General features: G+C 44.8%; 1 protein-coding gene and 2 long non-coding RNA genes across 3 annotated transcripts in view; all 3 read left to right on the forward strand.

Moving 5' to 3' along the window:
• The window catches only part of LOC306917718, a 19138-nt gene extending 11451 nt beyond the window's left edge, over nucleotides 1-7687 (forward strand). The window contains exon 5 of the long non-coding RNA XR_013789230.1: nucleotides 7063-7687. This is a non-coding gene — a long non-coding RNA (uncharacterized lncRNA). The remainder of the gene's footprint in view (nucleotides 1-7062) is intronic.
• A 16249-nt stretch (nucleotides 7688-23936) lies between these two features.
• On the forward strand, nucleotides 23937-38514 carry LOC306917723 (uncharacterized protein; the record flags this gene model as incomplete). The annotated part of the gene is made up of 5 exons (XM_079530624.1): nucleotides 23937-24121; nucleotides 31168-31260; nucleotides 31688-31825; nucleotides 35666-36157; nucleotides 38465-38514. The coding sequence occupies exons 1-5, from the start codon at nucleotides 24013-24015 to the stop codon at nucleotides 38512-38514; spliced, it is 882 nt and encodes a 293-aa protein (XP_079386750.1). The 5' UTR covers nucleotides 23937-24012.
• A 7161-nt stretch (nucleotides 38515-45675) lies between these two features.
• On the forward strand, nucleotides 45676-60212 carry LOC306917711. The gene is made up of 5 exons (XR_013789228.1): nucleotides 45676-45886; nucleotides 48793-48937; nucleotides 56279-56377; nucleotides 56754-56960; nucleotides 58425-60212. It is a non-coding gene; the product is annotated as an uncharacterized lncRNA (long non-coding RNA).
• The last annotated feature ends 11877 nt before the right edge of the window (nucleotides 60213-72089 follow it).

Genomic DNA, 72089 nt, shown 5'->3' on the forward strand with positions numbered 1-72089 from the left:
ATATTGTGGCGACTGATACACAACTCAGGAGCGAAGAGTCAGGTTTGCCCATTCACTAGGGCATTTATTGAATATAAATCAGAAATCAGAAATTAACTTGTCTCTCATTCTTTGCAGTATACAGTATACAATATACATAGAGGCATTTCCTTTAATCCACCTGACACTGATCGACGTATAGTACTTGCGCGCTCTGCTTGCGCACTAGTGTGCAACAAGCAAGTAGGCACTAGTGTGCAACAAGCAAGTAGGCACACGACAGAGTGCAGTTCTAGTTTAAAGTTATTTTCACTACAATAACAATGGCAAAACATATCAGGACACTGATAATATGCCAATATGAAAATCCATCATTGGAATATCTTATTTTCTTATAATTTAATTTAGAAAGATTATTCTTCTTATTACCATAAACAAAAGCAACATCATATTTTGCACAAATGCAATGAGTAAGAAAACTTGACAATATAAGTTCACCATGTGATTTTCTTTACAGTAAGTAGGTCTCAAACAGACTTTCATGGTGTGTCTCTGTAGGAGACGAGGGGCTCCAATTTTGTCGCAGCCTTTTCCCGCAGCGCGGCCCGCAATTCAGCCGCTGCCCGAAAATTACGAATATAGGAGCTTTCTCTGTCCCTTAATGGTATTTTCGTCCCGCGTCACCCGCTATATTTTTTGCCGGTATTTGCGCCTAGAGGTGTGGTCATGGGCGTGTTGGCACACTTTCCCCTAAATTGCTATTTTGGTCACATACATTTGGGAAGTCGCTAGTGGAGTTTAAAAGCACCCGTAAGCCGTGCCAAATTAGTTTGGTAGAGCGGCGCACGGCACGCCGCACGCGCCTCAATGGAGATGCCTGCAGGCACAGACGGGGTATGAAGCAATATAGCACTAACGGGCAACGGTTAAGGGATCTCTTTTGGTTTAATTATTGCAACGCCCAAACCACACCTATACATAATGTAACGGAGGTGTTTAAGGGATTTAGACAGGTAACCAAAATACCAACTTTAGAGGGGGAACACCCTTTACCCACTCCTAAAACCCCAAATAGTGGCTTTAGAAAGATGAGACAAAAATAGAGCCCGAGGTGTCTAGAAATGGCTCTGTGAGTCTGAACTGTGTAAAATGACAGATCTCTGACTGGCTTTTAATCAGCTTCTTCATTTGAGGTTTAACCATTTGAACCCTAGTATACCTACAGTATATTTTGGGGGGAACAGTTGCCTGAAATAGTCAATCCACAAGCTCACAACACATTGCAATTAGCTGCAATGTAGGAATTGCTGTTATGTTCTGTTAGTTAATTTGACATGGACATCACAATCACATTGGACGAACCAGATGCATTGCTTAAAGTGTATATTGCATGAGTGCTATTTTTCAACACCTATCCACAGGAGGCTTTTCTAAATAGAGTTGCACTATAGTCGAAACCATTGAAAGTACAACAAATATAATATATAAATATATACAGTGAGTTGCTGCGTTTAGCTGTAGCCTATAGCAGGCTATATGGTTCCATTTTGTGAGTTGTCCCGGAGTTAATAGTGAATGTACTTCCAGCTTCCCTGCGTTGGCTGATCTGAGCACGCAGGAGAGTTTGTAGGGTCCGATAACAAGAACGCAAGAATACAAGAACGCAAGCCCCTAAAAAACATGCTCACCCCGGGTGTGGTAGGCTACTTAAAGGAACGCAATCAGGTGTGAATTAATGAGTCATAATTTGCAAGCAGTGTTTGTGGAAACATCCAAGTCATGCAAGGTAACACGCCTCACAAAACCCCAGCCGCCAGACCACAAACATGTCAATAACACAAAGGCTATACTAGTGCAGCGCCATATCAACATTAAGGTTGGGCGATATTCCATTTTTTTTCAATCGCCCATCGTCTGTCCAAAAATCGCCGATGGACGATATATTCGTGTCATAAAAGTAAAGTGAGAACAGCTCACTGCAGGTCGCAAAAAAGCCAGATCTACAAGCTCTCAAGGCACCGCGTCCTGCCTGTTTTTGCAGCGCCGTTCGCTACGCGTTGAGAGCTTGTAGATCCGTCTGTTTTTGCAGCGCAGCCAGGGTAACAAAATAAGAAATAAGTTACAGGTGGAGATGAAGTGAAGTTGGAACGGACAAGCAGCTGCAAGCCAAGCTAACATCACAACCACTGGCTGGTGACAGTGTTATTAGCCGCAGCAACATGTAGCCTGCCCTAGTAACTTCTCCCCGGAGAAGTCTAGCCTCCCCGCACCGTCGGAGTCTCGGAGCGCCGGCCCCCATGCTGATCCATAGGCTCTCAAGGCATCGCGTCCTGCCTGTTTTTGCAGCCCCGTTCGCTACGCATTGAGAGCTTGTAGATCTGTCTATTTTTGCAGCGCTGGTGTCGGGGTTAGTTCACGTTGTCAATAAAAAAATAACTTAGATTACAGGCGGAGATGAAGTTCAATCAGTGGGTTGAATCAGTAGCTACACGCTAAGCTAACGCTAAGCTAAGCGCTAAGCTAACGATCCCCGAGCCTACACTAACACTAGCAGCCTGTTTTTTATTTTTTCCCCCCCGACTTCACGGGTGGCGCATTGGGATTGTGATGAGACACGAGACAGAAGTGTGCATTCTGTTGTGACTGTATATTATTAAACTGCATGGGTCTGGACTCCGGAGCGTAAACAACATGTAGGCTACAGTACAGTAGCCTCCCTCGGCTCGGTCCCGGGTCCCAGGCTCCCAGCCTTTACTCTGGCTGCCAGAGTGATGCTGCGGAGTGCACCGTGCGGGGACTCTGGGACCATACCATTATAACGGAGGGGATTTCCACCCGGCCGCTGTTACTACTTTGCTGGCCCAAATTGATTCACATGTTGCTCACACTTTACAGGTTAATTGGGCTAATATTTTGCAAAATCGTCCCGAAAAATCGCCTAATAAATATATTCGGCGATTGGACTCGTACATTCGCGATTGACGATAGATTCGTATCGTCACCCAACCCTAATCAACATCATTCAAAATGAGGCATTTAAGTGTAAATGACAAATATGCTACAATCGATAATATGGCGTCTCGTTCTTACACCTTTGTTGCCTTACCTCGTCATGACTGTACTGAAGAAGTTCTGACGACAGTGTCACTCTGCCGAAAGATAAAGTCCACAGCGTGTCTCATCACAATGCACTGTGAGCTTGCTTGTAGGTCAGATTCTGGTAACCCTTCATTTTACGGTACGGTAATTACCAGGTAACTACCAGGTAATTACCTGGTAATAATAGGTAAGTACCTGGTATTACCTGGTAACAACCAGGTAGTAGTTATAAGTATTTACCCATTAATTACCTGGTAATTACATGGTAACTTCCAGATACATTACTCAGTAATTACTCAGTAATTACCAAGTATTACCCAGTATGTATAACTATTTACTGTATAATCTCCTGGTAATGATATGGAATTTACCATGGTAAATGACACACTGGTTGCCAGGTAATTACCAAGTATGTTCCTGACAATTACCAGGTATTTATACGTTTTTAGTATGTAATTACCAGCTAACTACCCGGTATTTATAAGTATTTACTCTGCAACCAGGCACGATACCCTGGTTGCAGGTACTATAGGTATGTAGGTACTATAGGTATACCAAGTATTTTCAACAACTACCAGGTATTTACTCTGCTACCAGGCAAGTTACCCAGTAGGTACTAGGTCATTACCAAGTATTTTCCTGACAACTACCAGGTAATAACATGGTAACTGTATTCACTGTGTTTACATGGGTACTACCCATGAAACACGTGGGTAGTAGCCTACCAGGAAATGACCAGTTGTTACTAGGTCATTTCCTGACAACTACCATGTAATTACCTGATAGGTAACCACTAAGGAAGGAGGAACTGTACTGTAAAAGGAAGCGTGCTCTATTTCCATGATATTACCATGTACCTACCTGGCAATTGTAGATTATAATCCTCCCCATTACCCATCAGGGTGTATTTTGAATTTTGAACTTTGAATTTTGAACTGGCAATAACTGTTAATTACCAGGTATTTGCTGTGAAAATTAACAGGTAAAACCAAGCAAGTTACCGTGTAAGAAAGGTGGAATTGTACTGTGAAAGGAAGCGTGGTTTGTTACAGTGAAAGTACAGGGTAATATTATGGAAACAAACCACGCTTCCTTTCACAGTACAGTTCCACCTTTCTTACACGGTAACTTGCAAGGTTTTACCTGTTAATTTAGACAGTAAATACCTGGTAATTAACAGTTATTGCCATGGGTAGTACCCATGTAAACGTATTCTTTGTATTTTGAACTTTGAACTTTGAATTTTGAACTGGCAATAACTGTTAATTACCAAGTATTTACTGTGTAAATTAACAGGTAAAACCAAGCAAGTTAACGTGTAAGAAAGGTGGAACTGTACTGTGAAAGGAAGTGTGGTTTGTTTCCATAATATTACCCTGTACTTTCACTGTAACAAACCACGCTTCCTTTCACAGTACAGTTCCACCTTTCTTACACGGTAACTTGCAAGGTTTTACCTGTTAATTTACACAGTAAATACCTGGTAATTAACAGTTATTGCCATGGGTAGTACCCATGTAAACGTATTTTTTGTATTTTGAACTTTGAACTTTGAATTTTGAACTGGCAATAACTGTTAATTACCAAGTATTTACTGTGTAAATTAACAGGTAAAACCAAGCAAGTTAACGTGTAAGAAAGGTGGAACTGTACTGTGAAAGGAAGCGTGGTTTGTTTCCATAATATTACCCTGTACTTTCACTGTAACAAACCACGCTTCCTTTCACAGTACAATTACACCTTTCTTACACGGTAACTTGCTTGGTTTTACCTGTTAATTTACACAGTAAATACCTGGTAATTAACAGTTATTGCCAGTTCAAAATTCAAAGTTCAAAATTCAAAATACACCCTGATGGGTAATGGGGAGGATTTTAATCTACAATTACCAGGTAGGTACATGGTAATATCATGGCAATAGAGCACACTTCCTTTCACAGTACAGTTCCTCCTTTCTTACTGGATACCTATCAGGTAATTACATGGTAGTTGTCAGGAAATTACCTAGTAACAACTGGTAATTTCCTGGTAGGCTACCCATGCGCCCATGTAAACACAGTGATTACAGTTATTATGTAATTACCTGGTAGTTGTCAGGAAAATTACCAGTTGTTACTAGGTAATTTCCTGACAACTACCATGTAATTACCTGATACGTATCCAGTAAGAAAGGAGGAACTGTACTGTGAAAGGAAGTGTGCTCTATTGCCATGATATTACCATGTACCTACCTGGTAATTGTAGATTATAATCCTCCCCATTACCCATGAGGGTGTATTTTGAATTTTGAACTTTGAACTTTTGAACTGGCAATAACTGTTAATTACCAGGTATTTACTGTGTAAATTAACAGGTAAAACCTTGCAAGTTACCGTGTAAGAAAGGTGGAACTGTACTGTGAAAGGAAGCGTGGTTTGTTACAGTGAAAGTACAGGGTAATATTATGGAAACAAACCACACTTCCTTTCACAGTACAGTTCCACCTTTCTTACACGTTAACTTGCTTGGTTTTACCTGTTAATTTACACAGTAAATACTTGGTAATTAACAGTTATTGCCAGTTCAAAATTCAAAGTTCAAAGTTCAAAGTTCAAAATACAAAAAATACGTTTACATGGGTACTACCCATGGCAATAACTGTTAATTACCAGGTATTTACTGTGTAAATTAACAGGTAAAACCTTGCAAGTTACCGTGTAAGAAAGGTGGAACTGTACTGTGAAAGGAAGCGTGGTTTGTTTCCATAATATTACCCTGTACTTTCACTGTAACAAACCACGCTTCCTTTCACAGTACAATTACACCTTTCTTACACGGTAACTTGCAAGGTTTTACCTGTTAATTTACACAGTAAATACCTGGTAATTAACAGTTATTGCCATGGGTAGTACCCATGTAAACGTATTTACAAACGTAAACCAAACGGTTACACTTGCTTGGTTTTACCTGTTAATTTACACAGTAAATACCTGGTAATTAACAGTTATTGCCAGTTCAAAATTCAAAGTTGAAAATACACCCTGATGGGTAATCGGGAGGATTATAATCTACAATTGCCAGGTAGGTACATGGTAATATCATGGAAATAGAGCACGCTTCCTTTTACAGTACAGTTCCTCCTTCCTTACTGGGTACCTATCAGGTAATTACATGGTAGTTGTCAGGAAATTACCTAGTACAACTGGTAATTTCCTGGTAGGCTACTACCCACGTGTTTCATGGGTAGTACCCATGTAAACACAGTGAATACAGTTACCATGTTATTACCTGGTAGTTGTCAGGAAAATACTTGGTAATGACCTAGTACCTACTGGGTAACTTGCCTGGTAGCAGAGTAAATACCTGGTAGTTGTTGAAAATACTTGGTATACCTATAGTACCTACATACCTATAGTACCTGCAACCAGGGTATTGTGCCTGGTTGCAGAGTAAATACCGGGTAGTTAGCTGGTAATTACATACTAAAAACGTATAAATACCTGGTAATTGTCAGGAACATACTTGGTAATTACCTGGCAACCAGTGTGTCATTTACCATGGTAAGTTCCATATAATTACCAGGAGATTATACAGTAAATAGTTATACATACTGGGTAATACTTGGTAATTACATAGTAATTACTGAGTAATGTATCTGGAAATTACCATGTAATTACCAGGTAATTAATGGGCAAATACTTATAACTACTACCTGGTTGTTATCAGGTAATACCAGGTACTTACCTATTATTACCAGGTAGTTACCTGGTAATTACCGTACCGTAAAATGAAGGGTTACCCAGATTCTTTCAGCGAGCAACGCTGCCATAAGACAAAATAAGCCTGAAGTGTAAAGCCAAATATATCCTTTGTCATATCACGGGGTCCCACACCGAAAATAGCAACTCTACAAGCTAATCTGGTTGTCCTTCTTTTTTAATATTTTGCAGGGCCTTTGCTCCTAGACCATAAGGGTCATAACACATTGTATTTGTTTTTTTGTAGACTTTCTGCACGTTCTTGTGTGTAAAGAAGAGGTTCCACCTGAAGAGGAGAGGAGCTCCAGTCTGGTCCAGGAGGAACCACAAGCTCCAGAGATGAAAGAGGAACAAGAGGACTTACTTCAAAGACCAGAAGAGTCTGGTGGAGCAGTGTTGATATTACTAGCAGTGAAAAGTGCAGAAGATGATGAAAACAGAGAGACAGAGCCTGTAGCCGGCACCTCAACTGTACACATGAAAACACAAGCTGATGTAGAGGACTGTGGAACATCACAATCAACCATTGACAACCAGCTCCTCTCTTCACACTGTTCTGAATGTGACACTGAAGACAGTGATGAGTGGGAGGAGACTAGGGGAGATCAGTCAGCTTTAAACACACTGAAATCACAAAACACACAAAATGTGGGAGGACAGCACAAGCTGTCCAAGGACCTGAAATCATCGAAACAAACGGACTCCATGAGGAGTCACACAGGGAAGAAACCTTTTAGCTGTACAGAGTGTGGCAAAATGTTTAATCACAAGGGAAATCTAAAAACACACATGAGGATTCATACAGGTGAAAGGCCATTCTCTTGTACAGTTTGTGGTACAGGCTTTACTCAGGCGGGTAGTCTAAAAAAACACATGAGGATTCATACAGGTGAAAAGCCATTTCCTTGTACAGTATGTGGTAAAGGCTTTGTTAACACAAGTAATCTAAAAACACACATGAGGATTCATACAGGTGAAAGGCCATTCTCTTGTACAGTTTGTGGTACAGGCTTTACTCGGGTGGGTAGTCTAAAAAAACACATGATGATTCATACAGGTGAAAAGCCATTTTCTTGTACAGTATGTGGTAAAGGCTGTGTTAACACAAGTAATTTAAAAACACACATGAGGATTCATACAGGCGAAAAGCCATTCTCTTGTACAGTTTGTGGTACAGGCTTTACTCAGGTGAGTAATCTAAAAACACAGGAGGAACCACAAGCTCCACAGATTAAAGATGAACAAGAGGACTTACTTCAAAGACCAGAAGAGGCTGGTGGAGCAACGTTGACATTACTAGCAGTGAAAAGTGCAGAAGATGATGAAAACAGAGAGACAGAGCCTGTAGCCGGCATCTCAACTGTACACATGAAAACACAAGCTGATGTAGAGGACTGTGGAACATCACAATCAACCATTGACAACCAGCTCCTCTCTTCACACTGTTCTGAATGTGACACTGAAGACAGTGATGAGTGGGAGGAGACTAGGGGAGATCAGTCAGCTTTAAACACACTGAAATCACAAAACACACAAAATGTGGGAGGACAGCACAAGCTGTCCAAGGACCTGAAATCATCGAAACAAACTGGCGAAAGGCCGTTTTCTTGTACAGTATGTGGTACAGGCTTTACTCAGGTGGGTCATCTAAAAACACACATGATGACTCATACAGGCGAAAGGCCATTTTCTTGTACAGTATGTGGTACAGGCTTTACTCAGGTGAGTCATCTAAAAACACACATGATGATTCATAGAGGCGAAAGGCCATTCTCTTGCACAGTTTGTGGTACAGGCTTTACTCAGGCGGGTAGTCTAAAATCACACATGATGATTCATACAGGCGAAAAGCCATTCTCTTGTACAGATTGTGGTACAGGCTTTACTCAGGCGGGTAATCTAAAAACACACATGATGATTCATACAGGTGAAAAGCCATTCTCTTGTACAGTTTGTGGTACAGGCTTTACTCAGGTGAGTAATCTAAAAACACACATGATGATTCATACAGGCGAAAAGCCATTCTCTTGTACAGTTTGTGGTACAGGTTTTACTCAGGCGGGTAGTCTAAAAACACACATGAAGATTCATACAGGCGAAAGGCCATTCTCTTGTACAGTTTGTGGTACAGGCTTTACTCAGGCGGGTAGTCTAAAAACACACATGAGGATTCATAGAGGCGAAAGGCCATTTTCTTGCACAGTTTGTGGTACAGGCTTTACTCAGGCGGGTAGTCTAAAATCACACATGATGATTCATACAGGCGAAAAGCCATTATCTTGTACAGTTTGTGGTACAGGCTTTACTCAAGCGAGTAATCTAAAAACACACATGATGATTCATACAGGTGAAAAGCCATTCTCTTGTACAGTATGTGGTAAAGGCTGTGTTAACACAAGTCAGCTAAAAACACACATGAGGATTCATACAGGCGAAAGGCCATTCTCTTGTACAGTTTGTGGTACAGGCTTTACTCAGACGGGTAGTCTAAAAACACACATGAAGACTCATACAGGCTAAAAGCCTTTAGTTTAAGACATAATGATCAGTCAGTCTAATCCTAGGATGACAATGATGCAAAAGCAGAGGAATTACACATGTGTAAACTGACAATATCAACATGACAGAATAAAATACCCATTAATAGTATCTTGTGATGGAGTTTAATTTGTATCTTGTGTATGGATGTTATTTTCTATTTAACATGATGGAATTTCATTTTTATTTTATCTTGCATTATTCCCTCCAGCTCATAGGTTACTGGTAGTACAACATGAGCATTAGTGTGTGTCCACATTTGTCAGTATGTCATATGCATTAACATTCATGCAATAATTATGTTCATTGATATGCAGTAAATGATGGTGCAGTAAAGTGCTCACAAGCTGCTGGGTTTGTGTAGATCAGGGGTGTCGGCTACATCTTATAATGTACCTTTGGACCATAACAAAGCCACATATGCATCACAGTTACGATTCTATTTAACTATCATCGTCATTATTTAAAGCTATATTCAGTGATTTGAGGGATTTGTAAAACCCCTGTCCGCTAGGAGGCGCCTCCTGAAGTTATTCCTCCATGATACGGAAACAGAGGTTTTTGGCTACTAGCTACCTATTAGCATCGAACATTCGCCATCTTATTGGCCAAGCCCATTCTGAACGGGAACCCCTTTTGGTGTTTTAAGCATTATGCTATAGAAGATCTACAAGCTCATAGCGCAGCATCGAGTGCCGCACTACGAGCTTGTAGATCTGCTATAATTTTTTAAATCGTGAAAATGTGGGTGCAAATCTTTGAATATATATTCTTTCAGGGCGTTTTTAACTCAAATCTTTGCTTCTAGGAGGTCCCTGGAACAACATATTTTCAGATTGGTGTCTGTGGCCAAATACAGATAATTCCAGGTGTCCTTGACATGGAAAGGTTGAACCACTGACATAGAAACATGGGTTTTTCAGAAAACTGTTAGAATTCAGAAGCCTTTCTTTAAAATCGTCCTCAGGTCTAAATGGGTTAACGTTGTCGCACTGGTGTGATATGTCCCGTCGCACGTCAGCACATTGTGAAGCTTGTAGTTGCAAGGCGACGCAAGTGATTCAATTCTAAGGCGCTATATTGGCATGAGAAAAATATTAACATTGCCAAAGCAACTGTCAAATATAATACTATATAATATAATAAAAACAGCTATGTCACATTGGGTCATTATGTATTGCTTATGAGTATAAAGCTTTTAGGAAATAAATATATTTGTATAGTAGCTTTTGGACAAATGGCAGCATTTATTTCCTCAAAACTATTTAAACAGTAGGCTATACAAAAAAAACTTAAAATGCGTTTAAAAAGGTAGCAGTTATGCTTCTGTATGTGAAAGGACGCCAAGAAGTAAAGCGCTAACGTGTGCATTGGGAACTCGACCGCTCGCGCTGCACACAGATGTAATAAACGAGCTGCGTCACTCATCATTCATCAATTATCCCATTTAATTCAACAACAACAACATGCCACCTATAAGCATTCGGAGGTCTGGACCGTTGCAAACGAGGATAAATTGGTGTTTATTTTGCGTCAACACCAATGCCTGTACAACACTTGAGTTGACTTACTGGCAAATAATGTCTCTATTGTGCTTTGCTTCTGTTGTTGGCTCTCTTTCATTTCTTCCTTGTGGCAGTGCAGCCTGTGGAAGTTGATGGATGGAGATCTCAGGTGCATCTTGATTAGATGTATTGTGCTCACCACCTATAAAAACAAAGCAGCACTAAAACGTGCTTCATTGGTATACACCAATGCAAATCAACTTCTTTCTATATGTATCTGCGGAATATACAGTATAGCAACTGCTTATACATTTTTTTCTAGTTAAGATGATCACCACCACCACGCTGTTCTGCCAGGAAGTTGTCCAGTGCACAGCATGCAAGCACAATGTTGTCAACGGTTGTTGCGGTTCGCCATGTGCCCGAAGGCGTTCTCGACAACTGTTCTTGCCCTCGACAACTTGTAGTTGAATACACGCTCTGCACATGTCAGACCTCTGTCTGCATAGGGCTTCAGAATGTACTCGGTCAGTGTGAATGCTTCATCCGCCACTATGGCATATGGAGCCAATTGCTGTGTTCCATGGAGTAGTGTTGGGTTAGGGATTTTAGCCATCCTGTTCTCCAGCGACTTCTGTAGTGTACACCCTTCAAAAACTCCACCATCTGAGACTCTGCCATTACATCCCACGTCGACATACAGGAACTTACAATAATGTCAACCAATGCCATTAGGACAATAGAGCCAGGATCCATGTTTGTAGTTCCTGTAGATTTGTAGTTCCTGCAGATAGAGAGGTCGTGATCATGAATTTCTGTGGACAATTAATTGTCAAATAATTGCAATTAGCTATTTTATGGTGTTTTTAAAGCACAACATATTATAATTTAAAACTGTTAGCAGAAATAGGCTATCTACAAGTTAACAAATTCATAGATGAATGGAAACTAATCTGACAAAGAAAAAACAATGCTGATTATCTTAATTGCATTAAGGCGATTATGTAGAATTGTAACAGGACTACCTGAATACTGAACCAGAGTTTCGTGGGGGGTAGATATAGACATGTTTGCCATCCAATGCGCCGAGGCAGTGGATTTGAGGAAATTCCACTTCTCCTCAAATCCTTTTGCGACCTCGAGCCACTCCTCTGCTGTACTAGGACACTGAAAAAGAGATGCAATTAAATGAAATGTTATTGAAAATGAAATGTTATTTGCTACAACTGTCTGTTATCATCATTTTTACAGGAGGATGATGATGGCGAGGACCGCGATGATGATGATGCAGAGGGAGAGAGCAACAAAGAGAATGAGGCAGGAGAGAATGTGGCAGCAGAGAATGAGGCAGCAGAGAATGAGGCAGGAGAAAACGAGGCAGGAGAGAATGAGGCAGGAGAGAATGGGCCGATTCATAATCCTATTTTACCGCTGTAGTGCCGAAATGATTTCGGCTCGTCAGACATTTTCAGTAGCACCGAAGAGCCGACTTTAGGACGGTACCCGCCCCCCCGAACCTCAAATGACGTCACATTGTAGGCTCTACAGAGCCGAACCCACTTTTATTCGGCTCTAAAATAGGAGTATGAATCGCGCCAATGTGGCAGCAGATATGGAGGAAGAGGTAGGGCATGTAGGAAGAGGAACTGCAGGAAATTCACAGGCACCTCAAAATAAATAAAATAAACGTGAGAAAGAGACAAACGTCCCCAACTCAACTGGCAACTACCTAAAACAACGATCCCAACAAACAAAGTCAGATGACATTTCTGCTTTTTGTAAAAACCTGGAGAATAAAATGAGGAGAATCAAAAATGAGCAAGTATACGACTTGAGTTAGAGCATCAACTAGAAGAGGCCTGCTACCAAGCAACATTGAGTGATCGCCCACTGCAGAACCCCAACCCTTCAGTCCACTATTCCCTCACCACCTCAACCAGCTATGCTCAGCTTTACCCATCAAGTTACCACCCTTACCAATATGGTAATTAGATGTATTGCAAATCTTTTCTTGTGCATTTACTTTATATAATATTTAGTTATTAATTATTTGTGAGGGGCACTAGCCCCTCCTATATACAGGTTTAATGTTTCTCTTTAGTTCAATGTTTGTTTAATAAACGCCATTGACAATGAAGGGAAAACTTTACATCACCATTACATCACCTAATCATGAGTTAGATTTCAATATATTAGGGCCCCTCACTTCACACGGGTGTGATTTTTTAATTTCTAGTTCCATAGATTGCACAATTCATTGGCATATATTTAGTCAATTGTGATTTATTCACTGAATTCTTAATTTGTATTCTACCTTCTATTGTTATGTATTAATTATTCTAAATAAAGTAAATTTGAGGCACTTAAAGCTATAAAGTTTTCTTTGCCAGTCATGAAATTCCTGGAAAATATTTTGAAAGTGCTGACATTTTTAGTGAGCTAATATAGGAATAGACTATGTGACAACCAGGAATATTTATATATAATAATTGTTCTATAGACCATTATCTACAATTTAGAAGTGAAAAGTAAACTTTTACATGAATTGTAAATGACAATGTGTCTAGGAGACCCCACGATTGTGCAGAATGTCTCAAGTTTTGAGAATGTATAAAAGTATTTTTTTTAATAGCAGATCTACAAGCTCACACCGTATCAAACTGCAACACGATGTGAGCTTATAGATTTGCTATTTTCAAATAGCTATTTTCAAAAGTGGTTAATGTTTTGTTTTTTCATTTCATTTATTTATTTATTTCGAACATATTAAAACATAAAAGAACAGGCAATGGAAATAAAGGAAGAACTAGATTTAAAATAATAATAAAACAAGAAATAAAACAAGGTATATCTAATATACTTTTTATGTTCGAAAAAGGGATAGGAAGAAGTTTAGTTAAAAACTTATCGGGTCCTACCCCTTCTTTGTGTATCAAAAAATAACATAAAATAAATAGTCAAGCATATACTGTATACAAGACAGTCAAGGGTCAAGGTTGACCCTTGAGGACATACATTTATACACTCACAAAAACATATGCGTACACACTGTACCCAGCTATTCTATCCTATATATATATTTATTATATCTTTTTATTCCATGTTTCACATCGTTTCAATTCGTCCCTGCATTTATTCCACAGGATAACCCCTTTCACTGAAACACAGTGGTATTTTGCATTGGTCCTCACTAACGGCTGATTAAACATACATACCCCTCTCAGATCATAATGACTCTCTCTCTTCTGGAACAACCTCTGGATGTTGTTTGGTAATAATTTGTTTTGTGCTTTATACGTTAATTACGTTAATACGTTAATACGTTTTGTAACGTATGGTTACACGGTAACCTTTGTTCTCTGAGTGAAGAGACCATCTCTCCACCCAACATATTTCATATGTAAGGGGAATGTCCCCACTTCACTTGTGACGTGGATATCTCTTTAAGACACACCAGTTGTACTGGCACGCACGGGTATATAAGGCCCAGGTGTGCGTGATTACACTGGTTTATTTGATCGACACCGCTTCTGAGCGACATCTTGGTGGAGAGATGGTCTCTTCACTCAGAGAACAAAGGTTACCGTGTAACCATACGTTCTCTATCGTATCAGAGACCATCTCTCCACCCAACATATTTCATATGTAAGGGGAACTCTGTAAGACACCTCGCAAGGAAGCGAGACAGTACCAGAACCCCAGTGCCAACACCAGTGGCTCCGACCCGGCACATACTGAATTTAAAATATTTACAAGTATGTTCAATTTTAAAATATTTACAGTTATGTTCAATTTAAAATATTTACAGTTATGTTTAATTTAAAATATTTACAATTATGTTCAATTTAAAATATTTACAATATTTACAACCCCTGGAGCAGCCGGACGGCCAGACGCCATCCGCTGCTGAATGCTCGGGCGCCAGACGCTACCCAGAGCCTGGCCCCGCAAGACGCTAAGGCCATGAAACACAGGGGTTAAGGGCCGCTCAAGCCAACCCGCCAGGCGCAAGGTTGATTTGACTGGTGAAGGTGACACCTACCGCCGAGCCGTGTGCAAGACCGACTCCCCAAAGGGAGCGAGTGCCGCTACGTTCAGCCGGTAGAACCGGGTAAATGTTGACGGATTTGACCATGTGGCCGCTGTGCAGATGTCTGATAGAGACGCACCATTCCACAGCGCCCAAGAGGTCGCCATCCCACGGGTGGAGTGTGCCCGCACTCCAGGCGGCACCGGCACTCCTGCCTGCTCGTGTGCTCGCTGGATCACTTCTGTGATCCAATGGGACAGCCTAGCCTTGGATAGTGGTCTTCCCAAGCACTCTTGTTTGAAACACACAAAGAGCTGGTCCGTTTTTCTAAGGGCATGTGTGGCCCTGATGTATGTCTCTAACGCCCTGACTGGGCAGAGTGGGGACCGACTCTGTACTCCGTCCGTCCGTGACTCAAAGAGGGGACAGAGCTCAATCCTTTGATTGAGCTGCGCCTCTGAAAGTATTTTGGGGAGAAAGGCCGGGTTGGGGCGTAGCACTACTCCCCCCTCGTCCGGCCTGAACCGGCAGAGCTCTGCATGGACCGATAGGGCTTGCAGCTCCCCAATTCTTCTTGCCGAAGTGACTGCCAGCAGGAATGCTGTCTTGAGTGACAGCCATTTCAAGTCTGTTGACTCCAGGGGCTCGAAGGGGGCTCGTTTCAGGGCCTCCAGAACCAAGCCCAGGTCCCAGGGTGGAACCGTTGGGGTCCTAACTCGAGCTCTGAGCCTCCTAGCGCCCTTTAGGAAGAGAGAGATAAGGCTGCAGCATTCTGCCGAAAGCCTGCACTCCCCAACGCGGGCGGCCTTGATGGCAGCCACCATACCCCTAAGGGTCGAGAAAGCCTTCCCCTCGTCCAGTCGGTCCTGCAGAAAAGGCAGGATCGTCTGATGCCCACAGTGTAGTGGGTCTGCCTCGTTCTTCTCACACCACAACTCGAACATCCTCCACCTGTACGAGTATGCAGCCCTGGTTGATGGTGCCCTTGCTCCCTGCAGAGTCCGCACCACTGTGTGCGGCAAGCCCATTGCTAGGAAGCCGGCCCTCTCAGGGGCCAGGCCCAAAGCCGAAGTCCTTGGGGGAAGGGGTGGAACAGAGTCCCCTGAGCTTGTGAGAGCAGATCCCTCCGGGTTGGGAGCTCCCACGGTTTCCCGCAGACCAGTGACGGGATGTCTGAGAACCAGACCATGTGAGGCCAGTGTGGGGCTATCAGGACCATCTGAACTTCCTCCTCCCACACTCTCTGTAGGAGGGGAGGGAGGAGGCCGAAGGGGGGAAAAGCATATAGTAGGCCTTGGGGCCATCTCTGGGCCAAGGCGTCCGTGCCGAGGGGAGGGCTGTCCCTTCCTATGGAGGAGAACAGGGTGCAGTGAGTCGATTCTCTGGATGCGAACAGGTCTGCTACTGGTGCCCCAAAGCGGCACCCGATCTCTGCCACCACCTCTGGGTGGAGTCTCCACTCCCCCGGGCTCGGGCCGTCTCTGGACAGGCAATCCGCTGCCTGATTGTCCAGTCCCGGCACCTGTATTGCTCTGAGGGACAGCAGGCGAGGGAATGCCCACTCCCACAGGTTGTGTGCAAGTCTGCAGAGGCGAGGGGAGCCGAGGCCTCCCTGCCTGTTGATATAAGCTGCTGCTACCATGCTGTCTGTCCTCAGCAGCACGTGGTGGCCTTGTAGGTGATGCAGGAACCCCTGTAGAGCGAGTTGGGCTGCTTTCAGCTCCAGGACGTTGATGTGCTGGGAAGTCCACTGACCGCTCCAGCGGCCCCCGATTCCTGCGCCCTGGTGCACCGCCCCCCAGCCGCCCAGGGACGCGTCTGCTGACACTAGCAGGCGCCGCGTCACTGGGCCCAGCCTGCTCCCTCTGGCCAGATTGCCTGGGCATTTCCACCAGCGAAGTGCTGACTGCAGCCTGCGGGTGACTTGCACCTTGGCCTGCAGCTGTCGCTGTGGATGCAGCCCCAGGCCGAGGAGGTACCTCTGTGCCGGGCGCATATAGAGGAGGGCCAAAGGAACTATTTGGACTGTCGCTGCCATCAGTCCCAAGACTCGCAGGCACATTCTCCAGGTGACTCTGTCTCCCGGGGAGAAGAGGGAGAGACAGGCCATGAGAGCCTGCTGTCGCCCCTCTGTCAGGGACACAGTGGCGAGTCTGGAGTCCACAACCATGCCGAGGAACTGCACAGCCTGGCATGGCTCTAACCTGCTCTTCTCGTGATTGAGACGTAGCCCTAGACCCTGAATGTGCTCCAGGAGTCGGGTTACGTGGCGGTGACATATCTCCTGTGACTTGGCGCAAACAAGCCAATCGTCGAGATAATTCAGAATTCTGAGTCCTTCTCGCCGGAGAGGCCCCAGGACTGCGTCCATGCACCTCGTAAAGGTGCGCGGGGCTAGCGAGATCCCGAAGGGGAGGACGCAGAATTCGTATGTCTTGTCTTCGAAGTTGAATCTCAGGAAGCGCCAGTGCCCGTGCCATATGGGGATTTGAAAATAGGCGTCCTTGAGGTATATTGTGGCGAACCAGTCGCCTGCCCGGATCGCCTGCTTCACTCTGGGAATTGTCAGCATCTTGAACCTCAGAGGCCGAAGAAACTGGTTCAGGCCCCTGAGGTCCAGTATTGATCTGAGGTTCCCATCCTTCTTGGGGGTGAGAAAATAGCGGGAGTAGAACCCAGCCCGCTGATCCTCTGGCTCTACCTCCCTGATCACTCTCTTTGCCAGGAGGGTAGAGACCTCCGCCCGTAGTACCCCCATGTGATGGGAGTCGAACACAGATGTGACCATCCCCGATCTCGTGAGGGGGGGAGTCCGGGCAAACTGAAGCCGGTAGCCCCGGGTCATGGTGGAGACCACCCAGGGGTCCGCGGCAAGAGCTACCCAGGCTCTGTGACGGGCTGCAGGGACCAGGTGGTGAGCCGGGTCCCGGCTGGCGTCAGGAAGAAGGCGGTGGCCGTCGGGGGGCTCGGCCCCGACCTCCGCCACCGCGCCGACCACCGCGCTTTCTATTAGTCTGCCTGGCGGCGTCCAGAAAGGTTCTCAAGTCCTCAGCGGGTCGCTGATGGCCCTTAGCCTGTGCTGTGCTACTAGCGGCTGCTGGTGGCCTATACACACCCCTGCGGTGGCCGTAGGCACGAGATGCCTCCTGTGCACATTTACGTGCCTCCTGAGCTTGCTGCAGCCGGTCGCTGGCCGTTTGGCCAAACAGGGAAAATGGCTCGATGGGCAGCTTCCTCAGACACTCTCGGTCCTCCTTCGGCAGTTTCCCAGACTGGGATAGCAGTAGATGGCGCCTTACTTGCCAGAAGACTGCCATGGCTTTGCCCGCTGCCACCCCCTGTTCTCTGAACAGTTTGGGGAGTATGTTGGCGAGATGCCTCAGCTCTACCAGAAGGTCTGGGCTAATCTCGTTGCCTATGTCCCGCATGAGCTTGCGCTGATATAGCGACAAGATGGCCCCTGTGTTGGCTAATTTCGCCTGGGCAGCCATGGCCCTATGCATCCTAGTCAGTAAATTGTCCATTATTTTACAGTTTCGGCTGGGGGTACCTGCTACGCCCAGCACAGAATTGGAGGGCAGGATTAAAGCGGCCAAGGCCCCGTCCACATTGGGCAGCTGCTCGCCACAGCCGATGTTCTCCGGACTCTCGGTGGTAGAGAGCAGTTTGCCCACCCTGGTGAGGCGGAGGGGCATGTTGGGATCCTTCCACTGTCCCTGAACCAACTTCTCAAAGTCATCGAGGATAGGTACTGAGAAGGGGGCCCTTGTAGTCTCCCCCTCATCATCAAAGAGCGAGGGGACAGGGGCTGTCCCACCCGGTTTGGCAACGACCCCCAGGGCCTTCGATGCCCTTTCTACCAGCCCCATAATGATCATGGCAGGGCGCTCACTGCTCTCTTCCTCTCCTGGCTCGGCCTGTAGCTGAGCGGAGGCCAGGGGCTCCTCCTCCTGAAATTCCTCGACGTCGACCTCTAGGTCGTCATCGTCGTAGTTATTTTCGTCGTCTTCAGGCCAGTCTTCAACTGGCTGAGTGGTGAAGCTTAAAGGGGCGGAGCTCGGCCCCCCCAGCCCTTCCCCTCTGGGACGCTTAACCTGTTGGGCAGGTAGGGACACTGCTGTGCTCTTTCCTCTCTGTCTTTTAAACAAGAGGCACCTAGCCTCTCTGGCTCTGGCTGGCAGAATAAAGCAGTTCATACAGGAGGTAGGGTCCCCCTGTGCTGTCATAGCATGAGCAGGGCCTAGACAGGACACACACTCCTCATGGCCGTCCTCTGGGGGCATACGCACCCCACATTTGACACAGGAGCCTACTGGTTCCATTCCATTTTTTTTGTGTATATATATATATAAATATATGAATCAATTAATTGACTATATATATTTTTATAGTATAGTATATATATATATATATATATGCTATGTGCCTATTACTTATATGCACACAACTCTCTCTCTCTCTATATATATATATCTACACGTATATATACACATATGTATATATATATATATATATATGTGTGTCTACACACAGCGTAGCTGTGTTTTCCACCGTTTGGGGGGGGGGGACTTCAGTGTAGTAGGAACGGCTACCCTGGGCTCCGTGACGTCACCCGGGATTCCCTGCGCGTCACTGCTATCTGTCCACACTGCTGTGTGGAGTTTGTTTTGGGAAATTTCGGAGGATACGCTTGCTCCGTGGCTTCCACCGTCCGCACGGGTTCCACCACGTAGTCTACGCCGGAGTGCGTGAACGGTTTTATGGCCGCAATACACTCAAGCGAGCTCTCTCTCACGAGGCGAGCAAAGTAACAGCGCTACAGACGCGGAAGTCGCCCCGGCGACAATACGACTGTGTTGTGCTGTGTTCAATACTGGCCTGGCAGGACTGTTGTTTCGCTGCGCCACCGCAGGTCAACTCCAGCCCACGGAATATGCCCCACGGATGTGTGAATTGACGCTACGCCAACAATACACCCGTATAGAGCTCTATTCCGCTGCCTTTAGCAAGGGTTACCGAGCCGCTTGTCCTGCTGTGTCCCTCCCCGGAGGTCGACAGACAGTCAACAATACGCCTGTAATGGTGTTTTTTTGGCTGGTTACCCTGTCAGATTACAAACGAGTTGAATTGAATGAGACAACCCTGAGAGGGGCGAATGTCACGCCGGCCCTCTACCCGCAACCTGCGGTGGGTCTATCCGGTCTCTATTCCAACCCGTATTCATTTAAATTAAGTATTTTTAAAGAAAAGAAAACAGAAACCAATAATTCAGAAGAATCTGCTGTATGTAGCTGTTAGCTTCTCTGCTGTCGAGACGCCATGTCTGTCTGGTGACTAGTGGAGATCAAAAAATCAGTGTAATCACGCACACCTGGGCCTTATATACCCGTGCGTGCCAGTACAACTGGTGTGTCTTAAAGAGATATCCACGTCACAAGTGAAGTGGGGACATTCCCCTTACATATGAAATATGTTGGGTGGAGAGATGGTCTCTGATACGATAGAGAACTACTAATAATTAAAATAACACATTTTCTATGAGGTTGAGATCAGGCAAGTTGGTTGGTCAGTTAAGCACAGCACTACCATGGTCAGCACAATTAGTTTTGGGTGTGAAAGCGCCCTTTCTCTGGAAAACCAGCAGTCACAGGGGAACACTTCTTCCGGTACAACCCACTTTATCTATCTTTTATTACTATTTTCCCTTTGCACAATGGTGAACAAACAGTCTCTTTTCTTCAGGCACTGTTAGTTTATTAGAACTCATTTAATAACATTTAATTTAACATTAATATTAACAAATTATTAAATTAACCACTAACCAATTCCGAGCCGTAGCTCAGGGATTGTTTTTATTTCTCAAATTGATTAACGACATCGCCCTGTTATACTAAGTTGTTGTGTGCGACTTGTTAAAATAGCTAATCTACAAGCTCAAAACGCATCGAACTCTGCCTTGTACGAGTTTTAGATTTTTTTTTCATTCTTTTTTTTTTTTTTCATTGGGAAGATGTATACTGACATTTCCAATTGTCAGTATTCCATTAACAATTATTTCTCATAATAATTTAAATGTAATAGTTCAGTGGTTTTCAACCAGTGGTCCGGGGACCACCAGTGGTCCTTGAGGGGGTTCTAGGTGGTCCCCAGCTAAATGATGGAGAGTTTGTAACGGAATGGACCCTTATTAGTTCTTTAACTTTTGAGAGTGTAAGATGAAAGCAATTTGGTTTCGATTTATGCTCTCAAATGTTTGTTAAACATCTGCATTACTTAATTTACAAGAAAGTCTACATAATTGGAGAATGGAATTGTGGACAAAATCCTATCCAACGATAACAAAATGCAAATCTAATGTCATCAAATGGTAATCCGTGGCTCAAAAGCTGAAAAAATTATGGGCCTTCATATGAAAAAGCTTTGAAAACCACTGTATTAGTTGGATTAACCGTTGCACTCCTAGATGGATGTTCTCTTCCACCCACTCCACCCTCACTACCTGCCTCACAGACATAAAAACCTGGATGCAACAAAACTTCCTAAAACTCAACTGTAGCAAATCTGAAATAATCATCATCGGCCCCCGACTCCCTCACCCGCTCCACCCAGGACTTCTCACTCACCATCGACGGCTCCCTTGTCACTACCTCCACACGCATCCGCAACCTAGGTGTCATCTTCGACCCTACCCTCTCATTCCTCCCCCATGTAAACCACATCACTAAAACAGCATTCTTTCACCTCAAAAACACCGCCCGTCTCCGCCCCTCCCTGACACCCTCATCTGCCGAAACCCTCATTCACGCCTTCATCTCATCCCGACTGGACTACTGCAACAGCATCCTCTATGCAAAAACCCTCAACAAACTACAATACGTCCAAAACTCAGCTCCCCGCCTGCTCACCTCACCTCACCCGCTCCAGAGACCATATCACTCCAGTCCTCTGTGACCTCCACTGGCTCCCCATCAAACACAGAATTGAATTCAAAGCACTTCTCACCACCTACAAGTCACTGCACAACCTGGCTCCCCCCTACCTCTCCGCCCTCCTCGAGCCACACGCACCATCCCGCTCCCTCAGGTCCAGCGATGCCGGCCTCCTTGTGATCCTCAAGAAGATCAGGCTCAAAACCTGGGGCGACAGGGCCTTCTCTGTGGCCGCCACTACCCTCTGGAATGCCCTCCCCAAACACACCCGAGATGCCCCCTCACACAAAACCGCACTGAAAACTCACCTGTTCAGAATAGCATTCCCTAGCTAATGTGTTTATAACTTGTTACATGTGCTGTTTTTTATTGGTTTTATTCTTATTTTACTTATTTTTCTAATAAAGTTGTCATTTTATCATGTCCCCCCCCCGGCCCCCACACATGTAAAGTGTCTTTTATTTATTAGAAAAGCGCTATATAAGTCCCAGATATTATTATTATTAGGGCTCTACTTCACGGCACGGCACTCCATCTTTAATAGTGTGTGTGTGTTGTGTGTAGTGTGTGTAGTGTGTGTACATGTGTGTGTGTGTGTGTGCGTACGTGCGTGCGTGCGTGCGTGCGTGCGTGCGTGCGTGCGTGTGCACTTGCCCATGGCACACATATGAGTAGCATGATTGATGGTTGCTGATGGAGAATAGTTCTCGTGTTTGTAGGAGCATGAATCATCGAGTAGGCTTTTGGTTCTCCTGAGGAAGATGGTGCCTGATCCCTACACACACGCACGCACGCACGCACATATGCTGCACATATGTGCAGCATGTGGATCTAGCACATACAAATCATATAGAAACAACAAATTAAGTACAAGGTATCAGAATTATAGCCAATTTCCAGTTTTAGTAATTAATTATGGTAATTACTCAATTTCTGACGAAATGGTGACTGAGTCGTATCACTCGGCATACGGCAGAAATGGATTCAGCACATAAAAATCATATAGAAACAACACATAATGTACAATTATGTGTCAGAATTATAGCCATTTCCAGTTTTTATAGTGATTCATTATGGTAGTTAGTTACTCAATTGCTGACGAAACGGTGACTCGTATCACTTGGCATATGTCAGAATTGGATTCAGCACATACAAATGTATGCTAATTACTCAATTGCTGACGAAACGGTGACTCGTATCACTCGGCATATGGCAGAAATGGATTCAGCACATAAAAATCATATAGAAACACATTATGTACAATTATTTATCAAAATTATAGCCATTTCCAGTTTTTATAGTGATTAATTATGCTACTTGCGCAATTTATGACTAAACGGTGTGTCGTATCACTCGGCATAAAGCGGAAATGGATTCAGCAGATCAAAATTAATCATATAGAAACAACACATTAAGTAGCTTTCCTCAAGAATCCCATCAGGCATCACCTTTTTGGCATTTGGGAACCTGACTAGATTACCTGATTTGGTTCACAGTCATCAGTGGTGGATAAAGTATGCATACTCAAGAATTCAAAATTCAAAATTACAAAGTACTTTTTCATTTTAATATCAATGCATTGCTCATTGTCAAATATATATAGCCTATATATTTGTTTTCAAACATGTGAAAATAGCTGATCTACAAGCTCAAAGTGTGTCACATCACAACTCGCTGTGAGGTTGTAGATTGTCTATTTCTCCACTATTCCACAGTGGTCATCACAGTCTACTGACTTGAACCCCATGGAAAATCTATAGTGGGATTTGAAGGCAGTTGCAAAACGCAACCCCTGTTACATATAGATCATTATCATTTAGTGACAGACCTCCACCACCAGGGAGCGAAAGACATTAAGGCAACACTGCGTGGCTCGTTTATTGCGCATGCGTGAAACACTTTGACCCGGAAGCAGGGTTGTGCGTGTAGCAGCCTTTAGCTCTGGTTGTTTTCATCTTGGTGTGAAATAAACAGAGTGCTGCTAAAAACAACATAGCCATAATGGAGGTCAAAACGTGTCAAATGGAGTCTGTACGGCTGAAGATACATGAACACATGACGTGGGTGTGAGAGGACATAGTGTGTGTTTTGGACAAACACACACTATGTTTTGGAGTGGTGGTGCAGATGTTTGTTGTGTGAAGCTTGATGTCAGAGTGTTTGTGTTGGAGTGCCTCAGTTTGGCCGCTAAGGTTATGTGCAACCTCTTCGAGAGAGAGCTGGAGACACTAGAAACTCTGCTGGAGAAACAAAACAAAGTGCTGGACATTGATGTTGATATGGACATCGATCTACACACTGCAGGTAGCCTATGTGTGTTACACACATGTAATGGCAGAATTCCATTGTATTATGTTTTAATTTGATTATATGAGTGTTTGGACCCCAGGAAGAGTAGTCTTCACTGTAGTGAGGACTAATGGGAATCTGTAATAAACAAACGACACCAAACTACACAGGTTGCAGTTTAGTAAACTCTGAACAACACCAGCTTAGCTACAGGTAGCATTAAGCTAACTGAACTACATTTCCCAGTAGCTTCAAGTTGTTTTTTATTGTTAAATATTGTGTTATAAAGTTAACAATTTAGAATTTTACAATTTAGAATAATACGTGTGTGTGTGTGCCTGGTGTGCCTAATATTGCCTATCATTTTTGTTATTAAACCCCGCTGGCGCCTCACATTTTGTTCTAAATGTGGTCATAAGTGGTATGGCCGACTTGGTACTGTTACTGTAGCCTAGGGGATATTTCTCATGTTATCTCAAGGCTTAAAAATACATCAGGAAAAAAGAGCTTTACAACAGAGAGCCAACTATTATTATTAGGGGACTAACTGGGGCATTTTGAACATTGATGCTTGTCAGTCACAATGTGGTCTCAATTTGTGGGACGCTTGAAAAGTCTTGGAAATGAAATGAAATGATTACTATATTTACCCAGGGTATCTGGGCTAAGCTCAAGAACTTGTTTCCAGCCAGGCCCTGCTCATAGAACATTTCATCGTAGTGGTTCAATGCCTTGTTCAAGGGCACTTCAGCGGTGGTAATTTTAACGTGTCGGACCGCTGATTTTTTCTACTTATTATAAGTGTGAAAGATAACAGTTTTGGACATAATAAGAGGTTTCCACCTGATAGCAACAATAGTATACTTGTGTTATCTATTTCAGGATCATTAATCAGTTATCAAACTGATTGGCTGTTTCAAATGTGCAATGAAAGATACTGCTTGCTAGATGTTCTTTCAGTTTGTTCTTTCATTTTTTTACTTGTTGTGTTATGCTGTTTATAAAGTTTAATATGATACATATATTATAGTCCTTTAGTCTCTATATAGTCTAGTCCTTATTCATGACACATGTGTAAAATAGAGCCTATGAACTCTTGTCAGCATCCTAATAGTACCTAGTGAAATCGCCCAAATCCCGCGATATCGCCAAATCCTACTTTATACAGGAAGAGACTGACATAAACAAACGTTCTCATGCAGTAATATACAGAACTGTCGACCTTACAAGAAAGTGTTTATTATCTAGTTCAGTTCCAGTTTATATTTGAGTGGGTTACTTGTGTGCGTTATTGAACTAAAGTAAGTGTTGATTTTGTCTTGTTGAGACTTGGTGATGACTACAGTGATGCACTAAAATGCATATGTTATTAACCCTAGGTGAATCCTCCTTTGCTGTAACATTTGCAACAGCTAATATATTAGCCTGTATACAAGCAGAGATGTGTAGCCCTGTTGATTTCCGAAATGTTTATTTGTGATAGCATATCCTAATGTGGTATATTTCATTAGTGAATCATTAGCTTTATATTGTGTTATGCAATATGGCAGGCTTGGTAGCTCCCATTGTTAGATAAACAAAAAGTGCCTCTTAGAAATGCTATTTGTTTAATGTGCATTTATTTCCTAGTAGTCCTGTATGTTAGCTACAGTTAAATATAGTACTCAGTATGTGTTATTTAATTTGTTTATTAAGGTATTGATTCGTGTAAAGCACTGATGTCATTTGTGCTATATCTGTGCTTATCCCCTTATATAGACCACATTCCTACCCCCACCCAAATCTTCAATAAATCGGGCTAAAGGCCAAAGACTGTTCCCTGTATGTTCTTACCGACACTGCGACGACCACCCCACCTGAACACCCTACACCTAGTTTGTCACTAACAAATGGTCCTTCGAGCCGGATACGGGTCGTTACCATGGAAACGACAGAGAACAGTCCCACCACCGGTGCAGCATGTCTCGGTAGCCCGGGTCCCCCCATGAAGTCCCCCAGTCGCAGGACAACCCAAAGGCCTGCCCACTTCAAAGACTTTGTTGTCAACTATGGAACCAAGTCACCCCTACCTTCACCCAGACGCGACGTAAGTCCATCAAGCAGCTATGCATCATCAACACACGACCATGGTCAGCCAAGTCCTACCAGTAGCCTCATGCAGCAGATTGTTGAAACAGCTAGACTGCAGAGCGAGACAGCAATGCGCCAAACAGAGCTCCTCGAGCAAGTCCTGTTAAGGTCCTCAGCCCCGGCCTCCAGAGCCTCCTCCAGAGCGTCATCCCAGCACTCGTCACCTCGGACCCCTTCTCTGAAATCAGTGGGGAGGGTACAGCCGAGCCCTGATGTACGCCATCATGCGTTCCACCCCAGAGGTAGTGAGAGACCAACAGAGAACACCCCCTTTACAGTCATGGCTGAGCTCCCCTTTTCTCAGTTAAACATCCAAAACCTCCCAGCCCATTCTTCACCTCCACCACTGAGCCGAGCATCGTCCCTGCATGAATACCCGAACTACAATACCAAAATGTCCACCAGCTTCAGGCAGCTACAACCAATTCCAGAGAGCATCGACCAACGTCCGCATTCCCAAGCATCTTGTCACACATCTACCGCACACGGAGATATGCAAGCCCATCCCCAGACGACACAATCCCAGATACACCTTCCTCAACTACCAACATCTGACCCTGCTTCATGCCCCAAGTCCAACCCCCTTCTAGTGTCCACACTTTGCCCTGATGCTCCAGGTTTCATCCCCTTCCATGCTTACCACAACGTGGAAGGCCCAACATTTCCTGACTTCACAAAGGAAGACCGGGCACAGTATGTGGAGCTCAGAATGTCACTGAATAATCTCCTCCATGAAAATCAGTCCGAGCAGTACAAGTATTCCCTCCTCCTGAAGCATGTGAAAGTCCCAAATGCCCACAGACTCGTCCTCGCTCATGCTGAGTCATCCCAACCCTACACCAAAGCTCTACAGGCACTGGACAGAAGGTACGGGCGACCCTACCAATTCGTCCTGAAGGAAATTGAGGTACTGGAGAACCTCCCTCCAATCCGTGCAGGAGACGAACGTGCCTTTGATGAATTCTCCCTCCGAGTACAGGCCCTTGTAGGCATGTTGAAAGCCCTCGGGGCTGATGGTAAAGAAGAACTGTACAGTGGCTCAAACGTGAAGCGTCTACTGAACAGGCTACCCCGAGACCAACAGCAACAATTCAGAAGACAACACAACCAGAAGGATCCTACCTCAGGGAGAACATCACTCATAGAGTTTGCAGACTGGCTACAGGCCGAATCCGAATGCATGGAGTTCGACCCTACAGACCCCCTCGATAAGAGAGACCAGAGACATGATCAGAAATCAGCAAGTCGCTTCCAGAGCAAAGCGACTACCATTATGCACGGAGCGGTGCAGACCACCCCAACATCACCATCTGACTTACCGAAGGGACGGAGCAAAGGAAAGGTGTTGTGCCCATACTGCAATAGCACAACTCATTACCTCAGCCAGTGCACAGACTTTACATCCCTCAACAAAGACCAGATTGTCAGCTGGATCAAAGCAAACCAACGTTGTTGGAGGTGCGCCAGAGAACATTTGGCAAAGGACTGTAACCTAAAGAAACCATGCCCTATCTGTAATGGGAAGCACCTTTCACCACTACACGATATCAACCAATGGAGCAATGAGAGAAGCAGTGAAAGACAACAGGACAACACCGACGAGAGACATCAGGAAGACACCGCAGTATACAACGCTAACTCAGAGACACTGTACCTAGATCAACCTCGCTGCGGTGGCAGAGTGTTCCTGAAAATCGTCCAAGTCATCCTTCACTACAAGGAGAGGACTTTCAAGACCCATGCAATCCTAGATGACGGTTCAGAGCGAACCATCTTGCTCACTCCTGCTGCCCAGCACCTAGGACTGCCTGGAAAGCCAGAGGACCTTAAACTACGGACTGTACATCAAGAGATTAAGACACTGCACGGCACCTCAGTGTCTTTTGCTATATCCTCAGTGAGTCAGCCACATCAAAGATTCCATATCCAAGGTGCCTTCACTGCCGACCAGCTGGGTTTGGCAGAATATACCTACCCCGTGCCTCAACTCCAAGAGAAACATGTCCACCTCCAAGGACTACCACTACCCCCTCTACACAAGGCATGCCCCATGCTACTCATCAGGTCAGACCACCTAGACCTCATAGTCCCGGTTGAGCCTGTTCGTCTGGGCCCACCCGGAGGCCCTGCAGCAGTAAAAACACAACTTGGCTGGACCCTACAAGGCCCATCCAAACACCTTCAAGATCAGCTTCCAGCCTCCCAATGCCTATTCACCTCGGTTAGTTCCACCAATACAGATCTGTATCGCCACGTGGAAAAGCTCTGGCAGCTGGACACCCTGCCCTTCCGTCGTGAAAAGGACGTAACCAGATCACGACAAGATCACGAAGCAGTCAACATGTTAGAGGAAAAAACAATTAGAGTGGATGTTGAGGGGACACAGAGATATGCCACACCGCTCCTGCGCACTAAGGAAATGCCGAAGCTACAGGCCCCCAAGGAGGCCGTGATGGCCTGTCTTCGCAGCACAGAGCGCCGACTGGCCAAAGACACACAGCTAGCAGCCACCTACAATGAGGAGATCCAGAAATTGGAGAAGGCAGGCTACATAATCAAGCTCTCCCCGGACGAAGTCAAGCAGTCTCAAGAGTCGTGGTACATCCCCCACCACATGGTGTCCCACAACGGCAAAAACAGAGTTGTTTTCAACTGTTCCTTTACCTACAGGGGCAATGATCTCAACCAACTCCTGCTTCCAGGACCCACCTTAGGCTCCTCACTCCTAGGAGTTCTCCTCCGGTTCAGAGAAAACAGTGTGGCAATCAGCGGAGACATAAAAGGTATGTTTCACCAGGTTCACCTTCTGCCCAAGGACAAGCCGCTCTTGAGGTTCTTATGGCGAGACCTGAAGCCAGAGAACCCACCAGAGGTCTACGAGTGGCAAGTCCTCCCTTTCGGTACAGCATGTAGTCCCTGCTGTGCTACGTTTGCCCTTCAGAGACATGTCCTTGACCACAGCAACCCAGGAGATGACATTCGACATGCAGTTGAAAGGTGTTTTTATGTCAACAACTGTCTGCTGAGCACAACTTCCGAGGACAAAGCCCAACACTTGGTGGACACGTTGAGAGAGATACTGGCCCTGGGTGGATTTGAAATAAGACAGTGGGCAAGCAATGCGACCTCAGTAGTAAGCCACCTCCCCAAAGAGGCGAGATCAGAGAGTACAGAGCTGGAGATCTCAGAGTCACAAGCAGAACCTCAAGAAAACGCCCTTGGACTGACCTGGCATTACTCCTCCGACACGCTACATTACAGACACCGCCCAGTGCCTTACAGCGAAGTAACCATGCGTAACATTTACCGCACGCTTGCAAGCCAGTATGACCCCCTTGGTTATATACTCCCCTTCACCACCCAAGCAAAGGTCTTAGTCCAACACCTCTGGGCAAAAGAGAGAGAGTGGGATGACCCTCTCTTACCATCAGACCTCCTGCAGAGATGGAAGGCCTGGGAAGATGAGTTGCAGCACCTTCCACAGATCAGTCTACCTCGGTGTTACGTGACCCCTGACATGCATCACCCTGAGGAGAGCAGGGAACTGCATATCTTCTGCGACGCATCAGAGGCGGCTTATGGGTCAGTGGCTTATCTCCGAACAGACAACGGGCAAGGAAAGATACAGGTGGCCTTCGTAATGGCAAGATCTCGTGTGGCCCCGAAACGTCAGCTCTCCATGCCAAGATTGGAGCTAAGTGCCGCTCTTACGGGAGCTCAGCTCAGCCAATTACTCCACAAAGAGCTCACACTGAGAATCACTAACACCACCCTGTGGACAGACTCCACCACCGTACTTGCCTGGCTGCAGTCAGAGTCATGTAAATACAAGGTATTCGTGGGGACACGGGTCGCAGAGATCCAGGAACTTGCGGATGGACAAATCTGGAGGTACGTAGATACTGCCAATAATCCTGCCGATGATGTGACACGTGGCAAGAGCCTCGTGGAGTTATCACAGCCTAACAGATGGAGTCAGGGCCCACAGTTTCTGTACCTAGGCCCAGAAGCATGGCCCGTGCCACCTATCGCGGGCACATCGGAAGACCCAGCCGAGCTCCGAAAGCCTAAGTTCTGCGGACTGACCAAAGTCGTTCCTGTCATGGTCGACATCACTCAGCACTCAACCTTTGAGTCCTTGGTGGAAGCCACCTGCAGATCCGGAGACGGGACGACTGACCAAACTGCCAATCCCACTGCCTTAGACTACCAGACAGCAGAAACCAACATACTGCAACAAGCACAGATGGACAGCTTTGGGGAAGAATACCAGGCTCTCAAGGCAGGCAAGTCAATCTCACCAAGCAGTCGCCTAATTATGCTGTCCCCAGAGTACGACCCCAGCACAGGACTTATCCGTGTTGGGGGTCGACTACGTCGTGCAGAAGGCCTCAGCAATGAAGTACAGCACCCTATAGTCCTTGACCCAAAGCATCCAGTTACGCCACTACTAATAAAGCAGTATGATGTCAAGCTGTGCCACCCCGGGCCAGAGAGGGTCTTTGCTGAGGTCCGACGACGCTTCTGGATCCTGAGGGGCCGGGAAGCAGTGCGTAAACATCAACGTCTCTGCTCAGAGTGCCAGAAGTGGAGAGCCAAACCAAAGGTACCCAAGATGGCTGATCTCCCTCCAGCGCGTCTCAGACTCCTGAAGCCAGCCTTCTACTCCACCGGAGTAGACTGTTTTGGCCCATTCCTAGTCAAGAGAGGGCGGGGCACTGAAAAGAGATGAATCGGGCTCAATAAATCGGGCTAAAGGCCAAAGACTGTTCCCTGTATGTTCTTACCGACACTCTGTGGCGACGACCACCCCACCTGAACACCCTACACCTAGTTTGTCACTAACAACATGAACAGCCTTATCATTAAAGTTGTTATTAATGTCACATCAAAGTCTTTATTAAAGTGTTTATTATATTTCTTCATTCCAGACCAGTGTGTGGAGTCCAGTCTGCAAGTGAAGATCAGTTCTCCAGCCACGACTGTTTCTATTAAACAGGAACCTGAAGACCACCTGGATCATAGTAAGTTTAAATCACTCCATCTTTATTTGTTTTATTGGTGAAAGTGGGTCTGTACTGAGAGTGTAAAGATGAACCGATATGACTCGGTCATCGATTTTAGCATTAACAATGTGACTACATTGATGCATTGACCAAAATGGATTGTGAATGGGACGATGGTTTGGCAGTGAAAGTATTAATGGGTTCACTGAAGCTTTGCAGTTAATTCTATTTCAGTATTAGAAGACTCACTGACCTAACATTCAGCTAGTCTCACATCTTCTAAGAGAACGCTACAATGTAAACAAACAGCCATACAGTACAGACTGCAGTCAGCGCTTCATCAAAGTTCAATTTTGGAAAATGTGGCCAAAGAGTCATCTGTTGATACATTTTCCAACCACTACCACAACCACTACTTTATATAGTCTCTTTGTATTTTTCCTAGACTTTCTGCATGTTACTGTGTGTAAAGAGGAGGTTCCACCTGAAGAGGAGAGCAGCTCCAGTCTGGTCCAGGAGGAACCACAACCGCCACAGATTAAAGAGGAACAAGAGGAACTACTTCGAAGACCAGAAGAGGCTGGTGGGTCAATGACTGTTGACATTTTTCAAATTAAAAAAATACTGCATAAAAAAATACAGCATTCAAACTACTATGTCAAAGTTTATGCCATGTTTTATTTGTGTTACTTTTTGACTTAATTCCCTTTTCCAATGATTTTATATTGAATATAAAATTTATTTTCACCTGATGGGGACAATTATTTTAGCACTTAAAACAACTAGTGACTGCTCCTTTCAACTGAACATGGCATGGTAAAGTTTGATTTGATTACGTGGTATAATGAAAGGTCTTTCTACTGGTTACATGTGTTTGGTCCGACGATTCATTGATCCGATACCCCTAACCCCTAACCTAACCATAACCGCAAGCACGGGAGCAGGCGCTAGTCCGAGGTGCGGACGCATGTCGAACCAATGCTCCGTCGGACCATAGTATGCCTCCCCTTTCTACTGGTGATTTCCACAGAGCACCACAGGGAGAGGTCTACAGTATCTAGAGAGATGGCCTCCAAAATACATTCAACATTGTCAGAGGAACAGCCAGAGATGGACCAGAGACATGGACTGTTTGATGCAAGGTTGCAACCTGTAGTAAAGTTGTACAAGATAGGTATCTAGTGTTTTATTTACTGTGGTTTAAACCTGTAGTAAAGTTGAATACAATTTAGGCATTTAGCAGACACTCTTAATCCAGAGTGATTTACAGTAAGCAAGAACAAATAATGTGATACATCTACATATTTGTTTTGATCAAGAATCGTAAGCTAAGCACCTAACAGTGGAATATCTATATAATATAACTGTGTAAACACTGCAATGTCTACATAAAATGCTATGCAAGTTCGGTAATTTGAGCCTTTGCATAGGCCTGTAAGGTCGTCGAGGTTAGGGCAAGTGCTAAGGCAAGTGCTACGGACTAAGATGGAGCTTGAAGGGGGAAGACACACAGTAAAGTTTGTCGGAACTCAAACCCGTGACACACTGTCATGCTGGATTACCAGTCAAGGTGCCTGGACTGCTAAGCCGGCCCAGGCCCATTCCATAGTTTTGGAGCCAGAAGTGAGAAGACTTTGGGACACGTGGAGCGTTGTCCCGGTGTTATTAGTGAATGTACTTCCAGCTTCCCTGCATTGGCTGATCTGAGCATTTGGGAGGGTTTGTAGCGTCCGATAACAAGAACGCAAGAATACAAGAACGCAAGCCCCTAAAAACATGCTCACCCCCGGTGTGGTAGGCTACTCAAAGGACCTATAACATAAAATTCAACTTTTTCAATTTATTTTGTGTTTTTGGGGCTCCCATATGTGTTTTCTATCCCCACAAATAACCAATTTTGAACAATCAGGCTTTCATATCATATAGGTGCTTTAATGGAAATTGCTCTCGGGAACAGCTAAACTGATTTTGTCCTCATCTTGATCAATGTCACCCTACTTTGTATAATTCCTCCTCTTCTTCAGTCTTTAGTTCCAAATTTGCATTTCCACTTTGTTTACAATGTCCACCATTGTTGATTTTCCAAGTTGGCATGGAATGGAAACAAGCCTGGTTTTATCTAGCATCAGTATTATAATGACTCAAATATTAAATAATCTGCATATCAGCACCCCACCACCTCAGGACATTGTGGTACTGCAGCTAAAACTGCTTTCAAAGTCCAGAAAGAAATGACAAGGACTGGTTATATCAGAGTGGTGATTGAGGCTCAAACCATTAGAAATAACTTTGAGGGACATAGACAATATGATATTAAATAGCAGTTTTAAAATGCTATTTGCGCTTTAAAGCTGCAATATGTCAACATTTTAATGACCTTTTTTATTTATTTGTTTGGTATTCAGACAGCCAGCAGTGGGTGAAACTCTCCCCCCAAAATTGTCTCTGACACATATAGGGGCCGCAATCTGCATTCAAATATTGTACTAGAAGCTTTGTCATTGGTCGATTTGCCTGTCCTGTTTGGTTAGTCATTTCGACCAATGACAAAGCTTCTAGAAAAATCTTTGAATGCCGATTGTGGCCCCTAGATGTGTCACAGAGACAAATATTTTTGGAAGTGTTTTACTCATTGCTGGCTGTCTGAATACCAAAAAGAATAATGTCATTAAAATTGAGAAATATTGCTTATAGCAGCTTTAAAGGGATAGTTCAGATTTTTTGAACTTAAGTTGTATGAAATACTTGCCATTAATATAGTGGTTGCAACTGTATTAATTGATTGCCCGAGTCCCATGGTGGGAGTTCTGCTCTGGTTTTGGTGAAATATCAAGTAGTTCCGGTCATTTTGTGGGGGGCACTGGGGGCCACGCAGTAAAAGTAAATTAATCCACAAAACTAACGTCATTTGTATTGTTGACCTATTTCTAAAATATTAGTGCAACTTTCGTTCTTTTTTTACACCTCTATCACACAGAACTATGTTTTTTGTGTCCATATCACTACGCCCAAAAAATAGTTCCATGTGATAGAGGGGTCAAAGTTGAACGAAAGTCGCGCTAATATTTTAGAAATAGGTCAACAATACAAATTACGTTCGTTTTGTGGATTAATTTACTTTTACTGCGTGGCCCCAGTGCCCCCCGCAAAATGACCGGAACTACTTAATATTGACCAAAACCAGAGCAGAACTCCCACCACGGGACTCGGGCAATCAATTAATACAGTTGCAACCACTATATTAATGGCAAGTATTTCATACAACTTAAGTTCAAAAAATCTGAACTATCCCTTTAAGGTTAGGTTAGTGTAAATGACAAATATGCTACAATCGATAATATGGCGTCTCGTTCTTACACCTTTGTTGCCTTACCTCATCATGACGGTACTGAAGAAGTTCTGACGACTTTGTCACTCTGCTGAAAGATAAAGTCCACAGCGTGTCTCATCACAATGCACTGTGAGCTTGCTTGTAGGTCAGATACTTTCAGCGAGCAACGCTGCCATAACACAAAATAAGCCTGAAGTGTAAAGCCAAATGTATCCTTTGTCATATCACGGGGTCCCGCACCGAAAATAGCCACTCTACAAGCTAATCTGGTTGTCCCTTTTGAATATTTTGCAGGGCCTTTGCTCCTAGTACGTACATAGTAAACTACATGTAATCTACTCTAGTTAACTGGCTTATTAGACAACATTTGGGACACTGACGTCATTATTTAGTTACACCAAACTAATCACTCAGCTGATACTGAACCCCCTGCTGAGTTTCACAGCAGCGGTGCCACCAGTGTACCCTGGCTGTACATTGACATCCGCTCTGTTGAGCTACTACATTACCCCCCCCCCCCTCCCACACACACACACACACACACACACATAGTATGTGTGTATGCAACTAGTTTGTTTGTTTTGTTTTTTGTTTTGTAAAGTGTCCTTGGGTTTCTTGAAAGGCGCTATATAAATCCAAGTTATTATTATTATTATTACAAACCTCTAACAATACTAAGATATACACTACCATCCATTTTACCCAAGTCAGACATAACTCTAATTTAGCAGAATATTAGGATTCCGGGATTGATATATGGTACAAGGAAGCCAGTGAGTACGTTTATGATTATGGGTACAAATTTGGATTATAGTGAAACAATTATGATTTGACACCAAGATCATTCAAATAGGACAAGTTTATGGGATTTTATTGCGAAATGCAATATTACTGTATATTCAATGGTGGCCATCTTGAAAAATGGCCGCCATCTTGGAATTTGATTTGGCCAGATGGTTTTATGAAAAGAGCAATCCCTAAGGAGTATGTGTGCCAATGTTGGTGCTTGTATCCGCAAGTGAACGATTCTCCTGTAATTTGCACTTTATCTACCCTACTATAGCATAACACCATTTTATTTTGTTTTTCTAGACTTTCTGCACGTCCTTGTGTGTAAAGAGGAGGTTCCACCTGAAGAGGAGAGGAGCTCCAGTCTGGTCCAGGAGGAACCACAAGCTCCAGAGATGAAAGAGGAACAAGAGGACTTACTTCAAAGACCAGAAGAGGCTGGTGGTTCAGTGTTGACATTACTAGCAGTGAAAAGTGCAGAAGATGATGAAAACAGAGAGACGGAGCCTGTGGCCGGCACCTCAACTGTACACATGCAAACACAAGCTGATGTAGAGGACTGTGGAACATCACAATCAACCATTGACAACCAGCTCCTCTCTTCACACTGTTCTGAATGTGCTACTGAAGACAGTGATGAGTGGGGGGAGACTAGGGGAGATCACTCGGCTTTAAACACACTGAAATCACAAAACACACAAAATGTGGGAGGACAGCGCAAGCTGTCCAAGGACCTGAAATCATCGAAACAAACTGACTCCATGAGGAGTCACACAGGGAAGAAAAGTTGTAATTGTACAGAATGTGGCAAAATGTTTAATCTAAAGTGGACTTTAAAATCACACATGAAGATTCATACAGGCTTTACTCAGGTGGGTCATCTAAAAACACACATGAAGATTCATACAGGCGAAAGGCCAATTTCTTGTACAGTATGTGGTACAGGCTTTACTCGGGTGGGTCATCTAAAATCACACATGATGACTCATACAGGCGAAAGGCCATTCTCTTGTACAGTATGTGGTACAGGCTTTGCTCAGGCGGGTAACCTAAAAACACACATGATGATTCATACAGGCGAAAAGCCATTCTCTTGTACAGTTTGTGGTACAGGCTGTGTTGACACAAGTAATCTAAAAACACACATGAGGATTCATACAGGCGAAAGGCCATTCTCTTGTACAGTTTGTGGTACAGGCTTTACTCAGGCGGGTAGTCTAAAAAGACACATGAGAATTCATACAGGCAAAAAGCCATTCTCTTGTACAGTTTGTGGTACAGGCTTTACTCAGGCAAGTAGTCTAAAAACACACATGAGGATTCATACAGGTGAAAGGCCATTCTCTTGTACAGTTTGTGGTACAGGCTTTACTCGGGCAAGTCATCTAAAAAGACACATGAAGACTCATACAGGCTAAAAGCCTTTAGTTTAAGACATAATGATCATCCTAGGATCATCCTAATCCTAGGATGACAATGATGCAAAAGCAGAGGAATTACATGTGTATTCTGACAATATCAACATGACAGAATAAAATACCCATTAATAGTTTCTTGTGATGGAGTTTAATTTGTATCTTTTGTATGGATGTTATTTTCTATTCAACATTTTTATCTTTATCTTGCATTATTCCCTCCAGCTCATAGGTTACTGGTAGTACAACATGAGCATCAGTGTGTGTCCACATTTGTCAGTATTTAACAAGTCATATGCATTAACATTCATGCAATAATTATGTTCATTGATATGCAGTAAATGATGGTGCAGTAAAGTGCTCACAAGCTGCTGGGTTTGTGTAGATCAGGGGTGTCAGCTACATCTTAGAATGTACCTTTGGACCATAACAAAGCCACATATGCATCACAGTTACGATTCTATTTAACTATCATCGTCATTTAAAGCTATATTCAGTGATTTGAGGGATTTCGGAAAACCCCTGTCCGCTAGGAGGCGCCTCCTGAAGTTATTCCTCCATGAAACGGAAACAGAGGTTTTTGGCTACTAGCTACCTATTGGCATCGAACATTTGCCATCGTATTGGCCAAGCCCATTCTGAACGGGAACCCCTTTTGGTGTTTTAAGCATTATGCTTTAGCTATAGAAAAATAGAAGATCTACAAGCTCATAGCGCAGCATCGAGTGCCGCACTACGAGCTTGTATATCTGCTATTTCTTTTTAATCGTGAAAATGTGGGTGCAAATCTATGAATATATATTCGTTTTTAACTCAAATCTTTGCTTCTGGGAGGTCCCTGGAACAACATATTTTCAGATTGGTGTCTGTGGCCAAATACAGATAATTCCAGGTGTCCTTGATATGGAAAGGTTGAGAACCACTGACATAGAAACATGGGTTTTTCAGAAAACTGTTAGAATTTAGAAGCCTTTTTTTAAATTGTCCTCAGGTCGGGTGTTCCTTTCAATTCCGCGTGGGTTCGCATGCGATGTAGTTATCCACACTAGTATATTTTCTAGTAGAGTCTGTGACTACTAGAAAATTGAAGTGATATTTTCTTTAACTTGTCCTCCCTCCATACGGAGTGTATTGTGAGTAGGTGGGAAGAAGCTGTTTGCTTCAGTCACGTGAATTCCCTCAGACCGCTGTGCGCAGCAGGTGGGATTGGTTTTTGTTACTTGCTATTCTGCTATTCCCTCTCATACGTGCGCGTATGGTGAGTAGACGTTTTCGGCTAATATTGTTATACATTTTTGCATACTGCTATTTGCTACCCCTGGTGCTACGCTGTCCGCAGCTGGCAGGGTTGTTTTTTTGTCATGCTAATTATTCCCTCTCATACGTTCGCGTATAGTGAGTAGACGGTTTTGGTTAATATTGCTATAAAATTTTGCATACTCCTATTTGCTACCCCTGGTGCTACGCTGTCCGCAGCTGGCAGGGTTTCTTTTATGTTATGCTAATCCCCTCTCATACGTTTATGTATAGTGAGTGGATGTTTTGAGTTTCGCATATTATTACCCCTGTTACCACACTGTTCGCAGCGGGTTGGGTTTTGCGTTCTGTTCCCTCAAGTACGTGTGCGTACGGTGAGTAGGGTTGTTTTCCTTGTATATTGCGGCCCCTGATACTGCGCTGTTCGCAGCTGGTGGGGTTCCTGCATATCCCTCGGGTGCATTCGCGTACTGTGAGTAGGGCGGTAATTGAGCTACTATGGCTCCCTACGTCTGCTGCTGTTGTCAGGCAGCCATGGACCCCTGTGATGGCCACCGAGAATGTCCCGTTTGTTTGGGCAGAGCCCATGTGCGGCGGGACATTGAGGACCCCTGTGATGCTGCCATCAACTTGCCCTATACCGAGAGGGCTGCAGGCCTTGTCAGTCAGCCAAGACTGCATGAGGTGGAAACCTGATAGCACAGGGGTGTCGCTGTGGCCTAACCCGGCGTTTCTGCCCAAAGTGATTACTCCGCAGACGGTGAACCGAGTGCTGGAGATTACGGCATTGCGTTCTGCTCTGGGCCCCCAGGAAACTGGAGGGCCTTTCTACATTGTGTCCAATCCGAGCACTTTGTGCTTACATGGATCGCACACAGGCCAAACGAGGCACAGGCACGCAGCTGTTTGTCTGCTATGGGGGCAAGAGGTTGGAGCTTCCCTTGTCCAAGCAACGGCTGTCGCATTGGCTTGTGGACACAATCTCGGCGGCCTATGTTGATCTAGGCCAGCCGGTCCCTGAGAATGTGGTGGCCCACTCCACAAGGGGGTGGCCACTTCTTGGGCTGCACTAAGAGGAGTGTCCATGGACGACATTTGTGCAGCGGCTTCATGGACTGTGCCTTGCACATTTGCGAGGTTCTACAGACTGAACGTGGAATCCCAGCTATCGCTGGGTTCCACCGTCCTGCTTGCAGCTGCCCAGCGAGATGGTGATGGGGCTGAGTACCCTTTTCCTCGCGACCCGGTTGGTATAAGTCATCCGTTGTTATGACCTCAAACCGGAAGAATAATACCTTCCCAATAAAATCGTCACTCATCACCCGCTCCCGTCCCGGCTACTTGTATCAGAGTATATCTATATTGCAGTATTTATACTTTTACTCATGCGAGTACTTCTTTCCACCACTGCATATTATGGCACCGGGTGCAGAAAATGGACCCAGCTGGTTGCCAATGAAAGGTACAGAGAGAACATGGAATTCTGGAACTGGATTCATTGGAAAACATTTTTCTTTTTTTTGTATCCATTTCCTGAGACGTAACCGTTTTGGACATACAAGGTTTCTCCACCCGACAGTGGCACTGGCACTAACCTTTACCCAAGTGCAATGAATTGCTAACGAAATTTGCTGTTGTTCTTTAGAAGTGACTCAAACCATTGTTGCAATGCAAATACAGTTAAACACAATGTAATCTCTCTCTCTCTCTCTCTCTCTCTCTCTCTCTCTCTCTCTCTCTCAGCCCCAGGACTTCAAACATACCCAATCGTTCATGCTGTGAGAAGGAGGTCTTCTGTTAGTTAAGTTTTGCTTTAATGTGCCAACACTGGATTTATTTTTATTCTCCTTCATTTTCAAACTCAAAAGAAGGAACTTCTTCGCCTCCTCCCCCTCACCCAGTGCAGACACCATATTGTTGTCAATCTAACACCCAAACTTGTTTTTTTTTAAGGGCCCCTGTAACTCTGAGAGAGTGCATATGGACCTGTAATGGACCCGTAAGGATCCATTTGGTTCCATTTGTACACTCTCAGAGTTACAGACCCGTAAGGGTCCATTTGGTTCCATTTGTACACTCTCAGAGTTACAGACCCGTAAGGGTCCATTTGGTTCCATTTGTACACTCTCAGAGTTACAGACCTGTAATGGTCCATTTGGTTCTATTTGTACGCTCTCAGTGTTGCAGACAAGTAAGGATCCATTCGGTTGTATTTGTACACTCTCAGAGTTACAGACCATTTGCAAAGCGCTCAAGGAACCCTGAGGGTCCCCGGACCCCAACTTTTGAGAAACACTCTAGTGGATGGGTAGCGACAAGGGACAAACAGGTCATCAAGGCTTAAAAAAAGTATACTGTTGCCATTGCAGTGGGCCTATGATGTTTACTACACTTAACATGGCACAGTGCCTCCCCCTAGTGTTCAAACGATGAAAGTGTGTGTTGTTTTGTGTTCCCCCTCGATGAGCAGATGACTGGATTTTTATTTTATTTATATTTTTTACGGAAGAGTGGGGGCCTGACAAGTATGAGCGCCTCGTCGTTAAATTGCCAATGTTTCCCAAAATATACTAATAATAATTTTGGAAAATGGTCTGAAGTACGTGATTTGAACACATAACAACACAGCCTTTAAATATCAGACTTAAATGTGCCCAAATTGACTGGTTTAGTTACAGGTTTTGTGTAGAAGTGTAGACACATTAGGCCTTCAAAGTCAAATGTTCAAGCACGTTCAAATCATGTATAATTTACAAATTGTCCAAATTCTTAAAAAAATTGCGGGGGGGAATTGCCAATTTCACATTGAGATGCCCACAATGTTTAGGTGCCCACTCGTCTCGCGAAGCCAGACAACTATCCCACAATCTCCGAATGCTACATACATAGAGACTAGAGACTATATGATGGAGGCATTTGAAGATCGTGGGAGGCGAGAGTCGCGGCACTACAGTAGGTAGGTCTTCCATGTGTCCCTTTTATTTACTCTCTCTGCAGGCCAAAATTATGAACTACCTACGCGTTCCTTTACCAAAGACTGTCTTTTTATCGAGGAAAATTCTTTACCTACAGTATTACACACACTATGCGAGACTCGAAGGGAACGCGTTTTTCGCCGTTAACTTAAAAAGCCATAGGGAACAACATCTTAATTACGCAGCCGTTCGTTCCCACTTCTGCCAGTCAGTATACACACGTGCCATTTATTTACCTCGTTGTGACGTCGCCGTTTGGTGGAAACCTTGTATACCGTTAAGGAAATTTAAATAAAATAACCTGTGTTGCAATTAGAGATGTCCCTCCTGATCCTGTTTTTTTCTTTTTTTTGCTCCCAATCCGATTCCGAACATTGGATTTTGAGTATCTGCCGATACCGATTTTTTTCCCGATCCGATATTCATATTTTTATAGAACACTATCCATATCACAACAGTACAACATCTCCATCGTGGAGATTGTCATTTATGGTGAAATTGTCCTCGGTCATACACTTATTAACTTTTGTTGAGCTGCAACTTCAACGCCATGCACTTAACCCTCCATACTTGATAAAACAGACCTGTAAAGAGTATATTTGGTATTTCTCTCTACACTAAAACATTATTAGTATTAGGTCAAAACATAGCAGATCTACAACTTCACAACGTGTTGCAATGCAACGCAACGCATTGTGGAGCTTGTAGATCTGCTATTTTTTGGCAAATGTTCCTCCCCAGATTAGGGATGCTGGGGGTTCAAGTGGTTACAACAAAAATGGTGTTGTATGCATATTTTTATTATCGCGATAATATAGTTAATCGCAATCATTTTTGCCACAATAATCGTGAAATGTTTCCAAAAAAGGCCTATCTACTAACTTGTAGACCGGCTATTTTTGTGACTTTTGGGTGACACAGTAGCATGAGGAAGAAGGGCATTACTAAAAAACATAAACATTTGAAATACAGAGATACAAGGTTTCTGCCCAACATAAACGATAAGATATCTGACAGTATTTTGTAGGGCTGCACAATGTATTGTAAATATGCAGGATTGGATTTTCTGGGTGTTATTTTGCCTGTGCTTTTGATATCCCTAATCCCTACCCTCTGGTCATACTTTTTATTTTATTTATTTTTTAATGTCCAGTTGGACATTGTTTATTTTATTTGAAACATATGAGATCAGCCATCATCACACTGATGAAGGCTGGATAGCCGAAACGTTTGTCCTTAATTGTTCAAATATGGAATAAACTTTTTGAACTGCAGTCTTGGTGTGTGTGACCCACTACATTTATTTTGATATGTTTTGAATGGGTAGCGCACCTATAGTCAGAGCGCGGTGGTCATATGAAGAGCAGAAGAACAACTTCAAAGTTCCAAAAAAAGCAATGTGATTTGGCTGGTACCAGTGGTGCCTATGGTAGTCATAGGGGACTAGTAACGCAGGATACCTTGAAGGTCATTGCAACAGGCATCACCGCTTGGTTCAAATCTCGTGCCGGCGAACAGTCAACGCCAGTGTCCTCACACATTCACACACCAATGGTGGCAACCACTGGGAGCAATTTGGGGTTTGGAGTCTTGCTCAAGGACACTTGGACAATAACTGCAGTGGTCTGTGTCGTCCAGGGCAGGGTGGTTGAAGTCCCTTACATGAGACTGAGTATGGAACTAGGGATGTCCAGATCACCAGATCTTTTCTTTGCTCCCAGTCCGATCATTTGAAAATGACGTGATCGGCCCAATTTCTGATCACGTAATCTGATCGGGACAACCCTATATCGAACTCATAACTGCACATGATGTTCACAAACCAGGGCAGGCACCTCCAGCAGAAAACGAACCTCAAAACCATTGTTGAATCTTTGTTATGAAGATTTGTTTCTCAGTCAGTAGGATGTAGATTATTTTGCTTCTGAGAGAGGCTGCCTGATAAGTGTGGTTACTGCAGGATCCATGTTGTCTTTCTAATGACCGTGTTAGTTTGATTACTTTTTTTAATATATTTTTGGAGGGGAAATGAGAAGAACAAGGATCCATAAACAATTAAAAAATAATTATTAAAAATAAATGAAAAAAGTAATCGAAAAAACAGACACCTCACGTATTTGATCCTATCAGTCATTGAAATTTCCCTTAACAAATACTACATCATATATTTTTGGATTGCTCATTAATTGATCATCCCATTACACAAACACACAATAATTGTATGTTGAATTATATGACTAAGAAATAATAAAAAAAAAAATTAAAAGGCCACTTCACCCCTGACACCACCTGATCTTATTTGAATGATGTTTAGGACACTAGAAACACTTTTCCTGGGTTCTTTTGTGTGTAATCTCTGTTTTCAGATATCCTGGACAGGAATTCATGTGAAAGTGAAATTCAATCAAGTTTGTACCTTTATTAGTGATATTAGTATAATATTTATTTAATTTGTTTCAGCATAGTGGTGGACGCCATCTTTAAATGGTCCATTTTGAACGCGTGAATCTCGTTTGCGTCCGAGCATAGGCATGGTAACGCCCCACCTGCCTCTGATTGGCCTACCGACACTGCCCGTCTTGACCACTGTCCTCCGAGGTGGATATAGCTATTAGGAGTAGGGATTCAGCAGACTAGCTGAAGACAATGTCGCGTACATTTTGAAGGCTTTCATTGACCAACAATAATAATAATAAGGGAAACATGATGAGAAATGACTAATGAGCAAAGTAAAAGAATATGGAAATGTAATTTATAATGAATATTATTATATATGAATATTACAACCCCTATCACACAGGAAAGTGTATTTATGAAACTAATAATACAACAATCAGCTTAAATACCAAAATAGACGTGATAGACATGTATAAATAGGCCAAGCATGTAGGTAGGCACTGACTGTGAATAAGGACAGTTTTTATAAAGTGATGCAAAGTGTCATGAATGGCGGACTCATCTTCAAAGTGCTGTCCCATTTCTTTCACAACAATTTGGAGGCGCCCTTGCAACCTCTCACCCTCAAGCACTTACAGCTGACGTCACTAAAGTCAATGAGGGTTCAGGGCTCAGGGCTTGAGGGAGGCAATTGGGATTGGGCCCTATATACGCGCTACCGGCAGTGTTGTGAGGCCCCACAGCTTTCGGACCTGCTACCTGCCTGCTCAGAAGGCTTTAAATACCCCTGTCACTTAATCTCTGCCTCCCTCTAGGGGTTACATAAAGATGGTGCTGGAAGCAGCAAAGATATTTTTGAATGTGGAAGACATAAGTGCTGAAGAACTGGACAACACATTGAGAGAGGGGTGTACCCTGACTCAGCCAAATGCGGCTGAAAAATAGAACCGAACTAGAAAAAGTGCCCTTCTGGGCACAGGTCTCCACCAGGAGGATAGGATTGTGTGTGATGTTTGGCAAAATGTTTAGGAGTAATATAAACATGTTTATTTGTGTGTGTGTGTGTGTGTGTGTGTGTGTGTGTGTGTGTGTGTGTGTGTGTGTGTGTGTGTGTGTGTGTGTGTGTGTGTGATGCGACTTGGCCTGTTGTAGCGCCACCATGAGGCTGATTTAAAAACTGTCAAGTGGCATTTCTTCCTCAGCCTAGTAGTGGGAATAGGCATGCACAGTTTCACCGCAATCGGACGCTGCGTTGAGGAGTTGTGGCGATTTGTATAAAACGGGTACAAAACAGGCTACTCCTGAAAACTTTAGAAGCCAATCGTAGCCAATCAGGATGGATAATTATGAGAAATCAAACAAATCACATGACTATGGAGGGAGAGCATGTGTACCGATTTGCGTGAAATTTAGATAAAATCTGAAGGAGTAATATTAGAAAATGTGTTTTACATATGTCGGCCTCCTGGTGGCGCTATAAAGAGCAGATGTGAAAAATTCCAGGCAAAGGTTTTTCCTTGGCCTCTAGGGAGTGTGCATACATGGTTTTACACAGATCGGTGCAGTTATAGGTAAAACACAAATTGGCCAGTTATAGCGCCACCATGAGGCTGAGTTGAAAATATTCAAGTGGCATTTCTTCCTCGACCTAGTGGAAATGTGCGTGCAAAATTCCACGGAAATCACACCATGTGTTCATGATTTGCAGCATTTTGTTTGAAACGGAGCACTCCTGCGAACTTTGGAAGCCAATCTTAGCCAATCAGGATGGAGTCTGAAAAATCTGAAAGACCCGTTTCGTTGAATGGCTGTAGAGAGACTGTGTACCAATTTGCGTAATGTTTGGACAAAATCTGTAGGTGTACTGTCAAAACATTTGTTTTGCACAAAGCGGCCTCCTGGTGGCGCTATAACAGGCCAATGTGAAAACTTTGGGGCAGAGGTTCAGCTCTGGCTTTCAGGGAGTGTGTGTGCAGTGTATGGCTGCGATCAAGCCAACGGTGCCAGAGATTAGCTGTTCACAGACGGACGGACGGACACACGGACGGACACACGGACGGACGGAGTGCAAAACATACTCTCTCCCCATGCCTTCGGCCTGGTGGAGACAAATATCAGTAAGGGGAAAGTTCGGGTGGGCACTGTAATGATTCACTGAGGATGCCAAAGGAGACATTATATTCCCAACCTGTAGAGAGCAGTAATACCTTTGTAATACGCCTCGCGGCGTCCACACAGCCGGAAATCAAAGAAAGAAGAAGAAGAACACCGTTACCCACAATGCAGTTGTGAAAACAACATGGCGGTGTGTTGACTGCGCGGTGGCATTTTGATGCACACTTTTACATTTCGGGAAGTGGGGGACCTGCTGTTGACACTTTAACAAACAAAGAAAAGTAAAAACGTGTCGTTTCAAAACAGTGTGGTCGTTAAGCAGCAGGAGGACGTTTGTTAGCAGCTCAACCACTGAAACACAGCAGGTAAACTATTCACGTTGTGCTTCATTCGCTTGTCTTTGTTTGACTTCCTAAGATGGAATATCAATCGTATTTCTCTGCTTGCTTGTAAATGTGATCATAAACAACCAGTAGTTACCCCAGTAAAAAACAGGTATTCTTTTCTCCTTTCTCCCCACCGCCCACCCCTTTTTTTCCCTCACTGTATATGTTTATTTTCCCTTTTTACCTCCTTTATGATGAATTCCTGTTCTGTCCTTTGTCTATATAGAAGTGTCTATTTGTATGTCTCTAAATGTTTTTGATGATTTGAACATGGTGGACCCTATTGGAAACAAGTGTAATGCTTAATTGGGTCGTCCACTCACAGTTAACAGCCTTTGTATTGAGTTTGTGCTTGAAATGTACTGTAATTCTGCAAACTGTTAATACATTTTTCAATCAATCAATCAAAACTAGTTAGGGGAGAACGGGGTAAGATGAACTACTTTTTGCTTAAGTTGTCCTGGAAGCAAGGCAAAATGAGATGGCAGTAAAATCCAATGATCTACCCATATTTCATGATGTCTTCTATCAATTTAAATGATGAGTAAGCATCTATGACAAAGGGCCATGAAAATATGACCTTTTTAAAAAAAAGTGGTCATGTGGCTCAATTTGCCCCAGGTAAGGGGTAAGTTGATCCAAGTCGAGGGTTAAGTTGAACCACATGATATTTTAATGTTAAAAGCTTAAACTTGAACAGATAATGTATTCACTTATCGATAATAATATAACTGTTCTCCCTTTTGCAAATAGTCTTATTTGTTTATTTATTATTTAAACAATATTAAGACAATTAAATATAGTGTGTTATTCAGAACCTTATATTTGCAATATTGTTAATACAATATTGCAAACTTCTCTTAAATGAGTATGTACATTCAAATTAAAGGTCATTCAGTATAATTTGAGTAGCAAAGACTTAATATATGAATAGTGATTCCCATTGACTCAATTTACCCCCAGACATTGGTTCATTTTTCCCACATCCACCATTTTAGAAAACAATGACTAGAATAAGCTACTTCAGACAATTTATTTGCTAAATGATTCACATGGTTCTATCTATTGGCAAATCATCAACGTGTATGATATTACATTCTAGACCTATGTACAGTTTGCTTTGTATAACAAACTACATTTTACTTTGACCGAGAAAAAACAGTTTTTTGTGCAAAAGATTGTTTTCTACTTTCCCCATGTGCTTCCCAACTTCACAGCCAGGTGTAAATGATGGATGCTTACTAGATTTAAGGTCACATGGCAACACAGTCTAGTCTAGTTTTCTAGATAAAGGGGGTGGTTCAATTTACCCGCTGGCTGGCGTTACTTAATTATATTATTATATATTGGCGATTATTATTCAGACCTTCAGTTAAATCTCTCTCAAACGCTAGGAGACACAGACTATTTAGGCGAGATGTTGTCATTGTAGTTTTGTGTCCACTTTTTACTCTTTGTACACTAGAAAACAGACGTTCAACAGTACATGCGGTGTAATTAGTGCCCTTAAGAGGTAATGTACTGATGTACTAATGTACGAAACGGCTGAGCACGCATCAAATTAAATACCTTCACCAGTCACCTTCTCCCACTGAACCCCACCCCCTGGCTCTCCTTGAACACAAAGGCGTTGCATTTGCATGTCTATGGGAGGGTCGCGCCACGTAATGGACATGCCTGTGAATGGCACGTCAACATGGCTTTGCATATTTGCTATAAAGCAACGAGGTTCAAAGTGCAAACAGTGGTGTGCTGTTGATTTTAGACAGCTATCTGGGTCCCTGGGTCTGTCCCTGGCTGGCTGTGTCAGAGCACAAAAATAGCTTTTGGTTGGTTTTCACAACCAAGTGTCAATGTTGCGCAGCCGCACTCAGGTGCGGTATTTCCGAACGCTCCCAACGTTAAACAGAGGCGTGTTTGTCAACCCATATATTTCATGGTGCTACTGTATCGACACAGCAGTCTTTCTAGAGAAAGGCCAAGAAATGGCCAAGACGTTTTGGCCATTATCTCTCTCCAATTTGCTCAGTTTAAAGTGTGTTGGATACGTGACAATCAGGACATTAAGCACAGTGGATTGGTGGGCCAGTCAAAATTGCACCGCGGGCCGGAAGTGGCCCGCGGGCCAGAGTTTGAGTATCACTCGGCTACAGTAAGTTCCTGGGGGTCTGGATGTTCCGGGGACCCCCCAGGGACCCCTTACATGGTAACTGTCATTTCTCGACCGTTTTGGATGCAGGGCGGCTCGCCGGAACCGGGCCGGCACCCTGGCCGGTTTCCTGGGGGCCAGGAACTTCCGGGGACCCCCACACAGAGTTGCACCACTCACTTAACAACGGGTGTGCAGAGTTGCTATGTTTTAACGACATCACGTGCATGCGCAGATGCAGCTTAGAGGCTGATCAATTGGTTATTTTATTTAATGAAACATGTGTACGTATTGAATGAAAAATATGAATTATGAACCTACAGTGACTAGTCCAGTGTGGTGCCGTGACACAAGTCCAGTGGTGCTGCAGAATACTTTAATATTTGGAATGTATCAATGTCACTTCAGTTTAACCACTAAACCCTTTATACTTGGACCACCAAACCTAATATATGGACTCCCAAACCTAAAATAGCCGATCTACAAGCTCACAACACGTCACAACTTAACCCGAGCTTGTAGATTTGCTATTTTTGGTCAATGTTTTCACTTTCGGTCCAGTGGGCACGTTCTTTAAAATATCATATTGTCCCTAAGCAGCCATTTTAATTGAGGCAGAAGCGAGCCTTTAGTTTGCCGAATGAATGTGTGGCCTTTTATTTACCATTGTCTTTCTTATTTTCATAGTGCAGATTAATTGAACTAAAACATTATTTTCTGTTGGTGATTTCCACAGAGCACCACAGGAGGAGATCTCACGCCATCAGGAGAGATGGCCTCCAAAATATATTCAGCACGGTCAGAGGAACAGCGGGAGATGGACCAGCGACATGGACTGTTTGATGCAAAGCTCCAACCCGTAGTAAAGTTGTACAGGATGGGTATGTACCGTTTTATTTACAGCTAGTTAAACATGTGAGCCATGAGCTATTGCACATTTAATCGCTTCCATAGCGACAATCTGCCGAAATCTCTCACGGCCCACGTCTATTTTACATTTGGGTGGCTGCTGCACAAACATTGACTGCCAACAACGGCTATTTTTATTTATGCGGAACTGCCAAAGACGGTGCTTTACATTCAATGTTCTTTTCAGTGGTTTACCATAGATGGCGCTCTTCGCCAACGTATCAATGGCTTTAGGTTGCTAAGCGACAGATACAACTGGAAATGCAGCAGCGTAACTAGACATCAGTAGGCCCCCACGCACGCTGGTCAGCACCAGACATAGGGCTGACCTTCGATCACGCTTTTGAAGATCAACGCTTCGAAACAAAAGGCAAGCAGTGACGCACAATGAATTAGGCTTAAAATAAATAAAACAACGATCGGATGTTTATAGGTCAGATCAATTAGCAGAGCGGAGCAGCTTCTCACTGACCAGCTCTTAAAGTTTACTTACTTTAATAATATGACATAGTGTTGGATCTCCATTCTCCAGACAAACAAACCTTGGATTATAATTATTGGATTAGGCCTATAATTCTTCTTTCTTCAAACCAGCACGAGCCACGAGGTAAGAAACTATATAATTATTCACTGTTCGCACAGCACCCAGGCATATTATAGTTAGTTACCGTACTTATATTAGTGCAGAAAAGAGACAATAAATCCCACTTTGGAGAAGATGCGCTCCGAAGGGGTTGTATAGTGGCAGGGAATCAGGGATGGATAGAATCCTCTTCGCTATATAGGTGCCAACTTTGCATAACGTGGCACATTATTTTTCCACCACAGTGGTCGTGGTGGCAATGACTGTAGCTGCAATTGTTGACCTCCTTGTTAATTAAAACGTGAGGACGGAGGAGGCTATTTGATTTATTATTTCATGATCGACTCCCGTGCGTATCGATCGAATGTCGATTAATCGATTTTTTTGGGTCAGCCCTAACCAGACACCACCCTCCCTTGCGCGGTCTGCGTTTTGGTTTATAAACAGCGGGGCACTGTACAGTAGTTTGGATTTGTGAACAGAGCAGCAGCATCCAGTCTGGACTCGGGAGAGCCCACTGCACACTCGCCACTTCTGACTTCATGTTATTCTCCACCAGAGCTGTTGTAATTGGGAGGCGAGGCACGTGTGTGCCTATGGTGTGTGGCTGTGTGCTAGCAGCAGCCACCATCAGGCTCCGCCAAACGTTGGTCAACTCAACTGTTATTGCATCTCTGTATGTATTGTAGCATCTGTCCCAAACCAAGACACAGGAGAGCGGGTGTAAGGGGGCTCTAGGCCTAAAGTTTTTATTTGTTCAGGTAATTCTACAGCTTTCAAGGATAACGGAAAACAAACGCTCACTACAGGTCACGTTCAGATAATAACTCAAACAGTCTTTAGGTCCTCTTTCCTTCTCCCTCGGGGGTCCGGGGGAGGGGGACCGTCTCAACAGAGTGAGCCTGGGATAAACCGCCTCAGCGGTGTGATAATTCAGTTCAGTGAAAATAACGGTAAACCTCCGCTCGGGGAGGGGGGTGCTCTATAGGGGCTGACAGTCACTCTCGCTCCAGTCGGAGGCAAGTGAGTGAGTGGCCTCCTTTGGCTCCTCCTTTCCTTGGCTGGCTGCCTGTTCTTCCTTAGATCCTATATCCTTGTACTTTGCGCTCCTAGCGCAGCGCCTTAGAGAGGCGCTCTTTATGCGAAGCCCCGTGCATATGCCTGTTGTGGACGAGAGAGAGAGGGTTACTTGTCAGTCTAGTGTTAGACAGGAATGTGTAGAGTAATGTTCGGGTTCTCACTTACCGCCAGCGTTAGCCCGTGCCGCTTGATGAGAGGACAGAACAGGAGTGAGAGAGCGGCGCTCATATTTGAAGGTTTCCGGCCCGCCTCTCAGCGGTGACAGGTCGGGGTGGCGTAGGACGTGATTGGGGACATAACGAGCGTCAATCACCGCGCCCAGCCGCGTCCGTCGCTCTCTGTCTCCCTCTGTCTGTCTCTCTCTGTTGCGGTGGCTCTTACCTGGCTGGCGGTCTCCCCGTGAGACTCCACACACTCCCCCCCTTTGTTTCACGCTCGGGCGGGGAACTACCTGGCTTTCCTCCTCATACATTCTTGAGAGTGCATCGGCGTGTGCCATCTGTTTACCGGGGCGGTGCTCCACTTTGAAGTGGTAGTTTTGGAGTTCCAGGAACCACCTGGTCACTCGGTCGTTTCTGTCTTTATTTGTTGCCATCCATTTCAGCGGGGCGTGATCTGTGATCAATGTGAAATCGCGGCCCCATAAATAATATCTGAGGTGGTGGATGGCCCATCGGATGGCGAGGCATTCCTTCTCCACCGTTGCGTAATTACGCTCGTGCTTTAGCAGCTTTCTGCTGGCGTAGGTGACGGGGTGTTCATCCCCGTCAATGACTTGGGCTAGCACGGCGCCGAGGCCGGTGCCGGAGGCGTCTGTGTGGAGAGTAAAGGGTTTGTTAAAATCAGGGCTGACCAACACAGGCTCCTCACATAACACCGATTTCAAAGCTTCAAACGCGTTCTGTGTTTCCGGGGTCCATTTTACAGTGTTGGGGTTTCTCTGCCGCGTCAGATCATACAGTGGGGCTGCAACAGAAGAATAATTTTTAATAAATTTCTGGTAGTAGGAGATCAGGCCTAAAAACGATTTCACCTGTTTTTTAGTGCGTGGTTGTGGCCAGTCTCTGATTTTTTCCACCTTCCTGGTCTGTGGCTTCACACAGCCTCGTCCCACCGTGTATCCCAAGTAGTTTGTCTCCGCCAGGCCGAGGCGGCATTTCTTGGCATTAGCGGTGAGTCCAGCACTCCTCAGCGCTTCCAATACTCTCTCGACGTGTACCAGGTGCTGCGGCCAGGTGGCGCTGTGGATGACCACGTCGTCCAGATACGCTGACGCGTAGTCTCGGTGTGGTCTCAGGACGCGGTCCATCAGCCTTTGAAACGTGGCCGGCGCTCCATGTACGCCGAACGGGAGTACGGTGTATTGGAATAGTCCCTCTGGCGTAGAGAAGGCTGTCTTCGGCCTGGCGGAGGCGGCGAGGGGGATTTGCCAGTAGCCCTTGGTGAGGTCCAGGGTGGACATGAACCGGGCGGGCCCCAGCTGTTCCAGCATCTCGTCGATCCTAGCCATGGGATAAGCATCAAAGGCAGTTATTTCGTTCACTTTACGAAAGTCATTACAGAACCTTATAGAGCCGTCCGGTTTGGGAACCAGGACAATCGGGCTCGACCACGGGCTGTGGGACTCCTCTATGACTCCGAGTTTTAACATCATTGCTACCTCTTCCTTTATGGCGACCCTCCGGGACTCGGGGATGCGGTAGGGTCGTTGCCTCACGATCTTACCGGGGGTCGTCGGCATGTCGTGCTCGACTAGGTGCGTGCGGCCCGGCAGCTCCGAGAACACGTCAGCGTTCCGCAGGAGGAGCTCAGTGAGATCCTGCCGCTGAGGAGGTGAGAGCTCCTCGCCGGTCGGCACTGGGGGCGGTCCCTGCGGGAGAGAGAGAGAGAGCAGAGCCTGCGCCGTTGGGAGCTCGGCGGCGGCGTGCCATTTTTTCAACAGGTTAATATGGTAGATCTGGTGGCCCTTTCTTTTGCCAGGCTGGCTGAGTTTGTAGTTCACTGGCCCGATCTTCTCTATCACCTCGAAGGGGCCTTGCCATTTGGCGAGGAATTTACACTCTGACGTAGGCACCAACACTAACACCTTCTCCCCCGGCTGCAGCTCTCTTCTAACGGTCCCTCTATTGTAGACTTTACACTGGTCTCGCTGTGCTTTCTGCATGTGTTCTCGGACTAGTGGCCATATTTTTCGGGCGCGTTCTTGTAGCTGCTCTACATGGTCTATGACGCTCCGGTGTGGGGATGGCTGGCTTTCCCATGTTTCTTTGGCTATATCCAATAACCCCCGGGGGCTTCTCCCGTACACTAGCTCGAATGGGGAGAACCCGGTGGAGGCCTGCGGCACCTCGCGGATGGCGAAGAGGACGTACGGGATTAACTGATCCCAGTCCTTTCCGTCTACCTCGGCCAGTTTCTTTAACATCTTTTTCAATGTGCGATTGAAACGCTCCACCAGGCCGTCAGTCTGTGGGTGATAGGCGGAGGTGCGAATCCGCTTTATGTTCAGCCATTTATACAGGGAGGAGAGTATACGGGACATAAAGCAAGTACCTTGATCCGACAGTAGCTCCGTAGCGACGCCCACTCTGGTGAAGTACATAAAAAGCTCACGCGCTATGACTTTGGCTGAGGCCGTGCGTAGTGGGATGGCCTCTGGGTATCGCGTGGCGTAGTCTAGTATCACTAGGATGTATCTGTGTCCGCGTGCGGACTTAGGCAGGGGTCCTACTATGTCCATCGCTAGCCGTGAGAAAGGAATGTCTATTATGGGCAGTGGTACCAACGGGTTCCGTTGTACCGGGCGGGGAGCGTTGAGCTGGCACTCGTGACAGCTCCGGCAATAATCCTCGGTAGCGCGCTTTACGCCCGGCCAGTAAAAACGTGCCAGTATGCGATCATACGTTTTCTGTACGGCTAGATGGGCACCTAGCTGGTGGGTATGGGCGAGGAGCAACACTCTAGAGATATACGACTTCGGGACAAGGAGCTGTTCGATGACGTCCCCCGTTCTATCCTTCACCGCTCTATAGATTAAACCCCGCTTCACCAAGAAATAAGGGAGACTTATTGGTTCACTCACCCCCTCTGCTGGTTCACCGTCGATGCTGCTGATCTGCTGGCGCGCCTGGGCCAGATTGATGTCTTCCCATTGCATGGTGGCGAACTCGCCGACTCGGGGTGGTGGTTCGTGTTCAGGTCGGGGGAACTCGGCAAAGGGATCTTCGGACTCGTCCCCCGGGGCGGGCATTGGCGCGTCATCGTGTTCCTCGCTCTCGTTAGCGGCGCCCTCCGCGGGGCTGCTGTCCGTCCTCGGCTCGTCTGAGGCGGGGCGGAAGGCGGGGCAAGCGACATTGCGTGGGTCACTCGGGGGTCGGCGGCGGCGTCTCCTACGGCGCCGCGGGCTCGCGGTCCCACTCGTGTCACAGTATCGCTGGAAGAGGACGCTCTTGGAGCCAATCAGCAGTGGTACCGGGAGGTTCGGGACGATGCCGGCTTCCACGAAGGCTTCTCCTCGGGGGGTCTGGACACGGAGTCTACACATCGGGTAGCGACGCAGGTCGCCGTGCACGCACGTGACCGGGACGGTGTCCTCGAGCGGTTCGCCGGCCAGGTCGCCTCTCACTAGGGACACCACGCTGCCCGAGTCCAAGAGGGCGTGAGTGTCGGTGCCGTCGACCCGGACTGGTAGGCGGGAGGGTCCCGTCCGTGGTGATCCGCTGTGTAGGCAGACTCGACCCTCGTCGGGGGGTCCGGCTGATGGCATAGAGACGTCGCGGTCTCTGTCGGGACAGGTCCAGGAAATGTGGTCCAATTTGCCACACACATAGCAGTGGCGTTCGGTCTGTGCTCGGGCGCCGCGCTCCGGACCGGGGTTTCGGGAGCGGGACGGGGCCTGTTGGTTGGCGGGTGGCCTCTTCTTGTCTCGGCCGCCGCGTTCGTCGCCCCCCCCCCCCCTTGTTGCTCTCGGGGCGGGTGCCTCTCATCATTTCGTTGCACGCATGGTTGCTTTCGAGCAGATCTACAAGCTCGTCTACAGTGGTTGGGCTTCTCTGAGCGATATACCTACGGGCTTCTGGCGGCAATGCACGGGTACAATAGTCTATGACCACTCGGTCCACAGCGGCGGGTCCACCTCCTGATGTTAGCCAGCGGTTGGCGAGGCGCATTAGACCCGCTATCTGTGGACGGGGCGGTTGGTTGGTCTGATAGTTCCAGTTATGGAAGCGTTGGGCACGGGCGGGCAGGCTGTGTCCCTCTATCGCTAAAATGGCTTCTTTTAGTTTAGTGTAGACTCGTTGTGCTTCTCCCGTGAGGAAGGGCGCTATAATATAACCCCAGTCGATCACTGGCCATTTCTCTCTGGCCGCGGTACGCTCGAAGAGCTCTAAATAGGCCTGTACATCATCTGTGTGGGACAGTTTGGTTAACACATGCGCTGGTGCCCGGCTGCCCTCTGCGTCTTGGCGTGAGCGCCCTACGAACTCGCCCATGGCTTTCTGTAATTCTGCATGGCTTTTAAGCAGCGCTGTCAGGGCCTGTTCCATCATGTTGGCGTTATTGGTGAGGATCAGATGCACTACCCACATTCTCCACCACTTGTAGCATCTGTCACAAACCAAGACACAGGAGAGCGGGTGTAAGGGGGCTCTAGGCCTAAAGTTTTTATTTGTTCAGGTAATTCTACAGCTTTCAAGGATAACGGAAAACAAACGCTCACTACAGGTCACGTTCAGATAATAACTCAAACAGTCTTTAGGTCCTCTTTCCTTCTCCCTCGGGGGTCCGGGGGAGGGGGACCGTCTCAACAGAGTGAGCCTGGGATAAACCGCCTCAGCGGTGTGATAATTCAGTTCAGTGAAAATAACGGTAAACCTCCGCTCGGGGAGGGGGGTGCTCTATAGGGGCTGACAGTCACTCTCGCTCCAGTCGGAGGCAAGTGAGTGAGTGGCCTCCTTTGGCTCCTCCTTTCCTTGGCTGGCTGCCTGTTCTTCCTTAGATCCTATATCCTTGTACTTTGCGCTCCTAGCGCAGCGCCTTAGAGAGGCGCTCTTTATGCGAAGCCCCGTGCATATGCCTGTTGTGGACGAGAGAGAGAGGGTTACTTGTCAGTCTAGTGTTAGACAGGAATGTGTAGAGTAATGTTCGGGTTCTCACTTACCGCCAGCGTTAGCCCGTGCCGCTTGATGAGAGGACAGAACAGGAGTGAGAGAGCGGCGCTCATATTTGAAGGTTTCCGGCCCGCCTCTCAGCGGTGACAGGTCGGGGTGGCGTAGGACGTGATTGGGGACATAACGAGCGTCAATCACCGCGCCCAGCCGCGTCCGTCGCTGTCTGTCTCTCTCTGTTGCGGTGGCTCTTACCTGGCTGGCGGTCTCCCCGTGAGACTCCACAGTATTTATAATTTTATTTTACCGACAGCACGGTTGGGCGGCCGTGTGTCGCCCCCCTTGCTACTGAGCCCCAACGCAGTTGCTTTGTCTGCGTCACGCTAGTTACGCCCCTGCGGAAATGAACCGGATCAGATTTATAAATATACATTACGTACATCCACGACAAAAATAAATTATGTTATTATTATTAAGCTCAGAGCAGTTTCTGGTTTTAGTTAATCCTAAACTCCTCTGGGATTTCAATGGTTTCTTTCCAGACTCAGAGAAGTCCAGACAGCAGGCTCAGATGAATTCTCCAGACCCAGCCAGACCTGTTTCAGTGAAACAGGAGGAACCTGAAGAGCAGCCAGACCTCAGTAAGTCTCTCTCTTTTCCAGCTTCAAGGTGTTCATTGTCACATAACAACAGCTGTTGCTGCAACCGAACAACGACAACTTCCTTTTCCCTCAAACCGATTTTTTTTATTGTTATTCTTCCGGTTTGAGGGAAAAGGAAGTTCCGTTTGATTGTTCCTGACTTTACATGATGTAACAATATCATCCGCTCCCGACCGGATCATACTGATTTTTGAAACGGAGACCAGGCTTTCCTCCGAGGTGGTGGAAAGCCTGGTGAGGCGAGGTTACTGGAGACCTAGTGGAGAATACTAATAACAATAATATTATTATTGTTATTAGTATTCTCCACTAGGTCTCCGGTTATTAAATTCCTTATTCACTTGCTGCATTTCAGACCAGTGTGTGGAGTCCAGACTGCAGGTGAAGATGAACTCTCCAGACTCAGCCACGGACGTTTCTATTAAACAGGAACCTGAAGACGTTTCTATTAAACAGGAACCTGAAGACATTTCTATTAAACAGGAACCTGAAGACATTTCTATTAAACAGGAACCTGAAGACATTTCTATTAAACAGGAACCTGAAGACCACCAACACCTCAGTAAGTTTCATGTGCTCTTCCTTTTTCTCCTCCGATTTTCTGTTCTGTCGGGCTGCCACAATGTCTTATTTAAAGTTATTTTCACTACAATAACAATGGCAAAATATATCAGGACACTGATAATATGCCAATATGAAACTCCATCATTGGAATATCTCTCAAATTTAATTTAGAAAGATTATTTTCTTATTACCATAAACAAAAGCAACATCATATTTTGCACAAATGCAATGAGAAAGTAAACTTGACAATATAAGTTCACCATGTGATTTTCTTTACAGTAAGTAGGTCTCAAACAGATTTTCATGGTGTGTCTCTGTAGAAGACGAGGTGTCTAGAAATGGCTCTGTGAGTCTGAACTGTGTAAGATGACAGATCTCTGACTGGCTTTTAATCAGCTTCTTCATTTGAGGTTTAACCATTTGAACCCTAGTATACCTACAGTATATTGTGGGCGGAACAGTTGCCTGAAATAGTCAATCCACAAGCTCACAACACATTGCAAGTAGCTGCAATGTAGGAATTGCTGTTATGTTCTGTCCGTTAATTTGACATGGACATCACAATCACATTGGACGAACCAGATGCATTGCTTAAAGTGTATATTGCACGAGTGCTATTTTTCAGCACCTATCCACAGGAGGCTTTTTTAATTGCACTATAGTCGAAACCCAATCAAGTACAAAAAATATAATATATAAATATATACAGTGAGTTGCTGCGTTTAGCTGTAGCCTATAGCAGGCTATATGGTTCAATTTTGTGAATAGTTAATAGTGAATGTACTTCCAGCTTCCCTGCGTTGGCTGATCTGAGCACGCAGGAGAGGTTCGATAACAAGAACGCAAGAATACAAGAACGCAAGCCCCTAAAAAACATGCTCACCCCGGGTGTAGTAGGCTACTTAAAGGAACGCAATCGGGTGTGAATTAATGAGTCATAATTTGCAAGCAGTGTTTGTGGAAACATCCAAGTCATGCAAGGTAACACGCCTCACAAAACCCCAGCCGCCAGACCACAAACATATCAATAACACAAAGGCTATACTAGTGCAGCGCCATATCAACATCATTCAAAATGAGGCATTTAAGTGTAAATGACAAATATGCTACAATCGATAATATGGCGTCTCGTTCTTACACCTTTGTTGCCTTACCTCGTCATGACGGTACTGAAGAAGTTCTGACGACAGTGTCACTCTGCTGAAAGAAAGTCCACAGCGTGTCTCATCACAATGCACTGCGAGCTTGCTTGTAGGTCAGATACTTTCAGCGAGCAACGCTGCCATAAGACAAAATAAGCCTGAAGTGTAAAGCCAAATATATCCTTTGTCATATCACGGGGTCCCACACCGAAAATAGCCACTCTACAAGCTAATCTGGTTGTCCTTCTTTTTGAATATTTTGCAGGGCCTTTGCTCCTAGACCATAAGGGTCATAACACATTGTATTTGTTTTTTTGTAGACTTTCTGCACGTTCCTGTGTGTAAAGAAGAGGTTCCACATGAAGAGGAGAGGAGCTCCAGTCTGGTCCAGGAGGAACCACAAGCTCCAGAGATGAAAGAGGAACAAGAGGACTTACTTCAAAGACCAGAAGAGGCTGGTGGAGCAGTGTTGATATTACTAGCAGTGAAAAGTGCAGAAGATGATGAAAACAGAGAGACAGAGCCTGTAGCCGGCACCTCAACTGTACACATAAAAACACAAGCTGATGTAGAGGACTGTGGAACATCACAATCAACCATTGACAACCAGCTCCTCTCTTCACACTGTTCTGAATGTGACACTGAAGACAGTGATGAGTGGGAGGAGACTAGGGGAGATCACTCGGCTTTAAACACACTGCAATCACAAAACACACAAAATGTGGGAGGACAGCGCAAACTGTCCCAGGACCTGAAATCATCGAAACAAACGGACTCCATGAGGAGTCACACAGGGAAGAAAAGTTTTAATTGTACAGAATGTGGAAAAATGTTTAATCTAAAGTGGACTTTAAAAACACACATGAGGATTCATACAGGCGAAAAGCCATTCTCTTGTACAGTTTGTGGGACAGGCTTTACTCAGACGGGTAGTCTAAAAAAACACATGATGATTCATACAGGTGAAAGGCGTGAAAGGCCATTCTCGTGTACAGTATGTGGTAAAGGCTGTGTTGACACACATAATCTAAAAACACACATGAGGATTCATACAGGTGAAAGGCCATTCTCTTGTACAGTTTGTGGTACAGGCTTTACTCAGGCGGGTAGTCTAAAAAAACACATGAGGATTCATACAGGTCAAAAGCCATTTTCTTGTACAGTATGTGGTAAAGGCTTTACTCAGGTGGGTCATCTAAAAAGACACATGAGGATTCATACAGGCGAAAAGCCATTTTCTTGTACAGTTTGTGGTAAAGGCTTTACTCAGGTGAGTAATCTAAAAACACACATGATGATTCATACAGGTGAAAAGCCATTCTCTTGTACAGTATGTGGTAAAGGCTGTCTTAACACAAGTAATCTAAAAACACACATGATGATTCATACAGGTGAAAAGCCATTCTCTTGTACAGTATGTGGTAAAGGCTGTCTTAACACAAGTAATCTAAAAACACACATGATGATTCATACAGGTGAAAAGCCATTCTCTTGTACAGAATGTGGTAAAGGCTGTGTTAACACTAGTGATCTAAAAAAACACATGAGGATTCATACAGGTGAAAAGCCATTCTCTTGTACAGTTTGTGGTACAGGCTTTACTCAGGCGGGTAGTCTAAAAAAACACATGAGGATTCATACAGGTCAAAAGCCATTTTCTTGTACAGTATGTGGTAAAGGCTTTACTCAGGTGGGTCATCTAAAAAGACACATGAGGATTCATACAGGTGAAAAGCCATTCTCTTGTACAGAATGTGGTACATGCTTTAATCAGGCGGCTAGTCTAAAAACACACATGATGATTCATACAGGTGAAAGGCCATTCTCTTGTACAGAATGTGGTAAAGGCTGTGTTAACACTAGTGATCTAAAAAAACACATGAGGATTCATACAGGTGAAAAGCCATTCTCTTGTACAGTTTGTGGTACATGCTTTACTCAGGCGGTTAATCTAAGAACACACATGAAGACTCATACAGGCTAAAAGCCTTTAGTTTAAGACATAATGATCAGTCAGTCTAATCCAGGATGATTTATGCAAAAGCAGAGGAATTACATGTGTATTCTGACAATATCAACATGACAGAATAAAATACCCATTAATAGTTTCTTGTGATGGAGTTTAATTTCTATCTTGTGTATCATGGATGTTATTTTCTATTCAACATGATGGAATTTCATTTTTATTTTATCTTGCATTATTCCCTCCAGCTCATAGGTTACTGGTAGTACAATATGAGCATCAGTGTGTGTCCACATTTGTCAGTATTTAACAAGTCATATGCATTAACATTCATGCAATAATTATGTTCATTGATATGCAGTATATGATGGTGCAGTAAAGTGCTCACAAGCTGCTGGGTTTGTGTAGATCAGGGGTGTCCGCTACATCTTATAATGTACCTTTGGACCATAACAAAGCCACATATGCATCACAGTTACGATTCTATTTAACTATCATCGTCATTTAAAGCTATATTCAGTGATTTGAGGGATTTGGGAAAACCCCTGTCCGCTAGGAGGCGCCTCCTTGAAGTTATTCCTCCATGATACGGGAACGCGCAGAGGTTTTTGGCTACTAGCTACCTATTAGCATCGAACATTCGCCATCTTATTGGCCAAGCCCATTCTGAACTGGAACCCCTTTTGGTGTTTTAAGCATTATGCTTTGGCTATTGAAAAATAGCAGATCTACAAGCTCATAGCGCAGCACCAAGTGCCACACTACGAGCTTGTAGATCTGCTATTTTCTTTAAATCGTGAAAATGTGGCGCAAATCTTTGAATATATATTCTTTCAGAGCGTTTTTAACTCAAATCTTTGCTTCTGGGAGGTCCCTTGAACAACATATTTTCAGATTGGGGTCTGTGGCCAAATACAGATAATTCCAGGGGTCCTTGACATGGAAAGGTTGAGAACCACTGACATAGAAACATGGGTTTTTCACTGGTGTGATATGTCCCGTCACACGTCGGCACGTGGTTGTAGTTGCAAGGCGACGCAAGTGATTAAATTCTAAGGCATGAGAAAAATATTAACATTGCCAAAGCAACTGTCAAAAATATAATACTATATAATATAATAAAAACATGTCACATTGGGTTATTATGTATTGCTTATGAGTATAAAGCTTTTAGGAAAGAAATATATTTGTATAGTAGCTTTTGGACAAATGGCAGCATTTCTTTCCTCAAAACTATTTAAACAGCCTATACAAACAAAATTAACAAGTTCTTCTGTATGTGAAAGGACGCCAAGAAGTAAAGCGCGAATGTGTGCATTGGGAACCCGACCGCTCGCGCTGCACACAGATGTAATAAACGAGCTGCGTCATTCATCAATTATCCCATTTAATTCAACCCCAACAACAACAACAACAACATGCCACCTAAGCATTCGGAGGTCTGGACCGTTGCAAACGAGGATACATTGGTGTTTCTTTTGCATCAACACCAATGCCTGTACAACACTTGAGTTGACTTACTGGCAAATCATGTCTCTATTGTGCTTTGCTTCTGTTGTTGGCTCTCTTTCATTTCTTCTTCCTCGTGGCAGTGCAGCCTGTGGAAGTTGATGGATGGAGATCTCAGGTGCATCTTGATTAGATGTATTGTGCTCACCACCTATAAAAACAAAGCAGCACTAAAACGTGCTTCATTGGTAGACTATATACACCAATGCAAATCAACTTCTTTCTAAATGTATCTGCGGAATATACAGTATAGCAACTGCTTATATATTTTCTAGTTAAGATGAGCCCCACCACCACCACGCTGTTCTGCCAGGAAGTTGTAGCCTGGCTAATAAGCCAGACTAATATCACACAACACTGTCGCGGTATATCAGTCTGGGCTGGCTCCACTTGGATTTCATTTCCCGGGGAACATTTTCTCTTTGACGCAATTGGTCAGAGCTACTGTCAGTCAAAAGTCTCAAGCATTGAACGTCACTGTACCAAAGCCCGCCTATATTGCATACCGTGTCCCGATTGGTCCGACCTGTTCTCTGCTGTAGGAAAGAGGCGTGCTACTGAGCCTCGCCAGACCGTAATCCGCTGGTAGGCAACTTTTTTTTGCCAACGGCTGATTCGGTCTGGTTTATTAACCAGGCTAAGGAAGTTGTCCAGTGCACAGCATGCAAGCACAATGTTGTCAACGGTTGTTGGTGTTAGACGATTCTGGAGAGGAAAACACCCCAGCGGTTCGCCATGTGCCCGAAGGCGTTCTCGACAACTGTTCTTGCCCTCGACAACCTGTAGTTGAATACACGCTCTGCACATGTCAGACCTCTGTCTGCATAGGGCTTCAGAAAGTACTCAGTCATTGTGAATGCTTCATCCGCCACTATGGCATATGGAGCCAATTGCTGTGTTCCAGGGAGTAGTGTTGGGTTAGGGATTTTAGCCATCCTGTTCTCCAGCGACTTCTGTAGCGTACACCCTTCAAAAACTCCACCATCTGCGACTCTGCCATTACATCCCACGTCGACATACAGGAACTTACAATAATGTCAACCAATGCCATTAGGACAATAGAGGATCCATGTTTGTAGTTCCTGTAGATTTGTAGTTCCTTTAGATAGAGAGGTCGTGATCATGAATTTCTGTGGACAATTAATTGTCAAATAATTGCAAATAATTATGTCCAGTGAACATTTCTCATTAATCATAGTGCAGATTAAAAAAATTAATCAACTGTTTACGAGAAGAATATTTTTAGTAATATTTAAGCTTGACATTATTAGCTATACATTTCAAAACGGACTATTATAGGCTACCCATGGTGGAAAGATTGAAAAGCTCAAGATTCACAGCTCAAATGGAAGTTTAAAGGGTGATGCAAGAAGTCTCATTGAACATCCGGCAGTGTGATGCAATAGCTCGGAGGCTTAAAAACCTTGCCTTGGTCCCAAAGGTTGAGTTCAAACGTCACTCTTGCAACACAGATCCTGGGTTAAATAGTTAAATTGTATTATTTAAGGCCATTCTGTCTTGCAACGCACGACAGCCTGAGCGCGTGACTCTTATTCTCCTACTGAATGACGTTGAGAAAGAAAAAAACCTGGTGCATTCAGAGTTCCATATCTGTAAGGGTCCAATTACGAACAGTATTAGTGGTGTTCAGAGCGAAACACAGATCATTACCAATACAGTTACAGAAGTTATTTGAGTTTAGCTCAGAGGATAAGGACCATAGATGACCATGATTATAAACATCTGTTCGCTCGGACAACACTAAAACAAATGTGCACTTCTGTTACAGGTATAAAGTTATGGAATTATCAAAACCAGGAGTTGAAGCGTTGTTTAAAAAGGGAAAAATGATAAATTATGAATTAGAAGGTTGTAGATTTCATTTTTCTTTCGTTCTCACATCTTTTTTTTTGTTCTCGTGTTGTGCTCTATGCTTTTTTGTTTCTTTTGTTTGTTTTCTTTCCTTTTTATTTGATGTAATCATGATTGTAATAGTGCCGAGCGGCCAAGGCGATAAATGAGTAGAGACCAGTCCAGGGCACCTTCAATAAGGCTTTATTTCTTCCATTTTTCTCAATCACTTTGACAGTCAAATACAATGCAACCTGTCATCATCTGGGTTAGAAACAACTGACTCCCTTTTATAGGGTGGGGACCCATTACCTGGTTGGTCCATACCATTCCCCAGGTAACAATAACAATATTCCCCACTCTAGAATCACACAATGCCATTTTACATAAACCTACTACATATATATGCACCCTCAATACCTATTCACAGTTAGCATTTAGCATAGAAATATATACACAACCCATACATGATTACATTCATTATAGTCCCTCCCAGTCCCCTTCTATCCATCTCCCACTTGGTGTCACCCTCCCGGAACTATAAAAGGGGTGCCTGTACCCAGAGGGAACCCATTTGCCCGAACACCACCCTGAAAGGAGGATGAGAATAAACAGAGGTAAGTTTAGACATCAGAGATTTACATTCCTTCTTCACTAGTCTTCTCATTATACTGGTCAATTAGAAAGTATGCTTTCTTATTTATTCCTAAACTAATGTGCCTCTATCTGTTCATTTGTAGGTGTATGATGAGATCGGCACGTCCACCCCTTCAAGAATCACAGACAACTCAGTGTCCCCCCTGCATAACCCTGAGCTGCCCACACCCCCCCTTAGCTTCAATAAATGCATTTGTTACAATTTGTGTCCTTATTTACATTATACCATACATGTAGAATTGGGTTAGCATATGCATTAGGTATAGTAACGGCGTCCGCCGTTACAATGATGAAGTAAAATTGGCGGTTAGGCCTATAGCAGAGCATCAATTAGTTGTTTTTAATGATAGATAGGGGCAGGTATTAATAAGATGTATCTTCTTCCTGCGCTCCTTTCCATTTATTTTATGGAATATGTAAAAAGAAAAAAGGTAAAATGAATATAATCATGTAAAACCATAACTGAATTGAAATAAATAAATATGAAATTAAATTAAATCTGTACATTCTCAGAGTTACAGGATACAGACCTGTAGGGGTCCGTTTGATTCCATTTGTACACTCTTAGGGTGCCATGTCATTATTCAGACCTCCCATGATTCTGAAAAATACCCAAGTATTTGGGTTCATATATATCTTCTTCCCAAAAGGACTTTCAAACTAGGAAGGGTATGGCCTGGTCAGCCTTCAATTACATGCATAAAATCTGGTCATCCCAGCTTAACAGATGTTAAAAGTAAAAATATTTAGGACGACGGTTGAGCCGAATCTACTCTATGGCTCTGAGACATGGACAGTTTCAAAGAAATTAGAGAAATGGTTGGATGGCACTTACACCCACCTTCTAATGAGAGCGCAAAACCTGTCTTGGAAGAGCCACCCATCAACTAATCTAATATACGGCAACCTTCCCCGGCGGGGGGGGGGGGGGGGGTGTGTGACTCTACATTGAACCCATCAACATATAGAATCCTCATTTGCTTCACAATGGTGCTTTTCCCTGATTCACCTGCACCTACACACGCATACGCAGGCACGCACGCACGCACGCACAAACACACAAACACACGTGAGAAAACCACGTTACACATTAAAGGACAACTTTAGTTTTTTTCAACCAAGGTTCATGTTTTAGGTTGTTATTAGAGAAAGTAAAAGATGAGTGTTCATTTTTTTCCGTTTGCTGCTTTCTTTCGTTTTAGGGATTTTAGCTGTTTTTGACAGGGGGGCGGGGGCATTCGAGCATGGGGCTAAATATGTATTCTTTTTACAAAAATGTATAGCGATTTCTTTTTTTATTATTTACTATAGTCCTACTAGACCGCAAGAAATTACATCTGGTCACAAAAGATCACAGGATCTACTGAATGTGAAGGTAGCCTACTGGGGGGAAGCCACACTGTGTGTCATAGGCTCAATATGTCACTTTGACACATTCAGTAGATCCCGTGATCTTTTGTGGCCAGATGTAATTTCTTGGGTCTAGTAGGACTATAGTAAATAATGAAAAAATAAATCGCTATAACATTTTGTAAATAAATAAATATTTAGCCCCATGCTCGAATGCCCCCGCCCCCCTGTCAAAAACAGCTAAAATCCCTAAAACAAAAGAAAGCAGCAAATGAAAAAAATTTACACTCACCTTTTACTTTCTCTAATAACAACCTAAAACATGAACCTTGGTTGAAAAAAACTAAAGTTGTCCTTTAAGCTAATCATATCTAATCATATCCTTTAAAAACTATATATTTTGGGGACCCCCCAAATGAGTACTGAGTACTTATGAGTAGCTTTATAGAAGATAGTGGTTTTCAACCAGTGGTCCGGGGACCAGCAGCGGTCCTTGAGGAGGTCCAAGGTGGTCCCCAGCTGACTGATGGAGAGTAGCTTTATAGTGTATTTCTAGTGTATTCATAGTGTACTCTCCAAGTAACAACAGACGGTGAGTAGCTTTATAGTGTATTCATGGTGTGTAAAGAAGAGCAGAGAGACTCCAAACGCCACCTGGTGTGTAAAGAAGAGCCGAGAGGCTCCAAACGCCACCTGGTGTGTAAAGAAGAGCCGAGAGGCTCCAAACGCCACCTGGTGTGTAAAGGAACCCAGGACATACGGTATATGATTGATAGATTTGTAGCACTAGGAATGATTCAGTAGAGCTGTAAATCATCCGGATGATGGACCCAGTGATCCAAAGAACATAGAGGTGGGCCTTTAGATCTATAAAACATGGGGATGGGCCTGTTGAACTACATTTCCCATCTCGGCATACACCATGGGTGGTACTACATCCCAGGACTACAATGAAGTCCCCCCCTTTATCATACGACAGCTGTGGGTGCGGCTTCAGTTCAGGACACGCTGAGGGTATAGAGCAGTCATTTATTAAAGTGTACGTTTGCTCTCTCTCTCTCTCTCTTTAGCGTTGATGTGTTTATTTGTATTTTCGAGATGGAAAATAGTGAGGGGTAACTGCAACTGGGACGTATCCTCAGTGATGTATCCCAAGGTCATCGGGGTTTCGGGTCTCGCGAGTCGCGAACATCATACCCCTCACTCAAGTAACCCAGCCGGGGTGATCAAGTCCTGACTTACGTCCCAGTAGCTACCCTCGATCAGACCACTAGGGAAAGACAGGGCCGCACAATCCGTTGGAACCACTCCGGAACTACTATGCCGGGACTGAGAGGTACTATTCTGGTAAATGGAGGGACTAGGCTCTGTGGGTTGCCTCCTGTCCGGGCCCCTCCTACGTCTCACCAGGTCCACTCCTGCTCTCACCAGGAGTACAGCGAGGACCTGTGCGTTGCACCAGACTCCCAGCACCAGACACTTCATTCAGGAGTGGTGGATTCTTGAGCCACAATGGTTCTGCAGGCTCCACCGCTGGGCAACGGTATAGTACTGCAGACTCCACTTGCGGCTCAAATGGCCCTCCTAAAGGCCTCATCGAAAGTTTTTGGGCTTCCTCCTCACGGAGGATGCAAGCAGGGGCGCTAACCCATACTGCTCCTGGGGTGCCGTCTACATTCCGGCTGTCACCCGTCTCTCCGGTGGTCACCAGACTATACCTGGTTGTCACATAGTCTATTCCTATGAGTCACTCCAAACAGTACCTCAGAACGAAAATAACATTGCCTGGATGCAACTGGGACGTATCCTCAGTGATGTATGCCGAGGTCATCGGGGTTTCGGGTCTCGCGAACATCATACCCCTCACTCAAGTGACCCAGCCGGGGTGATCAAGTCCCGATTTACGTCCCAGTAGCTACCCTCGATCAGGCCACTAGGGAAAGACAGGGCCGCACATTCCGTTGGAACCACTCCGGAACTACTATGCCGGGACTGAGAGATAATTTAAATGTGGTTATTTCTAGTGAGGAACATGCTGGTTGAGAACCCACATCTATGTATTAAAACAGTTTAAGTGCCAGGGACGTTAAGACGAGCTAAATATCACTATGTACTGATTGCCAGGGACGTTAAGACGAGCAAAAATATATTTTTTAATATTATTATTATTTTTTCCTCTAATCTGGTGTGCAGGTGATGACATGCACATTACATGCACAATAGAATTACATTTTCTTTCTTTTATTTACAATGGGAAAAGTGGCACCCAGGACCAAAACTGGTGTCCACCCCCTGGCACTTTTAATTTACGGGTGCTCAGCTGTAGCAGTTTGTCTTTGGTGAGTCCTTAGTTTATATATTAATAGCCCAGCTATATATATTCATTTGGTATGGTAACAGGCGTTCATGGTGTATGTTCATTGTGTTCATTTCCATTTCCTGTACAGATGTGATCACGAGTCAGTGGTCACTGCTTTAGCCATACTGAATTAAGCTGTAGGTTTTATTGATAATAGGGAAAGCTAATGTTCTTGTATGATTTAATCTGTCTCTTCTTTTATTGTTAACTTTGGTATAAATTGCTCGTAATATTTTTATATATTGCATTTTCCAATAAAGATTGTATATTTTAATAAGTCTGTGGTCCATCTAGTATGTACCAATAGCCTCTGGTTACAATAGCAGAAGAAGTGTAGAGCAAACAGACACACAGAGTTTCTGTTGTTGAGCTGTACTGTATATATACGCTATCATTCCACTTTCACTTTAAATAGATCATCAAGAATACAACTATAGGCGGAACCGTAGTGCCCAGAGAAAAGATGTGTTTTTAGCCTTGATTTAAAAATGTCCAGGGAGTTTGCATCTCTGACATCTTGAGGGAGAGGCGTTCCACAGACAGGGGGCACCATGTGTGTTGTGACTGTGAGGTTTCTGGCATCCTTCTGAGAGCGTATAGTTTAACTAAACTGGACATGTAAGACGGCGCGACTCCATTTAAGGTTTTATAGGTCAGGAGGAGTATTTTGAAGTCGGCTCTGGCCTGTATGGGCAGCCAGTGTAGTGCTATGGTGTGGTCCTGTATTCAGCCAGTGTAGTGCTATGGTGTGGTCCTGTATTCAGCCAGTGTAGTGCTATGGTGTGGTCCTGTATACAGCCAGTGTAGTGCTATGGTGTGGTCCTGTATTCAGCCAGTGTAGTGCTATGGTGTGGTCCTGTATACAGCCAGTGTAGTGCTATGGTGTGGTCCTGTATCCAGCCAGTGTAGTGATATGGTGTGATGTGGTCCTGTATACAGCCAGTGTAGTGCTATGGTGTGGTCCTGTATTCAGCCAGTGTAGTGCTATGGTGTGGTCACTGTGGTGTGGTCCTGTATTCAGCCAGTGTAGTGCTATGGTGTGGTGTGGTCCTGTATTCAGCCAGTGTAGTGCTATGGTGTGGTCCTGTATTCAGCCAGTGTAGTGCTATGGTGTGATGTGGTCCTGTATTCAGCCAGTGTAGTGCTATGGTGTGGTCCTGTATACAGCCAGTGTAGTGCTATGGTGTGGTGTGGTCCTGTATTCAGCCAGTGTAGTGCTATGGTGTGGTCCTGTATACAGCCAGTGTAGTGCTATGGTGTGGTCCTGTATACAGCCAGTGTAGTGCTATGGTGTGGTCCTGTATACAGCCAGTGTAGTGCTATGGTGTGGTCCTGTATTCAGCCAGTGTAGTGCTATGGTGTGGTCCTGTATACAGCCAGTGTAGTGCTATGGTGTGGTCCTGTATTCAGCCAGTGTAGTGCTATGGTGTGGTCCTGTATTCAGCCAGTGTAGTGCTAAGGTGTGATGTGGTCCTGTATACAGCCAGTGTAGTGCTATGGTGTGGTCCTGTATTCAGCCAGTGTAGTGCTATGGTGTGGTGTGGTCCTGTATTCAGCCAGTGTAGTGCTATGGTGTGGTGTGGTCCTGTATTCAGCCAGTGTAGTGCTATGGTGTGGTGTGGTCCTGTATTCAGCCAGTGTAGTGCTATGGTGTGGTCCTGTATACAGCCAGTGTAGTGCTATGGTGTGGTGTGGTCCTGTATTCAGCCAGTGTAGTGCTATGGTGTGATGTGGTCCTGTATTCAGCCAGTGTAGTGCTATGGTGTGGTCCTGTATACAGCCAGTGTAGTGCTATGGTGTGGTGTGGTCCTGTATTCAGCCAGTGTAGTGCTATGGTGTGGTGTGGTCCTGTATTCAGCCAGTGTAGTGCTATGGTGTGGTCCTGTATACAGCCAGTGTAGTGCTATGGTGTGGTCCTGTATTCAGCCAGTGTAGTGCTATGGTGTGGTCCTGTATACAGCCAGTGTAGTGCTATGGTCATGGTGTGGTCCTGTATTCAGCCAGTGTAGTACTATGGTGTGATGTGGTCCTGTATACAGCCAGTGTAGTGCTATGGTGTGGTCCTGTATTCAGCCAGTGTAGTGCTATGGTGTGGTCCTGTATACAGCCAGTGTAGTGCTATGGTGTGGTCCTGTATCCAGCCAGTGTAGTGCTATGGTGTGATGTGGTCCTGTATACAGCAAGTGTAGTGCTATGGTGTGGTCCTGTATTCAGCCAGTGTAGTGCTATGGTGTGGTCCTGTATACAGCCAGTGTAGTGCTATGGTGTGGTCCTGTATTCAGTCAGTGTAGTGCTATGGTGTGATGTGGTCCTGTATTCAGCCAGTGTAGTGCTATGGTGTGATGTGGTCCTGTATACAGCCAGTGTAGTGCTATGGTGTGATGTGGTCCTGTATTCAGCCAGTGTAGTGCTATGGTGTGGTCCTGTATTCAGCCAGTGTAGTGCTATGGTGTGGTGTGGTCCTGTATTCAGCCAGTGTAGTGCTATGGTGTGGTGTGGTCCTGTATTCAGCCAGTGTAGTGCTATGGTGTGGTCCTGTATACAGCCAGTGTAGTGCTATGGTGTGGTGTGGTCCTGTATTCAGCCAGTGTAGTGCTATGGTGTGGTCCTGTATACAGCCAGTGTAGTGCTATGGTGTGGTCCTGTATTCAGCCAGTGTAGTGCTATGGTGTGGTCCTGTATACAGCCAGTGTAGTGCTATGGTGTGGTCCTGTATTCAGCCAGTGTAGTGCTATGGTGTGGTCCTGTATTCAGCCAGTGTAGTGCTATGGTGTGATGTGGTCCTGTATACAGCCAGTGTAGTGCTATGGTGTGGTCCTGCATTCAGCCAGTGTAGTGCTATGGTGTGGTGTGGTCCTGTATTCAGCCAGTGTAGTGCTATGGTGTGGTGTGGTCCTGTATTCAGCCAGTGTAGTGCTATGGTGTGATGTGGTCCCGTATTCAGCCAGTGTAGTGCTATGGTGTGATGTGGTCCTGTATTCAGCCAGTGTAGTGCTATGGTGTGGTCCTGTATACAGCCAGTGTAGTGCTATGGTGTGGTCCTGTATTCAGCCAGTGTAGTGCTATGGTGTGGTGTGGTCCTGCATTCAGCCAGTGTAGTGCTATGGTGTGATCCTGTATACAGCCAGTGTAGTGCTATGGTGTGGTGTGGTCCTGTATACAGCCAGTGTAGTGCTATGGTGTGGTGTGGTCCTGTATTCAGCCAGTGTAGTGCTATGGTGTGGTCCTGTATACAGCCAGTGTAGTGCTATGGTGTGGTCCTGTATTCAGCCAGTGTAGTGCTATGGTGTGGTCCTGTATACAGCCAGTGTAGTGCTATGGTCATGGTGTGGTCCTGTATTCAGCCAGTGTAGTGCTATGGTGTGGTCCTGTATTCAGCCAGTGTAGTGCTATGGTGTGATGTGGTCCTGTATACAGCCAGTGTAGTGCTATGGTGTGGTCCTGTATTCAGCCAGTGTAGTGCTATGGTGTGGTGTGGTCCTGTATTCAGCCAGTGTAGTGCTATGGTGTGGTGTGGTCCTGTATTCAGGCAGTGTAGTGCTATGGTGTGATGTGGTCCTGTATACAGCCAGTGTAGTGCTATGGTGTGGTCCTGTATTCAGCCAGTGTAGTGCTATGGTGTGGTGTGGTCCTGTATTCAGCCAGTGTAGTGCTATGGTGTGGTGTGGTCCTGTATTCAGCCAGTGTAGTGCTATGGTGTGATGTGGTCCTGTATACAGCCAGTGTAGTGCTATGGTGTGGTCCTGTATTCAGCCAGTGTAGTGCTATGGTGTGGTCCTGTATTCAGCCAGTGTAGTGCTATGGTGTGATGTGGTCCTGTATACAGCCAGTGTAGTGCTATGGTGTGATGTGGTCCTGTATTCAGCCAGTGTAGTGCTATGGTGTGGTCCTGTATTCAGCCAGTGTAGTGCTATGGTGTGGTCCTGTATTCAGCCAGTGTAGTGCTATGGTGTGGTCCTGTATTCAGCCAGTGTAGTGCTATGGTGTGGTGTGGTCCTGTATTCAGCCAGTGTAGTGCTATGGTGTGGTCCTGTATTCAGCCAGTGTAGTGCTATGGTGTGGTCCTGTATTCAGCCAGTGTAGTGCTATGGTGTGGTCCTGTATTCAGCCAGTGTAGTGCTATGGTGTGGTCCTGTATTCAGCCAGTGTAGTGCTATGGTGTGGTCCTGTATACAGCCAGTGTAGTGCTATGGTGTGGTCCTGTATTCAGCCAGTGTAGTGCTATGGTGTGGTCCTGTATACAGCCAGTGTAGTGCTATGGGCATGGTGTGGTCCTGTATTCAGCCAGTGTAGTGC

This window comes from Electrona antarctica, assembly GCF_951216825.1.
Source record: "Electrona antarctica genome assembly, contig: SUPER_24_unloc_2, whole genome shotgun sequence".
NCBI lineage: Eukaryota > Metazoa > Chordata > Actinopteri > Myctophiformes > Myctophidae > Electrona > Electrona antarctica.